Source organism: Pinus tabuliformis, chromosome 9 (assembly GCF_031772625.1).
Source record: "Pinus tabuliformis cultivar Carrire ecotype Pingquan chromosome 9, CPIR1, whole genome shotgun sequence".
Taxonomy (NCBI): Eukaryota; Viridiplantae; Streptophyta; class Pinopsida; order Pinales; family Pinaceae; genus Pinus; species Pinus tabuliformis.
Window position 1 is genome coordinate 37,570,694 of NC_142307.1, and position 72,089 is coordinate 37,642,782.

The window sequence follows — 72,089 nt, forward strand, 5'->3', positions numbered from 1 at the left end:
TGCACATAGCCGATGTCATAAAGTGCTCAGGAGAAGCTACGTTGGGATCAAGGCATGGCAGCTCGTTCATGAAAATAGAAGACTTTGTGTCTACCACACAGAAGTCCTGCAACGCCTCCAAATATATCTTGCTACAAATTATGAAATAAATCATAGATCCGTGAGACCTCCAAAAATAATCGAAATCTCTCCCATGAGCTAGTTCTACAATGATCCACATGATGCGTCTAGTTTGTTTATTGTAGGATACCCACGATCTGTGACAACAAAAAATTGCCACCGACAATAACATATTGACGTCCATACCCTTCTCCGTCAACTGTACCATCACCGCTTAAAAACAAAAAAGAATGAACAAATCTGCAAATCCACAAAACACGCAGACACATGTCTACACTAATCTATGTACAAAAATAATAATACTCATGGCTTTCTCATCTTCATGGCCTTCCCATAAGGGAATTAGGCCATAACAGGCTCTAATACCGATATAAAAATTTGAGGAGCAGACATAGGAGACAAATTACTCACAAAACTATCCGTTCATTATATTCAAAGCTAAATTACAAGACACATAAATAATGTTCATGAGATCCAATAAATTATGAACAAAGAGAATATTGTTGAGAAAATCTCTCAACAAAATTCCAACTATCAACAAACCAATCCTACATATATACTATTGTAAGCATTATTCCAAGTTATAATACCATGTGCCAATACATGGTTTAATTAATTATTATTCATGATAAAAAGAATTAATATATAAGTTAAACATATATACATTTAAAGAAAACAAGTAACAAGATCATGGAGATTCACCCCCAATTTATTACAAAAATTCTTAATTTTTAAATAGACTTTGTTATAATAACACGGACCAATACCATTTGCCCAAAAAACTATAACTCATTTCATATGACATTTTTTTAACCAACCTCTAGATCCATCTTAACTCGGGATCTACCAAGCATGGAGAGAGATGAAATTTCTTTTCACTCTAAAAGAGGTTTGCATCTCATGAGATTTGATCCCTTTCGACACTTGGTAGATCCAGAATTAAGATGGATCTAGGTTGGTTTAATTTCATTCTTTAAATAGGCTATATTCCACATGAATACCATGGGTTCTCATAAACCTATTTTTATTTTATTTTGACAGTGTAAAAATGTTTACTGGACATTACATTAAGTTACGTTACAACATCTCTACCACATTGGGTTGGAGAGTGCTTCTCAATGCAATTAATGAATTAAATAAAAGGGCAAAAAATGCATAACTATTTGGAAATATATCTTGACCTTTGATTTGTGTATACTATTAAGAATATTACATGGAAGTTAAATCCCTACAATATGAAAGAGATTTTGTAATGTCTCGTACTATCGTGTGACCTTGTCCTGTTATGTTATGTTATGTAAAGAAAATCAATAAAACAATAAAAATAAAAATAAAAACAACCATAGGTTAAAACAAAAATAATGATTAACCTGTGGTATCCATGTGGAATATAGCCTATTTAAAGGGGGAAAGCCCAACCTAGACCCATCTTAACTTCTGATCTACCAATTTCCAAGAGAAATCAAATCCCTTTTCACTCTAAAAGAGGTTTGCACCTCAAGAGATTTGATTCCTCTCGACACTTGGTAGATTTAGAGTTAAGATGGATCTAGGATGGTTGATAATTATGTCGAGAGACGCTCTCTAGCCTAGTATGGAAGAATGTTGTAATGTTATGCTATGTTATGTAAACATTTTGACTTCGTCAAATTACATAAAATAAAATTAAAAAATATAATAAAAAATAAAATTGTTATTATAGTTATTAATTAAAACATTTTTTATTGGGTTAAATTACATAAAAAATAAAAAAAATAATAATTATTAATAATTAAACCAACATAAATCCATCTTAATTCACGATCTACCAAGAGCCAAGAGGGACCAAATCCCAAGAGGCGCAAGCTTCTTTTAGAGTGAAAAGAGATTGAATCTCTCTCGACGCTTGGTAGATATGGAGTTAAGATGATTTTATGACTGTTAAATTAAAATTTTGAAATAAACATGCCTATTAGTTTAATTATATTTAAAAAAATGTATTTAACCATATTAATTTTGACTAGATATTATGTGGAGAGGTGCTCTCTAACCTAGTATAGAAAAGATGTTGTAAGACTATGTTATGTAAACAATTTGACTTGATCAAATTACATAAAAATAGCCCATGAGATATAGAATAGACATTGGAAAAGTGTTCTGTTAAAACATGTCGTGGTGAAAAGGTCACTGGTTTGAAACCCCATGGGCAAAAGTCCAGTCATGCTAAAGGTTGGTGTGGTCAGAGCTGGGTGCGATCCCTGAGTGATTTTGATGGTTTAGATGCCCTTGCGGTTACTCAAGCTACATGTTAAGCGTGTAAGTCATCTGAGGACTCACATTACCTAACAAACAAAAAAAATTACATAAAAATACAATAAAATAAAATTTATAATCAATTTTAGTAATAATTAAACGAGCCTATATCCATCTTAACTCCGGATCTATCAAGCGTCCACAGAGATGAAATCTCTTAAGGTTCGAACATTTCCTCAATTTTTGCACTAAAAAAGAGGAATCAATTCTTTGAAGGTTCAATTTTTTTTTTTGAGGAAATATCCGAGCAGATCCACCTGAAGGGATCACTTCTTGCTGTCTTATTAGCAAAGCCTGATCCCAAGGGTGTCGAGGGAAATTGACTCTGTGACCTCTCATTAGCGAGGTGCTTTTAGCAACAGAAACTTGACCAATTGAGATAACTTCCGAGGCTTTTTTTCTTGTGGAAAATCTTGATAGATCATCTCTAAGGAATCACATCCCACCAACCAAACTAGCAAAGCTTAACATCCAAGGCATCAAGAAAAATTAACCCCAAAATCTCCCCCGATAAAATAATTTAACAACTAAAAAACTATTATACAATTAAATTACCTATCAACCCAATAAAATTAACAACTCTATTTATTATAAATAAACATATCATTATCCTTCTCCGTGTCATTATCCAATTGGATTAACCAATAAACCCCTTTAATCCCTCCGTAAAATAATTAAATAAATAAGATGAAAGAAAGTGAGGCACTTCACTCTTTAAGCTATGCAAACTATAACTCTGGACTCCGGCCGTGTCCAGTTTTTGTGGGTGTACAGCTTGTGAGGCTTAACGCCATTAATAGAGCTCGCTTTTTTCCGAAATCCGTATCAGATCACATGGAGGGAGGGAATACCGAAAATTTATTCGCGGGATTGCCCGCTCCTTCCTCTGTTTGCCAGTCCGATCAGACCCCGAAACTCAATACCAACCCAAATGGTAAGCCCCTCGCCATGCGTAAGCCGGTTGAAGTTCCGAAAGGAGCGCTTAAGCGGGACAAGCGGCCAGCCACACAGGAAGAAAACAACACAGAAGCTGGAGAGAAGGAGGGTAAGGCTTTCTTCTACTGATTTTTTAATTTATTTATATTTAATTTATTTTATATATATATATATATATTTAATTTTTTTTTAAAATTCATTGAATTTTTCAATTTTTACTCCTGTAAAATTGCATGTGTTTATGTGCTGCTTCTTTGGCATGGAGACAAAGGGATCAATTGGTTACATTTTTACTCTCATGTTAAAAATGTCAGTTGTTTTTTAAAAGCGTCCCTGTTAAATTTGTCTATTTATGGCATGGTGGCCATTTTCAGTTTTTTATGTTTTAATACATATTCTGCTAAATGAGTGTGTTTCTGAGCTGGTGTTTCTTTTGTTGACAATGTTAAATGACTATATTGGTAGGTTGGCATCTGGACCTTTTTTATGGCATTTTTTTTTTAAATTTTTTTCCAATTTTCTATGGCAACAAAATCCTTGCCCTCAGCTATCAGAGTCAGAGACATTGGCATCATCGGCCCCATCGTCTGATCTCCCTCTCCCTTCACAGGTTCTTGTGTTGCGTTATCCACCTTCCAGTGTTGGACAAACTCATACATATATATATATATATATAGGTTTCTTTCTTTGTATTATTTTTGTCATTTTCGAGCCGGCACTCCTACATTGTTTTCCATGTTCATAATAGTTGGATTCTTCAGTCCCATTAACCTACATTTGTTAGACATCAATAAAAGTTTCTTATCTTATCTATTGAATTTTTATGATTAACTATTGGCAAAACAATGGTTTCTTGCAAAAATGCACATTTTATTTTTCTATTATCATATTTTTCCTTTTTTCGTTTTACTGAAAAATGATGCTCAGATTAATCGGATCATTGACATTTGACAATATGATATAAACAACCCCCTAAACACGAAAGGATTGAGGGGAGGCACTCTGCAATAAAACAGACGACAGCCTGATGCTCAAAACCCTAAACCATCAGTCAGTGGGATCTAAATACGAGAACAATATTGGCCCTACGAAAAGCCATACAACAACAAAAAATAACCAAAATTGGCAGCAGAGTCTAAGGTTCATAATTTCAGAGTCATAATTCAAAATCAAGCCCCTTAAGGGCAGCAAACTGTACCTTTGCGGGGTGCATGAATTTTCAGATACCTTTTTTCTTTCAAATTATTGATATGGTGAAGATGAACATGAAATGCTCCTTAAATACATCGTAGGTGGAGCCCTCTGCATGAAATACAAGGTTGAAGAAAGGGATACATCAGATTAATTATTATTAATACATGAAATTAACAATATCCATAAACTACTGATCGGTGGATTAAATCATTGGACCAGCAACGAGCATGTGCTCTAACAGGAAAGTAAGGATGATAGTTGAAAACAGACTGACTGCCAATAATTGCGTCCTAGGATTTCTTGTGTAATTGCAACAATGGGTTACATAATAGGTACCTGCTTGTGTCACTGCACCAATCAATTGCATACTAAATCTGCTCTACTTGCACTCAAGTGAGATAACTAGAACGTATTATGCTACACCAGGCCTTCTTGGACTGTAGAAAATCCACGAAAATTCTGTTCTGCTTGAATGAACAAATCTGAACCTAACTTGTAACAACAAGACACATAATTTCTCTACCAATTTGCAGTGGAATGGAACAGAATTAAAAACACTTTACTATCATACAGTAGCACAGTATTTTCTAGAGAACCCAACTGGGAAAACCCGTTGCCAGCTGTATATTTTTTATTGACACAGTTGGGCAGATAGAATTAATTACAAGGCAAATTGTTTCACTTAGAGAACAAAGCTGTTCTCTCTTCTGACACTTAGCTGAAGCCTGAAATCTGCTCGCAACAACCCTGCCCTTAGCTCCTAAATCCTTGTGTTGGCCCTGGAAATTCCTCATATTTCCTAGCACATACCAGCAAGAATTTTCTTTGTCAAACACTGCATATAGGCCTCTCCTTCACACTCTTCCTAGCTCTGCTAGCTCACACACAAAACTCATGCTCTCTATTGTCTTGTCTCACCAACTCGTAATCACAAAACAATGAATCAATTCTGTGCCTTCGTCCTCCTTATAAGCTTTTTGAATAGAATTTCACACTGCTCTATGCTGATTCAATTACTTTAGCCCAATTCAATTAGTAATCTTTCAACCAATCATCAGCAGTAATTGAAGATAGAATAATAAATGAAATGACAAAGGAGACAATTAACACATCAACAAGAGACACTAGATTTTTGGTCAATGACTAGGGAAAAACCAACTATGGGGAAAACCCTTTGAAATTATTCTTCTATTAGATTGTCATAAAATGTTCAGCAAAGAGTACAATGAGCCAATACAAAATCATCCATCAAAATTATCCCAACAACATTCAAAAATATGTTCCTAGCATCAATATTTATCAGAGACAACTTTTATTGCCTACTGTCAACTACGGTTAAATGTCAAATTGTAACCCTAGATCCCAACCACATAGAGGAAGAGGTATGTGTGCAGTTGAGAGCTTCCAACCACTCGGATGAGCCTGCATGCTTGCGGTTGTAACCAAAATTTACTTGTGTCAAGCATGTGTTTGGAAACCAAAAACCCTAAAAACACGTGCGGGCTTTAGAACATCAATTTCAGACCTATACGAACCAATCTCCGCGACCTAGCCTCAAATCAGTGCGAACCAATCAATGAAGAAGAGAAGAAGAAGAAGATGCTTGGTGATGCCCAAATCAATTTGAGGTCACTTATATTTATAGACTTCCAAGGGTGTCTATTTTCCCGTTAAGGCCGACTTGTTCTTTTGTGCACATGTGGGCTTTTATTCAAAAATACACTTTCCCTTGTCCAAATTGAGTGCTTCAATAGTCAAAATTGGTCCTCTCGAAAAGAGGAATCTAGTCCCATGATTGGAATTTGTCACTGAGCTGCCAAATTAACATATTTATGGAAATCAAACTAGTGATTCATGAGTTCACTGAGTTTCACTGACTCATGCAACTCGTCTAGTCTCAATTTAGAACTTGAGACTCTTCGCATGTCAATTTCCAAAACTAACTTGCACTAGGAGACAATAAATTGAGCCTCCCACTCCAGCGCATAAATCAAACTGCTTCATGAACTCATCCTGATTTCTATAGGAACTTGTCCTAATTTTTAGAAACTCGTCCTAACTTTTAGGAATTCGTCCTAACTTATAGGAACTTATGCATGCTAAGGGGAACTGCTTCTTGGTCTCTTTGACTAAGGCACAAGTTAAAGGACCTTTCTTGCTCTAATATTTAACAGATTGAAACAATAATAATTCAAAACATCATGTTTTGAGTGGACATTGTCACAATAATAACTCGAAAAAAAGTAAAATATTGCTAAGAGTTAGTTCCTGAATGTCTAGGCATATTTGAAATTTAATGCAATGTAAAACAACAATGTGAGCATCAAAGTCACCTTGTTGGCACACATGTAGAGGCATCGTCACATTTTTATCATTATTTTATTGCTAGGTGATTGGGCTGCCCCCTATTCTTGGAGTTGGTTGAGCTTTGGTTAATTGGGTATGTATCTTATGGTGTTATTGTATGGATTGTTGACTTGTCATCACCTTGAAGACCATGTGATGGATTATTTTATGGTTATCTCAATGAGATGTCTTCCTTTTGGAGCCAAATGTGCCATATTGAACATGCATTCCTCAATGTTCATGTTATTTGATGAGATGGCCTAGTTTTTGGAGGCCACACATGTTATTTTAGTTGGTTACATTTCATATTTATTGAGATATTCTTGTGCAGCGCCCTCTCTTGGAGTGCTTTTGTTATGAAACCAGCTCAAGAAAAGATAGAAAAGATAGATCAACGCCTTAGAATTCAGCCTCTTCGAGGGGCAACCTCCTTTACATTACATAAATGAACAATTCTTGGATGATACAAATGACAAAACTTCCTTTCTATATATAGGAGTCTAAGGAGTCACAATATAATCCAGCCGACTTAACAATAATAATATAAAGCCACACAAATAACAATAGAGGGATTCTATGGGGCACAAAAATAACAATATAAATAAGGGGTATAACTACAATAATAATGGGGTAATCACTAGTATTATAGGGACCCAACATGCCCCTCTCCTTCAAAAAAGTGTTGCCCTCAACGCTTGAGTAGTTCTGGATACTTCTGCATAAAATTCTCATCCTCCCATGTGGAATCTTCAACAGATAAGTTCTTCCACTTGATAAGATACTCTGAAATTGATCGATTTCGTAGCTGTCGAGTTCTTGTTTCTGTGACTGCTTCCGGTTCCAATATAATTTTTCCTTCCTCGTCAAGTTCTGGCAATATTGTTTGAATTGGGAGCTTGTCACCTATAACCTTCTTTAAACATGAAACATGGAAAACTGGGTGCAATCGAGAAGCTGCAGGAAGCTCCAATTTGTATGCCATAGTACCAATCTTTTGCAACACCTTGTACGGACCATAATACTTTGGTGATAATTTATTATCCTTCTTAGCTTGCTTTAGGGACATTTGCTTATATGGTTGTAGCCGTAGGAATACCCAATCACCTACATCAAAACTTCTTTCACTGCGATGTTGATCTGCCTGTTGTTTCATTCTATTTTGTGCCAACACGAGGTTATCCTTTAAGAGTTGGAGGACTTGTTGTTGATGTTCGATGTGATGTTCCACTGCCTGAACCTTAGAATTTTCTCTTAAATATGATGTGATGGATGGTGGTTGATACCCATAAAGTGCCATAAATGGGGTCATTTTTGTTGCTGTATGGAAGGAAGTGTTATACCACCATTCAGCCAGAGGCAACCATTTGACCCATTGTGTTTGTTTATCAGATACAAAGCAACGAAGATATCCTTCCAAACATTTGTTTACTATCTCAGTTTGCCCATCAGATTGAGGATGATAAGATGAGCTATGAGCTAACTGAGTACCAAGACAAGAAAATAATTCTGTCCAAAAATTTCCAGTGAAAATGGGATCTCTGTCACTTACAATAATCTTTGGGTTTCCATGTAGCTTTTGAACTGTTTCCATAAATGCAGTAGAAACTGTACTGGCTTTAAATGGATGTGATAATGCACAAAAGTGTGCATACTTGGTAAGTCTGTCAACTACCACCATGATGACACTCTTTCCCTCAGACTTGGGTAAACCTGTGATAAAATCCATTGAAACCTCCTCCCAACGTTGGCTTGGAATGGATAAAGGTTGTAATAGACCCGGTGTCTTAATTGTTTCAACTTTATTTTGTTGGCAAACCAAACATTCCGCCACAAACTTTTGAATATCTGATTTAAGGCCATCCCAAAAAAATTCCTTCTTAACCCTGTGGTAAGTTTTTAAAAATCCTGAGTGCCCTCCTAAGGGAGAAGTGTGCAATTCCATAAGAATCTTTTGTTTTAGCTGGGAATTCTTACAGAGGTATAAGCGATCTTTGTACCATAACGAATCATTTTGCCAGCTAAATGTATCAGAAGTACTGGAATCTTGTTGTAGCTTTCGAATAAGTGCCCACACTTCTTTGTCATTCTTCCATTCCTCCCTTGCTTCGTTTATCCAATCTGGTTGGATAATAGAAATGGCACACAACAATGCTTCCACATCCTCATCCTTTCTTGAGAGTGCATCTGCCACCACATTTTGCTTCCCTTTTTTGTAGATGATTTCAAAGTCATAACCCAACATCTTTGTGACCCACTTTTGTTGCTCTTCAGAGGATAATCTTTGTTCTAAAAAGTATTTAAGGCTATCATGATCCGTTTTTACCTTGAAGTGTCTTCCCATTAGGTAGGGTCGCCATTTCTTAAGTGCATGGAGTATTGCCAACATTTCCTTCTCATAAATAGCTTTTCTTAAAAACTTTCCCTTGATTGGACGACTTTCAAAAGCAATGGGTCTTTCATCTTGCATTAGAACAGCACCAATTCCATTTCCTGAAGCATCACATTCCACAATAAAGGTTTTTGTGAAGTCCGGTGTAGCTAAGACCGGTGCTTGGCACATTGCCTCTTTAAGATGTTCAAAGGCCTTTGTTGCTTCTGGAGTCCATGAAAATGAATCTTTCTTCAATAATGTTGTTAGAGGTGCTGCTATTCTCCCATAATTCTTAACAAACTTGCGATAATACCCTGTCAACCCAAGAAATCCTCGCAGATGCTTTATGGATGTGGGAATTTTCCATTCCTTAATGGCTTTAATTTTGCTAGGGTCTACCTTAACTCCTTCATGAGATACAATATGACCCAAATATTCCACCTCCTGGACTCCAAAGAAACATTTGGATCTTTTTGCATATAATTGTTTCTCCTCCAATAGTTGTAGCACCCTGTCAACATGTTCAACATGATCCTTCCAAGACTTGCTGTAGATTAGTATATCATCAAAAAATACTAACACAAATTTTCTAAGGAATGGTTTGAAAATTGAATTCATCAAACCTTGAAATGTTGAAGGTGCATTGGTAAGGCCAAAAGGCATGACCAAAAATTCATAATGACCCTCATGAGTTCTAAATGTCGTTTTCGGAATGTCTTCAATCTTCATTCTGATTTGATGATATCTCGAACGAAGATCCAACTTGGTGAAGTAAATTGATCCATGCAATTCATCCAGTAATTCATCAATAACAGGAATGGGGAACTTATCTTTAATAGTGAGCTTGTTGAGCTCCCTATAATCTGGACACATGCGCCATGATCCATCCTTCTTGTGCACCAATACTACTGGAGCTGAGAAAGAACTTTGACTCGGTTGAATTATACCAGCCTCTAGCATTTCTGCAACCATACATTCAATTTCACTTTTTTGGACATAGGGATATCTGTACGGCCTGATGTTTGGAGGAACACTTCCTGGAATCAGATGAATAGCATGATCATGATCACGCATAGGTGGGAGACCTTTTGGAGTCTCAAATACCTTGGAATGATTGTCCAGGACTTTTTGGAGATCTGGAGAAATAGATGATTCCAATGTGGAAACATCTAGCGAACATAATTGTGCAATTACACCTCTTTGCTCCTTTTTTAGAAGCTTTGTCATGCCATTAGAGCTGATTATCTTTCCTGGTTTCCCTGCAATACCCCTTAATTCAACTTCCTTTCCTTCCGTAGAAAATTTGATGAAAAGTTCTTGAAAATTAAAAGCTATTGTACCCAAGGATTGTAGCCATTGGACTCCTAGTACAACATCAGCACCTCCCATTGGAATGGAAAGCATTGGGCTAGTCAATACATATTCTCCCATGGATAGCTTGATATTATGGCACTTTCCAGAGCAATTTATTGTTCCTCCATTTGCAATCATCACTTGACACTCTGGTGCTGGATATAGGAAGCAATTCAATTCTTTTGCTACCCTACAATGAATAAAATTGTGGGTGCTTCCTGAATCAATCAACACTATTACCTTTTTCTTCTTGATTTGTCCTTCTATCTTGATGGTTTGAGGAGTGGTAATTCCCGCCAATGCATTACAAGATATGGTCGGATTTATTTGTTCTTCATCTAGGCTTTGTTCTTGGAGTATATCTTCTTCTTTTGACCTTTCTTGCTCCTTTTCTTCTTCCTCTTCACAATCTATGTAGAATAATTTCTTCTCAGCACACTTATGACCTTTAGTGTATTTGCTATCACAACTGTAACAAAGCCCTTTTGCTCTTTTTTCTTCCAATTGTTGTGGTGTCAACCTTATAGGTTGTGGAAGACTAGGGGCAACAACACTTCCGTCTTTATAGTTGTGAGTGGTATGCTTCCTGGTTGCCATAATTTTGCTTTCCATTTTTCTTGCTAACCTGAATGCCTTCTCTAATGAATCAGGTTCCCAAAGGCGAACATCATGTTGGATATTATCCTTTAAAGACCCTATGAACACATCAATCCTATGCTCCTCTGGAATATCTTTTACCCTTATGTTCAATTTTTGGAACTCCTCAATGTGCTCCATTACTGAACCCTTTTGTTTGAGACTTATCAATTGGCTAAAAAAAGTGTTGCTTTTTGTATCTTCATAATGTGCTATCAATTCTTCCGTAAAAATTGCCCAAGTGATAAATTGTTTACGAGAGCAAAGCCATTGATACCATACAAACTGATTTGGTTCCAAATATACAGTTGCCATACGTACCTTTTGTGCGTTTTGCACATTATTGAGATCGAAGAATTGCTCCATCTGTAATATCCATGTGGCGGGATCCTTGCCATCAAACTTCCTCATATCGATTTTTGGAATATGGTGATTCTTCGATCCAACATTAGCGTCTATGGAATCATGATTAACATTTCTTTTGTTCTCATCATGAGTTTCTTTTACTACTTTTTCACCATTAGTGACCCTTTCTTGTAGCAACTTCTTCAATTCTTCCATGTCTGTCTTCAAATCTATCTTCAAATCTGCCATGTCTCTCTTCAAATCTGTCTTCGAATCATCCATCTTAGCTTCCATGCCCTTTATCTTAGATTCCACGCCACTTATCTTAGCTTCTGTTAGCTTTTGTGAGCGTGACATTTGTTGCACTTGTTCTTGTAATTTTGATATATCATGTAGCATTTCTTCCTCTTCTTCATGAGTCATGCTAGAGCTTTCAGGTTCCTTACTAGGTGTTTGCATTTTCTTTCCTTGGGGCATCAGTTACCGATAATAATGCTTTACTATGCCCTTTGAATTCCGTTAAACCAAGCTTACACAAAAATTAAAAAAAAAAACTACACACCTTTTTTCACTTTATAGAAGCCTGATATTGAATCTGATGTATCTCTGTAATTTCGGATCATCCAGTTCTGAAATTGCTACCTGTAGTAGCCTTCTGCGTCCTCTTTCCAATGCCACAAGTCTGAGCCAAATTGGATTCTCCAAGGAAGAGTTATGTGAAATCTCCCACAGTGACTTGCTTTTAGACTGGTTCAGTAGAGCGAACTTGTACGACGTACCACGAGTCACTGTTTCAACCTTTGAATCTGAAACACACACACAAGAAACTATAGTCCGTCATCTTTCTGTACCTTCTTACGAAATTTCAATCCGATCCCCAGAGAGAAAGTTATGACGATTTTCCCCAGGTCACCTGTTTTGAATGTAATTCAGGAGTCTGCAAAAAGACCAACTTCCTCAGATCATATCTCCGCAAATATCGCGCGAAAAGCTCTGAAATTTAGACCCAAGGTTCAGCGTGATTTCTTCTCAAATGGGTTTTTTTTGCGACTTCTGAAACGTCACAGAAAAAAAGTTATAGCGAAAATGCCACGATGACCTGTTTGGAGCAGCGAAACCCTAGAATCCAAAGCTCTGATACCAAATGTTATGAAACCAGCTCAAGAAAAGATAGAAAAGATAGATCAACGCCTTAGAATTCGGCTTCTTCGAGGGGGCAACCTCCTTTACATTACATAAATGAACAATTCTTGGATGATACAAATGACAAAACCTCCTTTCTATATATAGGAGTCTAAGGAGTCACAATATAATCCAGCCGACCTAACAATAATAATATAAAGCCACAAAAATAACAATAGAGGGATTCTATGGGGCACAGAAATAACAATATGGGGGTAATAGGGGCACAACAATATAAATAAGGAGTATAACTACAATAATAATGGGGTAATCACTAGTATTATAGGGACCCAACAGCTTTACAAAGGTCATTAGATTTTTACATTGTCTTCTTGCTTATCTTAGATGGCATGCGTGAGAGGGGACTTTGGGTGATGTGTGCTAGCTTATTAACAAATATTTATTTTGATAGAGTGCCCTGATTGTTGTCATATCAATGCCATTAGATGCATAGTTGTTGTGGCATTTTTGAAAAGTCATTATAACAAAATATTGGATAAAATTTAAGTGGTTACAATAGTTTGAAATTTGTCGTTTTAAAAACTTTCACCACATTTTGGCCACATGTGCCACATGGAGAAACACACCCTTGATAATTATTCACCTGCTTTCTTGGTTGTTGCACATATGGAAGCTAATCTCATTTTCAACCAACCACCCACTCATGTAGAGGATGCATCCCACCTTGAGTTATTTTCGAAGGGTGTTGGATAGCCAACTCCATTATTTTGTTATTGTTGACTTGTCTCATTGAGTTGGTTACATGAGAGCATTATGTATTGTTTTCTTTGGATATTTTATTGTTTCTTATTGGAGAAGAATGTGGATCTCAACAATCCATTGCTAATTTTAGTGAGTTTTTTTTTTCTTTACCCCGTGGAAAAATCGTAATTTTATTCATATTGAGCAAAATTACATGTTATAGCTGCTAAAATAGCATATGCTTTATAAGCTTGTCTTGATACACAGGATCAAAAACAATAAACTAAAAACTATCTATTCTTTCCTACCTTTCTTTTTTTCCACTTTCCACCAACCACTAGTGTTGGGAGTGGATGTTACAATAGACATTTGAGCCTCTTTGGTAGTAGATGGGGTTTCTTTGTCAGAATCTGAGCTTTCTGTTGAGTGTGATCGCTTGCTGCCACCGATTTCTTTCCCTGGAATGGGTTGCTCACTTTGCTGTTATGGAATGGATGTCCTTGGAACTAAAGTGGAGCAGTTCTGGTTCTCATCATTTTGTGAGCTGAACTGGGTGCTCTGTGCATTGAAGACTGTGATATTTCTGGGGTGTTCTGCTTCTTGGAATGTGGTGTTTGTGGTAGTTTCTGTGTATTCTTCCTCTTCTATATCATTTGCCGGAGTGGCTGAAAACTGCCATCCTTTCGGCTTTGGTGGTTGTCTTTTTTTCCTGTCTTTTTTGTTTTGTGGGCAAGCACTTTGTAGATGACTAGTTTGATGACAAATACGACATTTGAAGGTCGTGTTCTCATAATCAAGAGGCTGGGACCATTGCTTTTCATTGTGGAGTAAGAGAATGCGATCTGGTAAGCCTTGACTGAGATCAACCTCCACACAGATTCTGGCAAAAGTGTAGATATCCTTGGTAAGACGCTCGCTGTCCACTTTTAAGAATTTCCCAAGGGCATTGCCAATGCCTGCTAATACTTTGATGTGCCAAAAATGCAGAGGTAGGTTATATAATTTTACCCACACATGCATTTTGGAAAACACCATGGTATTTGCATCAAATTCTGGAAACCATGATGTCAAGAACAGACCAACATTACCCCAGAACCATGGTCCTTCATTTAATGCATATTCCTTGTCTTTGACTGTATAGAATTTGACAATGAAAAAACCTTTTGAGCATAGGTGTATATCACAATTTTTTGTCCATATGGAGTAAATCCATTGGCTCGGGGCTTCCGGTTTGGGCCAAAAACCATTAATTTAAATAAATAATCATCATGTATCTCATTTACCTCAGGTATAGCAATTGTTAAAGCAGGGTTCTGAGTTGTCTGCTCGATGATGTAGGCACCAGGAGTCGTGGCTTGCTGTTCTGATAGTATTTGAGTCCCCATCTTCCCTTTTACTGCATCTTTGAAAGAAGCAGATCCTTTGGAGCTTGTACCAGGGCAACCTCCATGGAGTCTTGTGTTGAGGAAGATAGTTGAGTCACAGCCTATGTCGTATTCCTTTAGCTTGTATTCCCCCCCATAATACTTTTCCTGCGTGGATCAGGAGTTGTTTGCAAGATGGAATACCCATCCTTTCTTGTATCCTCTGTTTAAGGATTTTTATCTCCTCCCAGCTCCCTATCTTAATGCATACTGTATTCCCTTCCATAGATCTGATAAAGAGAGTAATTTGTATTCCTTCGAGTGTTTCTGATGTGGGTGCTTCAAGATCCAGAGGTGGGTTGGTCACCGCTTCGTGGCGATCATGTTCAATCGTTAGTGCTTGCTGTAGATCTGGGACATTTGAGTTTGCAGACTCGCGTACCCACCAACAATCGCCATATGCAGGCCCAAGGTAATCCATAACCTGTGGCCTTATACGACGCTCTGCCCTCAAACAATATATCGAGGCTGCCTCTGCTCCTTTGATGCCGCAGATCTTCATCTTAGCGCCCCATTCTTCATGCTGTGGAAAACCCCAATCCTCAGGCTGAGGAAAAACCCGAAATCGTGGAGCATTAGTCAGAACTGTCCTCCTCGAGTCTAGATCCGCTGCGAGGGTCTCTGATTTGGGAGTATCAGTCCAAACAATAAACCCAATTATAGTATTACGCTCCAGATCTGGGATATTGTAGCTTATCCCCACTAAAGGAGGTAGATCTGTTCCCAGGGAGGTCCAATCGGTCTTCATAAGACAGGGGTCGGTGTCTATGCATCCCTTGCTTTGTAAGTTAAGATCCGCAAAAGCCCTCTCCGTCGCCTCCTCAAGCTCCACTTCGCACTGGGTTTCCATTTTCTCAGTCCAAACCTCTGTTACGCATTTTCTCTGCACCATCTTCATCCATTTGTTAGGTGTTTCAGAAAACCCTGATTTGTATTTTATCTCCAGATCCAAGGATTTGCAGAGGGTAAGCCCAAATCTAGGAAAAACTTCCAGATCTGACCAAAACGACGATTGATCTGTGTTCTGGGTAAACCAATTTGATAAGATCTGGCCCTCTTCATGGACACAAATTAGATCCAAGGAAAGTGCGATCGTCCTTTGCCAATGGAAACAACTTTCTGCGTTTAAGAGATCTTGGCGTTTTCAGGAGAGTTGCTGTTTGACATAGGGTGTGGTTCCCTCCTCCAGTTCGCTGTGGAGACTACGAGCTCCCTCCCTACATCCTTCCTTGTGACCCAGATCACTGGGAGGAGGAATCGCTCCGGCGCATACAACATATTCAGAAACCCTCGCCATTGCAGACTTCCAGGATATTCAAATAATTTATGTTTTCTATTTAAATATTTTTAACCTGTCTATTTTTTTTTTAAGTGAGGAGTTATTGAGAAGGATATTTTATTACTATTCCTTGGAGAAATAATGGATCTAGGAAAATAAATACTTATGTATTGTTGAGGTGATAGAGCTAAAGTATATATAAGGGTTTTCTCTATCCATTTGATGTATCGTTGGATTTGGGGAGGCCTCCCCTATTGAAATTTTGTTCAAGATTTTGAAGGTAATGCATGTTAGTTTTTGTTTGGGGTAGTAGCGGGCAAATGTTCTAGTCTCTATTGTGTCTAAGAGGCTAAGGAACATGAGATCTCCAAAATCCAAAAAAGGTTTCATGAAAAAAACTTGGAGACACCTCAATTAAATTAATTAGCCATAATTAAAATATTTCCCAAGTCTACTTAGGAAAAGTGGTTCAAATAGAGTGAATTAATTGAGGAAGTTTGATTTTGCTCTAGATACTTTCAAAAAAGTTAATTGGCGAAGTAAAGATGATGTTAGCCATCGATTGAGAGGTGATCGTGGCCATTGAGTCTCCAACAAGAGATTATAAGAGCAAGTTGAAGGGTTTGGAGAAGACACATTGAGACAACAAGTGAGTCACGCAGTTCGACTTACCCAGTCGTAGGTATTCAGCAAGGGCACAGTTGAAGCTAGGGAAGCATCAGAAGCAGTGTATCAACAAAGATTTGGGAGTAGGTGTCCGGAGGAGATTTCCTTAGTGTTTTCCAATTTTCGGGAGACAAGAAGAGGATGCCAAATTACTTGCAGAGGAGGCCATATTCAGCTAGTGCGAGTAGCCAGTTGACAATGCGAGTGGTAGAGGAGCTCATTCAGTGAGCTAGAGGCCAAATCTATCATCTGGATGTAGAGTAAGTGGGCCTAGAGCAACCCAGGAGCCAAGTCGACTTGCAGGGGGGAGATTCCGTGGCTGAATGAATTTTTTGGGAAGAATTAGTGCACATTTTCCAGAGGTAGTGCGAATAGCCTGAAAGAGCGCGAGTTGCCGGGATAGGGCCAGATCGATTTGCAAAGGGAGACAATGAGTCTCCAGATTATTTTTGTAGTGGAGATCAGTATTTGTCATACGTTTGCTAGTAAACGACAACTAATTGTAATTTCCCCCAAATTGCTGAATAATAATAAAACCCTCGTCCGCTGCACTGGTTTTCCCTTCAGGGTTTTTCCAGGGACAATTGTCCAAAAATAACGATGTCATATTTTATGTGTGTGTGCATATTTTCTTAGTTCTGTATTTTATATTCTTTAGTATATTTTATTTGTGAAGATTGCAGTAGTGATTTAATCAAGTTTCTAAATTCAGGCTTCTGTGATCCATAATGAATTAAGAAAAGTCTTTCAGTAGAAATCACATAAGAGAAATTTCTGCCCAAAATTTTGCTTATGTGATTTTTACCAAAAGACTTTTCTTCATTAATCAAGTTTACTTGGGAGTGGGAGCGGGAGCGACATTTTCAGAAGCTCCGGGTTCGAGAGCGAATCAAGGAGTGAATTTTTATATAATATATATATTTTTTATATTTTGATGCATATATGTCAACAAAAGCATGTAGAATGATGAATTAGATATAAAAAGCATAAAAACATAGATTGAACCATATAACAACAATCATCTAGAAGTTATAATCTTCATCAACCACGTCCATAAGTTAGTCTCATGATTCATTAATCTCAAAGTTTCAAGCTTTCAAAATTCAATATATAACATTTATCATCATTGATCACCAAAGTTGTACTTGTCAGCTAAGTGTAACCATTACAACAAAGAATATCTAACATGAAATGAAATGTTATAAAATGAAATGAAATGAAACAACTTTCAACTTTCACGAAGCATCATATTCATAATTCATTACCAATGAGTTATAATTGCCAACTTCAAAATTTCATACTTAAATTGTCATATATTGTTTACAAAAATATCATAATAAATATGAAAGAGTCAACAATTATAAAAACTACAAAATGCAAGTAAATCTATTATCTATTGCTAATTCTTGGGTCTCTTGCCATGAGAACTGTCTAATTTCTGAGTAGGAGGCAGACCTGCGGGTAATGTAGAACTCCGGGAAGAGATAAGGAGACTGTACTTTCGGTTAAAAGCCATGGAAGTAGGGAGACAACGGGATTCTGAAGGTGGAGATGTTAGTGAGGTCGAAGAGGAACTTGAAGAAGAGGGAGTAGCACCTCTTGAAGAAGCTGCTGAGATTAAGTTGTTGAGAGCAGTGTTGGGCTCAAGTTCAAGGCCAAAGCCTGAAATCTCTATTTACGATGGCAGTTTGAAATATGAGAATCTAATAGATTGGATCAATGAGATGGACAAGTATTTTGAGTACGAGGAAATTAACGAGGATAAGAGATTCAAGTTTGCTGTGACAAGGTTGAAAGGCCATGCTGCACTATGGTGGGACAATGTACATGCTGAAAGAAGGAAGAAGGGCAAACCATTGATCAAGAGCTGGAATATAATGGTGGCAAAGATGAAGAGTAAGTTCTTGCTAAAGGATTACCAGCTAACTCTTTACAAACAAATGCAAAATCTTAAACAAAAGATGATGATAGTGAGGGACTACATCGAAGAGTTTTACAAGGTAAATTTGAGAGCAGACTATGTAGAAGATACCCCGGAGAAGACAACAAGGTATATCAATGGTTTGAGGTTAGATATCCAAGATGAAATCAACATACTTTCTCCAAGGACAATAGAGGAAGGCAAAAGGAAAGATAGCTAGGAAGCAAAGCTTTGGCAGAGGACGTGGTTTTTCCAAAGGGAAAGGACAGACAAATGGAAGAGGAAAGTTTCCTGTGCAAAAGAATGATGAAGGCAACTCAAATCAGCAAGGGCAGTCAGAGAAAGAAGGTGGCAGCAGAGGAGGAAGACCTTACCAGAGAGGTAGAGGTAGAGGAAGAGGCAGAGAGACTGTCTACCGATGTTACAGATGTAACAAATTGGGTCACCGATCTTTTGAATGTCCTGAGAATGACAATACAGGACAATGAGGTGCATACATAGCTCAAACCGAAGTAGTAGAGGCACAAGTACCTGAGGTAGAGAATGTGCTAGAGACTAGAGAGGTGTTGATGATGCATAAAGTCCTGTTAAAACCAACAAAGGAGACTGCTGAACCAGTGCAAAGGAAATCCTTATTCAAGACAATGTGTAAGGCAAAAGGCAAATGCTGCAAATTGGTGATTGATAGCGGGAGTACGAACAATCTAGTCCCCGAAGAAATGGTGGAAAAATTGGGATTGAAAAAGATTAAGCACCCACACCTTATAAGGTATCGGGGTTGCAAAAAGGACACTAATTATTGGTGCATGAACAAAGTGAAGTTGAGTTTCAGATAGGTAGGTATAAAGACAAGGTTCTCTGTGACATAATGCCAATGGATGCTTATCACATTCTTTTGGGTCGCCCATGGCAGTTTGATAGGATTGTGACACATGATGGAGAGAGCAATTGTTATAAGTTCGAAAAGGATGGCATCAAGCACACTCTTGTACCATTGAAAGATGAATGTACAACTGAAACAAGCAGCCCAAAAACACTACTGCTTAGTGGAAAGGAATTTCTACAACAAATGGAAGAAGAAGAGGTAAGCTATGCAGCGGTTTGCAAGCCAAAGGTAGTACTTCTGTACATTGAAATTGCAGATTTACCTATTGAAGTTCAGGAGTTGTTGCATGAGTTTCATGATATTGTAGTTGATGAATTGCCAAATGAGTTACCACCCAAAAGAAGCATCAACCATCACATAGACTTTATACCGGGAGCAAGTCTTCCGAACAAGGCTGCTGTAACACCCTGCCCTTGTGTACTACATTATTGTAAACCTAAGCTAAGTGAAAGCTAGGTGTGATATCCTCCTTTGTGTGTTAAATGTTGTAAACCTAAGCCGAGGAAAGCTAGGTTTGATACCTTCCTTAGTGGGTTAAACTATTCTACACCTAAGCTGAGAAAAGCTAGGTGATATTTAATATGAAAAGCAATGTATTATTAAATAAATTAATAAAATAAATCACTTGGAGGGTGGAGCACCAAGAGAGAGGAGATGCTTGCCAAATCCCATGAGGAATGGGATAGAGATGAATCTTTCATGATAAGCTTCTAGATGTGATTCTAAATAAGCTTGGATGGATTGGATATCCATCAGATGGATGGGAGATAAAGACCCATCAGACATAAAAAGCTTTGCGGGAGATAAAGGCAAGCTTTTATGTGGAAAAGCGTCGTGGGAGATAAAGACGAACTTTTCCGGATAAGACCTAGGCAATGGAAAAATCCATAAAGTGGGACACCGCTAATGGTAACTAAATCATGAAAGAGGGTATTAAATACCTAGTGCATCGATCAATTGAGGATAGTTGATCCTTGGCAAGATCTTCGGCTCGGGGGGAATCAGAGGTGATTCATGGCTGGGTGGTGGTGCTCTTCCCCCCAAGTGAGATTTAGTTGGTGTCAGATGCGTGGAATGTGTGTATGATGTTTTCTTCCCTTTTTGTTTTAAATGCATTTAACTTATGAAAGAAATTGTATGAATTTTCTAGCAATGAGAATGATTGAAGGAATTATATGTGACTATTATAGATGAGTAGCTTTACCTATATTCACGACATTTATGAGATAATGTTATATGGATGCATGTGACAACTTTGGGCATAGAAATGAAATTATAAGTTAAGTTGTTAAAGGATCAATGTGTAGATCTTAGGTAGTATTGGTATATCCAATCCCTTGTTAAGATAAATAATCATATTGAGACTTTTATTGTTGATGATACTATCTGTGTTTCTGTAATTGATTTCACTCTTATGCATGTGGATGAGTAAAATGCTCAGTGAATCTAACTCTAATCATCATTATGTTTAAGGAACATAGTTGTATTTTATGTTATATTATGTCTCTGATATATATAGCTTGGCAGATAATGGGCACATGACATAGATGCATGCATTTCATGGTATAGTCCATGATAGTTCTATTAACTATTACATGTGCATTCAAGGAGGCTGGTTTAGAAATGGTAGCATGCTTTAGTATTTTGTAGATTTTCATGCATGTGGAATAATTATGGAGGAATGTTTTCCTTAGTATTATCAAAAGGGTCACTATGGTTAATATCATGCATAATGAAATTAAATGCTCATGCATGCAATATAAGGAATTAATGGTATATTATTGTAGTCATGCATGATAAAAGAAAGACTATAATCATGATGGATGATCATGATAAGGGAGTTAATTAAGATCATTAATGTAGGCAAGGAAAATATAACCAAGGAAATCTTAACTATAACTAACGAAAATTTTTAATAACTGAGAAATTAGGGGTTATTTCCAGGTAAGCCATGGAGGTACGTGACAAATGGTATCAGAGCCTAGGATCAAACACTGAGGCCTATGGACTCATCCACCTCCGTAGAATTTCGTTGACAAATTTTGATTATAAAATTCCTATAAGAAAACTAACCCCAAAATTTTTAAAGGGTGAAGCCTGAAACTTAGAACATGATTTCTTGTCCAAGGAAGTTAGGATTCCAATATTAACATGGTTATTGATGGGTCAAAAATTTCATTATTCGGTCAAATGGATGTCAAGACAAATATACATGGATTAGGGTAGGAAACGGATGTTTTCCCCTCACACATCACATTAAATCCTTGGGTAAATAAAATGAGCTGTCTCTGCCCTCTCAAAGACGGTGATGACTGCGTTACCTATCAAAAATCCACTGGTTGAGGTTGTATTGAAAAATGTGCATGCTGTGATTATGGGAGTGAGACAAATCTCTATCCTGTTGAGGGAAAAAGTAATACAAAGGAAGACAGAGGCTTCTGTGCTTGTTATGAAGACTGCCAGACGGTAGTTTTTAGAGGAAAAGACCTATCTAACTAAATTAATTAATCAGTTATACATTTTGCATGGTCGTGAGAGGACGGATGATGCACCGTGGGGATGATCCTCTCTTGTGGCTTGGCGTTTGATGTACGGGTTACCATCTACCGTGAAGATATGTTATCCCGCATGCACCGTCATTATAGTCAATAGACTAGAATTCACACACAGTAATAGCAGCCCGTGGTGAGTGGGTTGTTTGGCAATGTTTTACAAGTGAGCATGGCACGACCAAGCGATCACCGTGAACACATTTAGAGAACCGTGTGTTAGATATATCGCTGAGTTCGAAGATGGTGGATCTGGGAGCTTGAATGTGATAGAACCCTCACAGAGTCGTTGTAATAGGACAAAGTGCACATACAAATATCATACAACTGCATGAGTTCAACCCAAGCCTTAACACACAGGCATCGAATGTTCCTAAGACCACTCGAATGGCTTTTACGAAATTCCAGTTGTATGATTAGATAAACATGAAGTGGATATCGTTCAGGCGTCACTGCTCAAGCTTCGAGCAAGTGACGGGGCACTTGATGCGTTGATAATGCTGTTTTATTCCTCATGCGCTGCTGGGGAAAGTACCTATTATTTTTCGAATCCGATTAGAAGGTTTCTCAATCAGGATGTACATCGATAAGGTTGGCTGTAGACCGCGTTTTATGGAGAGTGTGTAAAAAACAACAAAAGAAATCCCAACTACTACTGCTTCTTCTTTTTGAACGTTGCCTTTCGGAATGCTTATCACAAGTTTTGTGGGATCGAGGAAAAGCTGGTAACTGTTTCCTTTTGTCGATTGTGGAATTGAAAGCAGTGGTTTGGGATAATGACTATCCTCGTGTACATCATCGCCCTGAGTTGAATAGGGATTATCTGTAAATCACACAATGCTCAATCTTATCCGAGCGATAAAAATCAGAAAGCATAAAAGCCTTCAAACTCTATCCGTGGGTGTGCGAGAAATACTCACAGAAAGCATGGGTAAGTATTGTTCGGTAGATTTTGTTCGGCTTAAAAAAAATCAGAATTGTGATACACTAAATTGTTTTTCCGATTGTCATTACTCCGTTCAATTGATATTGCTCTGTTGAAAACAACTGGGTAAATTCGTTGCAATCTTGTAGCATGAATAGTTATGATTGCAACTATTGACATTGAGGATGTAATGGGAGATTGATATTCTATTGTTGTAGAAAAGAATTTGATATTTTGAGACGAGACTTACTCAAAAATCGGTCCACTGTAGGGCCTCTCGGTCGGATTGATTATTTTACAACAACTAATGCCAATGCTAGGGAAATCAATGTGTTGTGAGAATCATCAATGTCACCAGTTTAAGTTTCGTATTAGCCTCGTTGTTTTTCTTGTTTCGCACTTAAACTTCAGGTAAAATCGAGACGACCTATCTACTATCCCCATGCAGTTGATGGCACCTTAAATTCATTCATGCATGCGGGTGTCCATATGTGAATTGGTTTTATGCATGTTACCTTCTTGGTGTTATAATCAATACCATCGACGCCGAAGTTGATTGTAGATCGATGTGTAGATCTGTGAAATATTGTATTTATTAGTCTTTCATTGTTTTAGCTTTCGAGGGACCTTGTCTTTGTCGGTTAGCCTGTTCAATCCAATAAGTATCTTTATTGAACTAATAGTTATAGAGAAAAACTAGAACCATCCATTACATATGGATTATTAGATTGAATGCAGAACAATGGAACTCATTGTTGGAAGTAAAAATTAGAGGTGTTTATATAAGTTCGTTAGTGTTCCTGATTAATGATATCCACCAGAGATTCTGCATGGGTTTGGACAGGTAAGTAGCACCACATGCTAAAACAGATCCCTATGCATTGCACTGCGACCAAATAATTGTTAGTGGTCTAGCCAATCCTTTGGCGTGTCTATCTTGAGCTTTGCTATTTTATTAAGAAGCAAATTGCTATTTTATTAGGAAACAAATTCCAATGGGTGGGTGATATTGCAGGGTATGATCCATCGGTACCTCTTGTGCACTTTTCTGTCTGTTAATGAATATGGGAAACGAACAGTAGAGAGGCCCACTATATTTTTCATGCCTCACTGTGCAACTGGTCTCATTGAAAATGTGTTATTACCAAACTAGATGCTTGTAATTTGAATGAGAATATCACTCATGGGAAAAGCTATGTTCCTTGCAATGTTTACTAACCAGATTGTAAAACAATCTAAAAGCCAACATCTGGCAGTTTGTAGAAGCGATGGACTTCCTTCAGTCTTGACCCAGACCATATCAATTTTCAGATACAATCATTGCATAACTGTATATACGTAAACACCTCGAGGCTCTGGTTACGTGCGATTGGCAATAGTAATGGGCGGCTTAGGACTACCAACTTCCTTCGCAAATAGTTGTTCAGGCAGCGCCTTTTCTGGTATTTCTTGGTGGTTTCAAGCACGACTCTCATTTGTATAAACCTCACGTTTTTCGCACGAACGACAACTGATTGCAAGTGGAATGTTATTTGGATGGTTTTGATGTGTTGACCCGTCATGTCCATTATGGATGAGGCTGCTTATGCTATTTCAATTTAATATATCATATAAGTGTTTTGCGTTTGAACGGTGTTTGGCAATGGCTGCGTGGAGAGATCCTCATATATATATATTTTAAGATTAAAACTACATATCCCACATTTATCATTGTCGATACCCTTTCCAGGTTGTTTATGGGATGCCGCATTTTGGACTGCATACCATGATGCATGCCTTTCTCCAAGTTGGGAGTTTGTGCTCAAGTAAAGAGTCATTGTACTTACATGCTTGTGATAACCACAAAGAAATCTTAATATTTAAGAAGCCTTGGAGCTAGTATGCTAGTTGCCTCCGGAATTGATAAGAATATAATATTATGTCATCTAGTAAAGGTCGGATAAAATGACAATTAAAAAGCAATGCGAATGTAAGGCATTAGAAAATGCTCGCTCTTGTTAAATTTTCATTAAGGATATGGTTGTGCTTATGTGCATGTTTATGTTTATTAATATTCACAATAATGGTTAGGACTACATGCAAATCCATTATAATCTTATTGAAGTCACCTGAAATATTCTTGTCCTTGCGGAGAATTAAAGCCGGGAATGAGATAAATTATTCTAAGAGGTGGATAGCATGGATGAATTCACAACTATAATGCAAGCAAATTGATACCTCTACAAGTGCTATAAAGGGAATTAACTAAAAAGATAATTGTATAAAAGAAGAAGTGTCAAACCCTAGTAAGGTGTTATGCAATGAAACAGGTTTTCATGAACAATGTTAAGAATATAAAGAGCATGTGTCTCTAATGCATCAAATAGTAGAGTTAGTGGTAAGTGGCATAGTGGGTAATTGTTATTACACTCATTAGAGCTATCCTACTTATGATAGCATCTGCATGGACGATGATGTGTAAGCATAAATACTTATATTTTGAACGTATATGGATGGGTGAGACCTCTTTTAAATCAGAACTTGATCATTACTATGTTTAGTATGGAACATAGTATGCTTCGATTGACCTGATGATAAAATGCATGTTTTGTTGCTTATACGTTGGGCATAGTTGTGATTTGCAGAATCAATGGTATGCTGCGATCAATGTTTACAGATATTGAAGTTATATATTGGGACTGTTATATGCCAATAGTAAATAGGCAAGTCTGCATGACTATGTTAGGAGTCATGCTGGACAAAGAAATTGAAGGTTATTAATCTTACTGGCATGAAAATCTTATAACCAAAAATGTTATAGCATGCAATAAGGAGCAAATACCTTAAAAGTAAGGTTGTTCGAATTTGTTAAAATTAATAACAAGTAATGCAAATGGTGGAAGATATCATTACTTGAGTGGCATACAAAACTAGACTATGATTCTCGTCAGAGATTAAACTAAGGTCATCATGCTATAATAATAACTGATAAATGGTATAATTGCTAGAAAAGGATTCTACCAAAAAAAAGGATGGTGAGAGTATGTTTTAGTATAAGGACTATATAACTGTACAAATTGTGGTCAAATTAATCCTTTGATTAATGCATCTGCTTACAATGTGACTCGTTCTTCAGTTGGAAGAAAGTATGGTTAAAGGGGAAATTTAACTTAAACTGATTTCTAGGACATGTGCATCTTTTGAAGGATATGTATAATAGAACCTATAAGTATCCTTGAGTGCAAACCATAGTAATTGGTGAAGTAGCACAAATGGTATGGACCCCTAGGTCAATTAAATAATATTTAACAAACTATGTAAAATAGATTCATATCATAATTTGTACCAAGAAATTTTGAGAGGATCTCTTATCAGATTACATTGATAAGTTGTTTGGACAACATAAGGAAATGTTGTGTGATTCAAACAAGAATTCATAAACAGATAACTCAACTTTTGGTAAAGGGTGATTTAATGTTAAGAATGAGCTAACATGTAAATACCCTGAGATCATAAACACTTACAACTACAAGGAGTGTAGGATTGTAAGTAGTAAAAACTTTCATGGAATTATGCATGGTCAACAGGTTGTTGAAGCATAAATAGGGCAATAGTAAAACATATGAGGTGAATTAATGAGCTCATGAATATTGAACTTCAACATCTATGAATTAATAATCTTGCTTTAGAACATTAAGCAAAAGGTATGATTAAGAGGAAATTATGCATGAATTCAATAATATGCGATTGATATTGTAACCACATGACATCTGGAATTGATTTACACATGACATAAAAACTTTCTTAATTACATAGATGAACCATGAAAAATGAATGTTGGTATGATACTAACATGGTGGAAAATATGTGGATAAGTTTATGTCATGCAGGTGATACCATGAGGATGGTATTATAGGCTGTACCACAACTGGACTATGTACAACAGTACATATGGGACCATATGACTACATATGCTACAAGGTTGTAAAATGAAATGTGTATTGGTGTGTATAACATACCTTGTGTGTAGGGTATGCAGTAGTCATTGGATGGATGTCTGGCCAGGTAAACAAACCTGGAGATTACCTAGAAAAAGGAAAGTAAGTTTGGTATAAGTAACTATGGTTAATCGCAGTTTGGCGTACATACAATTATGATGAATATATGTATATGAATATATATTGTGATGTGAAATAATCTGTTATGACTTTGTAGGCATATTAATGTGGAAAATATGCTAACTGATGTATTGTATGCAGAGAGACTGCAAGAAGCAGGTGTTCAATAAGAACACAAAGGCTTGAAAGAATGCAAGCAGAGGACATGCATTCTTTAGATAAAATAAATGATAAGAAATAGCTGCTTTAATAATAACAAATTATGATATTTATCATAGTTAAACTTTGCATCGATAAATTCTCACAAATGGTTTGAAAAAAATGTGTGACAGGTAGCTATGGAAGGAGAGATGCTGGGAGCACTCCTTGAGACCGATGTAGCTATGGAAGGAGAGATGTTGGGAGCACTCCTTGTGGCAGATGTACATCGGAAAAATTGCATCAGATGGCAGAGCCATGAGAGTGTTTGATTTGAAACCAGCGACCTGTGAACGAAGACATGATTCAGTGATACACCAAGGACAATGTAAAATTTAAGGGAGGGAGTATGTAACACCCCTCCCTTGTGTACTACATTATTGTAAAACCTAAGCTAAGTTAAAGTTAGGTGTGATATGCTCCCTCGTGTGTTAAATGTTGTAAACCTAAGCTGAGGAAAGCTAGGCTTGATACCCTCCTTAGTGGGTTAAACTATTCTACACCTAAGCTAAGAAAAGCTAGGTGATATGTAATATGAAAAGCAATGTATTATTAAATAAATTAATAAAATAAATCACTTGGAGGGTGGAGCACCAAGAGAGAGGAGATGCTTGCAAAATCCCATGAGGAATGGGATAGAGATGAATCTTTCATGATAAGCTTCTATATGTGGTTCTAGATAAGCTTGGATGGAGTGGATATCCATCAGATGGATGGGAGATAAAGAACCATCAGACATAAAAGCTTTGCGGGAGATAAAGGCAAGCTTTTATGTGGAAAAACGTCGTGGGAGATAAAGACGAGCTTTTCCGGATAAGACCTAGGCAATGGAAAAATCCATAAAGTGGGACGCCACTAATGGTAACTAAATCATGAAAGAGGGTATTAAATACCCAGTGCATCGATCAATTGAGGACAGTTGATCCTTGGCAAGATCTTTGGCTCAGGGGGAATCAGAGGTGATTCATGGCTTGGTGGTGGTGCTCCTCCCCCCAAGTGAGATTTAGTTGGTGTCAGATGCGTGGAATGTGTGTATGATGTTTTCTTCCCTTTCTGTTTTAAATGCATTTAACTTATGAAAGAAACTGTACGAATTTTCTATCAATGAGAATAATTGAAGGAATTATATGTGATTGTTATAGATGAGTAGCTTTACCTATATTCACGACATTTATGAGATAATGTTATATGGATGCATGTGACAATTTTGGGCATAGAAATGAAATTATAAGTTAAGTTGTTAAAGGTTCAATGTGTAGATCTTAAGTAGTATTGGTATATCCAATCCCTTGTTAAGATCAATATTCATATTGAGACTTTTATTGTTGATGATACTATTTGTGTTTCTGTAATTGATTTCACTCTTATGCATGTGGATGAGTAAAATGCTCAGTGAATCTAACTCTAATCATCATCATGTTTAAAGAACATAGTTGTATTTAATGTTATATTATGTCTCTAATATATATAGCTTGACAGATAATGGGCACATGACATAGATGCATGCATTTCATGGTATAGTCCATGATAGTTCTATTAACTATTACATGTGTATTCAAGGAGGCTGGTTTAGAAATGGGAGCATGCTTTAGTATTTTGCAGATTTTCATGCATGTGGAATAATTATGGAGGAATGTTTTCCTTAGTATCATCAAAAGGGTCACTATGGTTAATATCATGCATAATGAATTTAAATGCTCCTGCATGCAGTATAAGGAATTAATGGTATATTATTATAGTCATGCATGATAAAAGAAAGACTATAATCATGATGGATGATCATGATAGGGGAGTTAATTAAGATCATTAATGTAGGCAAGGAAAATATAACCAAGGAAATCTCAATTATAACTAAGGAAAATTTTTAATAACTGAGAAATTAGGGGTTATTTCCAGGTAAGCCATGGAGGTACGTGACAACTGCATATCGAATGACACCCAAAGAGAATGAGGAAGTGAGGAAGCAAGTCCAAGAATTGTTGGGCAAAGGACTAATAAGAGAAAGTTTGAGTCCGTGTGCCGTACCTACAGTACTAAGTCTAAAGAATGGCAGAGAATGGAGAATGTGCATTGACTCTAGAGAAATCAACAAGATCACCATTTGTTACAGGTTTCCATTGCCACGGATGGATGATATGATGGATTGCTTGGGTGGGGCAACTTACTTCTCAAAGATTGACCTGAAAAGTGGTTATCATCAAATTCAGATCACAGAAGGAGACAAGTGGAAGACAACTTTCAAGACCAATGTGTTGAAGTTTCTAAGTCTACAAGTTAGAAACCCTCCATGCACTTTACTGATTTATTCCTACCTACTTGTTCTGTTAATTAACAAGTTATTTACCATGTAAATACTGAAAATAAATACAAGTGCATGCTAAACACATTACAAATCATCAACTAAAGGAAACAGAAACAGGCACACCAATGACACCGTTATTTTTGGACTAATGTCCTGGAAAAACCCAATGCGGGAAATCCGGTACAGCTAGCTGAGGGTTTTATTATTAAGTAGTTCTTTTCTGAGTGTACACTGGGTGCCAAACTGGCTAACCCGACAGAGATAAAAAATCTGGCAGTGATACCTCTCTTCGGAAACAGGTATTCAGAAAGCCTGCTCCATGAAATCCTTCTCGAGCATAATCTGAAGCTCAGCGTCAGCCCTACTGGCCTCTGTGTCAGCCTACTGAGGCTCTGCACAACCTCTCTGGCTCTCTGCATCACTTCTGCAGCCTTTGTGTGGATGACGCAGGCCCTTCTGGCTCTGCGCAGTCTCTGCTGCCTCTGCATGGCACCCTCTGGCTTTGCGTCTGCCTCTCTCTGCTTCTGCGCTGGTCTCTCGGCACTGCCCCTGCCTCTTTGCCTCGTACTCACTACCCCTCACTGCAACTGATCACTAATTCTATCTCTCTTATCAAACCCCGCTCTAGAGAATAGAATGACTGATCACTCTGGTGTGTTCTCCAAGTGACCCTCAAGCCTCCTCTTATACTTTTCTTGTTGACAAATCAACGACTGAGATTAAGTCCCTAATCAACGGCTAAGATTAGATCTGGCTTGATCCATGACTTTTGGACCATTCTAACACAGTTCTATATTAATTCACATTAATATTTTAATTTCCCTAAGTTTAGACTTGGGGATTCCATTAAAAATATTAATTATTTTAATATCTCCCAAACTGTTTAGAATCTGCCCAAACCCTTTTTGGGTATTGGAGATCTCATGTGCCCTAACCTCTCCACCAAATTTCGTGGCTAGAGCACATCCGATGCTACCCCAAATCAACACAATGAAGGCTTGTACGAGTGGATGGTCATGCCATTTGGCTTGTCAAATGCACCTATTACCTTTATGCGGCTGATGAATGAAGTCTTGAAGGAGTTCATTGGTAAGTTCGTCATTGTTTACTTGGATGGCATTTTAATTTTTAGTTAAACTAAAGAAGAGCACTTGAGACATTTGAAGTATGTTTTAGAGAGATTACAACAAGAAAAGCTATTGATTAACATGAAGAAGTGTTCTTTTATGAAGAGTGAGCTTGTATACTTGGGTTTTGTCATTTCTAAGGATGGCTTGAAAATGGATCCAGAGAAGATAGAAGCAATTGTAAATTGGTCCTCACCTAAGAACATTTTTGAGGTGAGAAGTTTTCATGGCTTAGCCAACTTCTACAAAATATTTATCAGGGATTTTAGTGGCATTTGTGCACTTACAATTGACACCATCATGAAGAATAGGCAACCATTTTATTCGACAGCAGCAGCAGAAAAAAATTTCAACTATTGAAGAAGAAGATCATTGAGAAGCCGGTGTTGAAGTTGCCAGACTTCAATCAGCGCTTTCAAGTGAGATGTGATGCTAGTGGGACAACCATTGGAGCTGTACTAAGCCAAGAAGATAAGCCCATTGCATATTTCAGCGAGAAGTTAAATGAGTCAAAACAAAAATACTCTTCCTACGACAAAGAATTTTATGCAGTGGTTCAAGCTTTGAAGCATTGGAGGCATTACTTGATGCCTAAGGAGTTTGTTCTATACACGGATAATTCTTCCTTACAATACATTATGCAGCAACATAAGTTAAATCATAAACATGCAAAGTGGGTGGAGTTCCTTCAAAATTTCACTTTTGTTTTGAAGCACATTAGTGGGAAGGCAAATAAGGTTGCCGATGCCTTGAGTAGGAGATGCTTAATCATGCAGGAAAGTCAAATACAAATTTTAGGCTTTGATTATTTGAAGGACTTGTATGACATTGATGCTGATTTTAAAGAAGCTTTTGCAGTGTGTAAAAATCCATTCAATAGGGACAATCCATGGAAAGAGTTTATGTTGCAGGATGGGCTATTGTTCAAGAACAATCAACTATGTATTCCCAATTGCTCAATGAGGGAAAACTTGGTCCAAGAAAAGCATAATGGCGGGTTGGCTGGACACTTTGGTGTTGAGAAAACACTTGGGTAGCTGAGTCACTTCTATTTTTGGCCTAAGATGAAGGCAGATGTACAAAGGTACGTGAGTAAGTGCAGGGTATGTCAACATGCGAAAGGGAGAAGTCAGAATGCTGGACTATACATGCCATTACCCATTCCCAACAGTGGACTTTGTTTTGGGTTTACCAAGAACTCAACGAGGTAATGATTCAATCCTTGTAGTTGTGGATAGATTTACTAAGATGGCTCATTTCATTTCGTGTTCCAAAACTAGTGATGCTACCCATGTGGCTAATTTGTTTTTTGATGAGATTGTTCGGTTGCATGGTTTGCCAAAAAGTATAATCTCTGACAGGGACACAAGATTCACCGGACATTTCTGGAGGACCTTGTGGAAGAAACTTGGCACTAAGCTAAATTTTAGCTCAGCCTATCATCCACAGTCTAATGGGCAAACAGAGGTTGTAAACAGGAGTTGGGTAATTTGTTGAGGAGTTTAGTAGGTGAGAGAACAAGGCAATGGGATCATGTGCTAGCCCAGTCTGAGTTTGCCTATAATGACTCACCAAATAGGAGCATAGGAAAGAGTCCATTTCAGATCTTGTATGACATGCATCCGAGGGGAATTTGTGAGCTAAGAGACTTGGGAAAGCTTGAGCATAGAAGTGCTGATGGAGAGGATTTTGCAACAATCGTGAATGAGATGCACGAGCAAGTAAAACAAAGATTACAAGATACAAGCAACAACTACAAGCAACGAGCAAATTTACACAGGAAAGAGGTAAACTTTGAAGTGCCAGATTTGGTCCTAGCTCACCTAAGAAAAGAGAGGTTTCTAAGGAGAGAATACAACAAATTGAAAATGAAGAAGAGAGGACCTTGTAAGATCCTCCACAAGTTTTCAGCGAATGCTTATGAGTTGGAGTTACCTCCAGGAATTGGCATTTCACCCATTTTTAATGTAGCAGATTTGTATTCCTACACAGTTGGTGATGCGGATCAAGCTTCTGGGAATCTTGACCAGGATGAAGGAAAGGAACAACAGTGGTTGAAACAAATGCCCGTGGCAAAGAGTTTAGAGGTTGAATAGATTTTGGATACACGTGTTGCCAAGAAGACCAGAAGGAAATAATACTTGGAATATCTTGTGAAGTGGAAAGATCGTCCGATGGAGGATTCTACTTGGATGGATGAAGCAACACTACATAAAGCAATTAATTCTGTAGAAGATCTTATGAGCATGAGCTCATAAAATTTTTCTTTCTTGGGGAGTCTGATGCAGGTGCATTAGGCCAACCTCATAAAAATAATAAGTTATTAAAGTCAGACCAAGAGCCTAGAAATGTGATGGATTGATCACATGCCAAGCCTAGAACATTTTAAAGTTTATTTGTGAAAAGATTTTGATATTTAGTTAAGATTAGTTAGGAACATCTAGTTAAAAGAAATGATTTTATAGTTAGTTGGGAGTTAAAGCTAAGGGAAATTGGTTCACATCCGTGAACTCATTCTTGGACAATTTTTTTAGTTTTTTGTTTTTTTTTTCTTCTTCAGTTTTGAAAAAAAAGAGAGAGGAACATTTTTAGAAAAGATTCTGGAGTGCGTATGGGGGCAAGGGTTTTTTTGTTCTTTGTGTGAGATTAAAGTTAATTGAACATCATTTCTTAGACTAGTGGTTTTTTTTATCAGCAAGTCGAATTTGTAAGTGTGTATGAGATATTTAATTGTATGAGCATTTGTGAAGCTTGTTAACAATGATATTAATATCTGGATTTTGAAATTTCTTTGGTCATTACTCTTTAATATATTTCCTAAAGAAATTCGTGCATTGTATTCTCTCTGTTATTTACATTTAAATGAGAACCTGGAGAATCACATTTCAGTAAATCCTTTAATCTCATGCTTTTGTGTCCAAGATTGTATATTGGAAAGAGCCATTTACGTTACAGGTTCGATAATACAAAACACTATGTATTAAGCCAACAGAAGAAGGGAAGGGAAAACAGTGATCAAACTTGCGGGTCAATTTCTGATCAATTGAAGACAAAATTTGAAATTCCGCCATCTGGGTTTTGTGCAGAGCATGGTCTATTTGGTAACTAGCGAGCCATTTTCCAAAAAAATCCTTGGTTGAGGAGTTCCGAAGTGATCTTTAAACTGTGTTTTTACATATTGCGTGACTGGGAAAAAAACGACTTGCTGTTCTCTTGCACCAACGCTTGTGTTTGTAGAAATTGAAACTGAAGAAACGACTTGCTGTTCCCTTGCACCAACACCTGTGGTTTGCAGAGATAGCAACTATCACTCGACTTGGCATGGTATTAGAGCCAAGTTTAAGTGCCTTTCCTTGCTCAATGCTTGACCTTTGCTCATCAGTTATGCTACTGTTGCAGCCCTCAAAAACATTTCCTCTACAACTCTTGGCAAGTTTCAGACCTGCCTGTGTTGTTTCAGGGTACGCTTAAGTCAGGGCATTGATATCCTCCTTTCCGACCATAACACCCAAGTCTGGGCATTGATATGTAGTCAAATGTTCTACCGTTGATCTAATGTAATGCTTGATCTTGAGTCTCGTCTTTGCCATAACACTTGAACTTGAGTCTCATCTCTATCGTAATGCAGACTAACATCTCTGACCATGTCTTACTGGCTTGTATCAAAATTGAAAATTTTGCTAAGTAATGTCCAATCATCTTAGGCTTGATTGCAATTTGATTAAAGGTCTTTCCATTGTAAACACCAATGATGCTTCTAATCATTTTTGGACATTAATCATGTTGTGGAGGTGAGTTCGTACAGGTTTTGGTTTCTCAATAGAAGGAGCTTCTAGCTTCGCTTTTCGAAGTGTCTTGATCAAAGCCATAAGTTGTCTCTTGAGCCCTTGATGGAACCTTTGACGAGCACGAGCTGGGAAAATTTTGCAAATATCATTTGAGGTCATGTCCAGAAGAGCATTGAGGTCGACCCTGCAGTGCAAAAACGTCTTAAATGTCCTCTTTTTGTGTTGGACGGTGGCCACATCTACATCTAAGTCCACCATGGTTGAAATGGTATCGAAACACCTTCTCACAGCGAATAAATAAACACTCCTGCTGGTTCTCGGGAGTTCTCGTTATGGTCATTAGTGTTCTCATTTTGATGGCTCATATAAAATAAAGAAGTGCCCAAGAGAAATATGCAAGTGAAGGAGATGACCGCTCCCCAACGACATATCACACATGCTTGCTAAATAAAGCAGTTCCATGAAAACTGCAACGATTCCAATTGTGATTCCAATCACTATGCTTGTCTTATTTGGAGATATTGGCACCAATATAGAGTTTGTCTGAGTTGAAGCATACATTACGAGATTTAGCTCAAGACTCTATTTAAAGATGAACTCTCTCATCTCCATCATTGGTGTAGTGCTCAACGGTGAGGAGAAATACCAAGAATGGTCTAGAAATTTCAGGCGCACACTTACTTTAACGAGTTATGGAAAGGAATTTGTGAAGGAGAAGGTGACAATGGACCTGTCAAGCCCACATCAGACAAGGAACTAGCCATATGGGAGAACAAGGACAACAAGGCCTATGCCTTTGTTGTTGCTTTTGTAAATGGAGAGGTGAGTTGTCATATTATTTCAATTACAAATGTTTATCATGCATTGAAGATGTTAAAAGATTTATATGACTCATACTCAGAATTGGAAGTGGCAGAGTTGATGATTAAGCTTTTCAACCTTGAGTTGAAAGACAATGACCACTTGGCCCTAGCCTTAGAGATTAGAGCCATCATGCATGATGTAGAAGCCACTAGAGTTTGAATGGAAATTCCCCCCACAACGTTTATCAAGGCCCTCTATCCTACATACTCTTACTATCTTGACTCCTTATAAGCTAAGTGCCCAACTCAAGGACATTACTTTTGACACTCTTGTGGAGAAGTTTGCTGGATATGAGAAAGATTTTGGGAAGAGGAAGACAACTTCTTAGCCTCCCTGAAGAAGTAGTGTGCCTTAACACAGAAAGAGAAGAACCAGTCACAAGATTCTCCTAAAGGAAGAGGCAGAAGAATAGGACGTGGGAGGAAGAATCATAGACGCAGGGGGTAAACACCATCAAGGAGAAAGGTCTGATCTCCACTGCATTCATGTGATAGAAATGGGCATGATGCATCCACATGCAAAATCCCTTTGGAAAGAATCAAGCAAGAACACAAAGAAGGCAAAGGTAAAATGCCATATCCAGTGAAATAAAGCACTTGAATATGCTCATTACATTGTTGCCCATTACAATATTGGAGTAACTAAAGATTTGTTTCATACTTCATTTGCTTCTTGGAAAGATGCATGGCTTCTTGATATAGGTGCAACCTGCCATATGACCTTTCAGAAAGACTTCTTTGAAGACCTTAGTGACAATATAGATGGAGCAATGTACTTTGTAGACAAGTCAGTCTCATGCCATCTAGACTTGGCACCTTTAGGCTTAAACTACTTGGACTTCTTGACTTTCTTCTGCATGATGTACTCTATCTTTCAAAACTACGGAGAAACCTGTTGCCCATTGTTCACATTCGCCAGCAAGGACACTCCATCCATATGTTTGATGGCAAAGTAGAGATAAGAAAGAATTTGACACAACAGAGGTCATGACTGGAATAAAGGAGGAAAGACTGCTGAAGCTACAAGAAACATTTGCTCATGCACAAAACTCTAAATGCAGTTCTTGGTAAGGTGAAGATACATTTCCATCCATTCTTCTATGGCATGCAAGATTTAGACATCTTAATTTTGGCAATATTCGTTTATTGAAAAGAAATGGTGTTTCTGGTTTGATAACTATTCCAAGGAAACTGAAGCAATGTGAAAACATAGCAAACAACCATTTCATGATTTTGCTTCCAGAGCACGTAGAGAGCTTGCAGTGATTAATTCTGATTTGTGTGGCCCTATGCTTGTTCGTTTTGCAAATGGAAATAAATATATGATGACCTTTATTGATGACTACACTGAGATATGTTGGTTGTGCTTGTTGAAAAGTAAATTAGAAGTTTTTAAAACCTTTAGAAATTTCATGCATGGATTGAAAATGATGCACAATGATATATTGGCTCTCTTCTTATTAGTAATGGAAAATAATATAATTCTAATGAATTTGAAAACTACCTTCGCCAATGTGGGATTCAACATCAAACCATTGTTACTTACAATCCTCAACAAAATGGTGTAGTTGAAAGAATGAATAGGAATATCTTAAATATGGTTGTAAAGTTGATGTTTTGGGATGATGCAGTTCTATGTGTGGTATATGTCAGAAACAGATGTTCATCTCATGCTCTTAAAAACAAAACTTCTTATGAAATGTGGTATGGCCACATTCCTTCGATAAGGCATCTCAGGATCTTTGGTTCTACCTACTATGCCTTGATTCCTAAGGAAAAAATAAGCAAGCTTGATGCAAGGAGTCAAAAATGCATCTTCTTGGGGTATTCAGACACCACCAAAGCATATCGGCTTTACGATGAGGTAAATAAGAAGTTTATATTATCTAGAGTTGTGATTTTTCTTGAATCTTCCAAGATTGACAATACTAATGAGCGGTAGCTTGATTGTTTGGATAGATTCAGTCATGCAAAAACTTATCATGAATTTGGTATTAAGCTTCCACAGATCGAAGGGGGCATCCCTATCTTATATCAATCTATGGAATCTCCTTCTGAAGCATTATATCCCCCCTCATGAACCTTTGACCACTCGTTTAAATCAGGAAGACCCTTTGAGTGACATGATTGAGAGGCTTGGAAGGCCAAATTTTGATGCAAACCCATCTCAATCAACAAAGCAGCCTTGACTATGTCAGAAAGGTCCCCCAAAATGGCTCACCAAAACACTTGAAAGTGTTCACTTTGATGAGGTTGGAAACACGGAACTCGAAGTTCCACTAGACAAAATGGAGGTGATGTAGATGATTATGATTTTGTTGATGATATGAATGTTTCATATGATCATGAATTGAATTTGTCCATTAATTTTGAACCAACTTCCTTTAAAGAAGTTGCTTCTCATGATGAATGGGAAGAAGCAACACAAAAGGAGTATGATGCTCATAAAGAATGGAACATGAAGCTTGTGGACCCTCTATTTTGAACCAAACCTATTGGATGCAAGTGGGTCTACAAGAACAAGTATAAATCAGACGACTCACTTGACAAGCACAAAGCAACGCTTGTGGCAAAAGGATTTGCACAGAAAGGTGTTGATTATGAAGAGACCTTTGCCCCGACAACAAAATGGACCACCATCTGAACTCTCTTTGCCTTGGTAGCTCAGAATGGATGGAAAGTCCATTAGATGGATGTGAAGATTGCTTTCTTGAATGGAGACTTGAAAATGTCTTCATGTCTCAACCAGAAGGCTTTGTTGTGAAGGGACAAGAACAAAAAGTATGCAAACTCATCAAATCCTTATATGGCCTAAAACAAGCACCGTGAGCCTGGTATGAAAAGTTGACTGAGCATCTTCTGAAATTAAATTTCAAACACTTTAATGTTGATGACATAACTCCATTTGTCAAGAAAGTTGGCAAAACTATTGTTTATCTTGTGGTATATGTAGATGATTTGTTGATAACAAGGAACAATGAAAACTATATTGCATCCATAAAGAAATAGTTGAAGAAAGGATTTGAGATAACAGATTTGGGACACCTTCACTACTACTTGGGCATTGAAGTGACCCAACATCCAAGGTATATATTCCTCTCTCAAAAGAAGTACATTGGAGAATTGTTGAATAAGTTTGCAATGGCTGAATGCAATCCTTTGTCCATTCCAATGGAACAAAATTTGAAGAGCTCATCTAAAGAAGGAAATGAACTTGAGGATGCAACTAAGTATAGACAGTTTGTGGGAAATCTTAACTACCTCACCACTACTAGACTGGATATTTTGTTTGTTGTTGGAATCCTTTCCAAGTTAATGTAAAAGCCTTGTGAAGGACATTGGTCTGCTGCAAAAAGAGTTCTAAATTAGTTGTATGGAACTCAAGACTTTGGACTCAAATATTCATAGGTGGATGATTTTAGCGTGATTGGATATTTTGATTCAGACTTTGCTAGAGATATAAGGAAGATGCAGTGTCTACTTCAGGCTATGTTATGAGTCTTGGATCGAAAGCTGTCTCGTGGAGGTCACACAAACAATTAGTTCCAGTAGATTCCACAACCAAGGTTACTTGGGAGCAGGAGCGAAAGCAGGGAGCGAGAGTGGGGAGCGACATTTTCAAAAGCTCCCGGTTCGGGAGCGAATCAAGGGCAGATTTTTATATAATATATATTTTATATATTTTGATGCATATATGTCAACAAAAGCGTGTAGAATGATGAATTAGATATAAAAAACATAAAAACATAGATTGAACCATATAACATCAATCATCTAGAAGTTTTAATCTTCATCAACCACGTCCACAAGTCAGTAACATACAACATATCAAGTCTCATGATTCATCAATCGTAAAGTTTCAAGCTTTCAAAATTCAATACATAATATTTATCATCATTGATCACCAAAATGATATAAAAATTCTAATATGAAATGAAATGAAACAACTTTCAACTTTCACGAAACATTGTATTCATAATTCATTACCAATGAGTTATAATTGCCAACTTCAAACTTCAAAATTAAATTGTCATATATTGTTTAAAAAATTATCATAATAAATATGAAAGAGTCAATAGTTATAAAAACTACTAGAAACTACAAAAGACAAGTAAATCTATTATCTATTGCTAATGCTTGGGCCTCTTGCTGCCACGAGAAATGTCTAATTTTTGAGTCTTGTTGGAAAATCAGGATCTTTGTCATTAATATCACCCTCTAAGCATCAATATCCAGAGGTATCTTTGTCATTACCTCTGGATTTGTATAGGGATCTTTGTCATTAATATCACCCTCTAAGCATTAACATAAGATAGAAAAAACATAGCATGTTAAGTCAAGATTTTTTTTGAGTGATGGGTACATTTTTAGGAGGATCATGATAGAGGAGTTCGACAACCAATGTCACTAACATCAAGGTACATAGAGGGATTGGTGCTCTTGATTAAATACGAGTTCCATACCTAATACATGTCAAAATCCAATGGAAACATTACAATACCTCCAATCCTGAAATCCTGAAAAACTGATAAGTCTGTTGGATTTTGAATGAGATCTAAAATTCTACTTTCTCCATATGAAATCCAATGAGGTCAGAACCACTCTCAAACATCCTGAGTCATTTCATGGTAATGTTAAAAATTTAAGTAAAATGATGAAAATGAAGATTAAGGAGAATGCCACTTTTACTTCAAGAATTTAACATTACCATGAATCACATATCAATACTAGGGCAGTAGGCTTGATCATTACATTGCCCCACTAAAAAATTATTGTTTCTTTGAAAAAATTTGCATTTGGAATGTTTTTGCAAAAAAGGCTAGGGAGTGAAAATTTCGCTCTCGGGGTCGCTCCTGAAATTCTCTCTCGATTTCGGGAGCGCGCTTTTGGGGTTTCTCCCGAGTTGCGCTCCGGGACCAAGTTCTAGGGGGGGCAGCTGCTCCCCGGCAACCATGGAGCGATTTCGGGAGCGCGCTTCTGGGGTTGCTCCCGAGTGCAAGTTCGAGGGGGGGGGGGCAGTCGTTCCCCCGCAACCCTGTCCACAACAGATATATAGAATATGGTGGCAACTACAAAAGCAACTAAGGATATTGTGTGGTTTAGGAAAATTCTTGAAGACTTGCAGGAGAAACATGTGAACTCTAATCCCCTTCTGATTGATAATACTACTGCAATTAAATTGGCCAAGAATCCCAAATTCCACGATCGAACCAAACATATCAACAAAAAGTATTATTTGACTCGATATCATGTAGAGTCCAAGACTATTCATCTATAACATTGTTCCAAAAATGAACAAATTACGGTTATCTTCACGAAAGCACTTGGAAGAGAAAAGTTTGAAAGATTCAGAATGATGCCTGGACTCACAAACACCCCTTCAGATTAAGTGGGGGGGGGGTGTTAGACACCTAATCCTCGGGTGTTGGGTGAGCAAATTGTAAATATGCAAATAGAGGAAAATGAAGCGTTAAAATAGGAAGTGACCTTGGAATATGAATCCCAAAGGTCACACCTCTTCATTGTTATTTGTTGGTGCTTTTTTTAATACAAATTAATACACTTTGGGAGTTATTTTCCTTGGCCTGACATATACAAAGAAGTATAAGCAATGTAATGAGGTATTGTGAAGAATGTTGTAATTATAGTAAGCATTGCTTGTGGAGTGGTTTCCTTATTTAATGAATAATTCATGGTGTTACCCTACCTCAAGGGATTTCTCTACAATTCTTGTGTTCATGCTTTTGTGTGAATGATTTGGTTTATTGTTAAGTTAAAGGTTTACCTTATGCTCTATTGTCAGATCTATTATAATGTAATGTAACTCAATAGATCTGAAAAGAGCATAAGATAAAAGCTTAACTCAACAATAGACCAAATCATTCACACAAAAGAATGAACACAAGAATTGTAGAGAAAACCCTTGAAGTATGGTAACACCTGAATTATTCTTTAAGGAAGAAAAACCACTCCACAAAAAATGCTTGCGATAATACAATGCTCTTCACAATGCCTCATTACGTTGTTTATACTTATTTATATAGTACTATCTACCTCCTAGGAAAATTATAGAGGACGAAATTACCATGTGCCTCCTTCGAACATTCTAGAGAAGGAATTTTCTAGTAGATGGTATCTTTTACTAGTCTTTTTACTTTTATTGCTTTCGCACTATTATATGGGCTTTATTTACTAGGAATGGGCCGCATACATAGCAATACATGGCCACCTATGTATTATTATTTCCATTGAGTACTTTCGTAGGTACCCCATATTACCCCCTTAGGAACACTACAAAACATTACCAAAAATTTATATATATAGGCCCTAGGATAAATATATTGAATACAACAATATAAAATAATGGATAAGTATAGAGAAAATAGGAAATGAGTTTACTTGTAAAAGGTTTGGGACATTTCATCAAGTGGCAGAAGCAGGGTCTCCAAGTTGGAAATGGAATCCCCCTTAGGCACACTACAAAACATTACCAAAAATTTATATATATAGGCCCTAGCATAAATATATTGAATACAACAATATAAAATAATGGATAAGTATAGAGAAAATAGGAAATGAGTTTACTTGTAAAAGGTTTGGGACATTTCATCAAGTGGTAGAAGCAGGGTCTCCAAGTTGGAAATGGAATTGGGCATGACTGAGTGTTAAAAAGTGTTAGAAAATGTGATACAGTTATGTAGCTACCGTTGTAGCTGATTTGCATGGCTATGGCAGATACTATCCACAAGATTGAGGATGATATATAGAAAAAACTGAGTGAAAAATTGCATTTAAATTTTAGTACCAGTATGGTCACACAACACAACTCACTTGGCAGAATTGTAGTGAAATTATTTGAGGTATTATTTAAACAGTAAAGAGCTCACAAATTATACCTTTGAAATGGAAATCGATTATGGTCTCATTGCTCATTTGGTAGCCAATTTCAATTATAGGTGATAGGTTGATCTGATAATCACCCTATGAGTGACCTCAGTGAAGATTTATTAAACAAAAAGTATTACAGACCCATGTGCTGGTGTGTGTTTTGTGTTATTGAAACAACGGATCAATCAGATTGCCAATACAAAGAAAATAAATGGAAAGACAGCAGAGAAATACAGTAAGCAACACAAAGACACAAACAATTTTTAATAAGGAGTTCACCCTATTCTCCAGGGCTACGTCTCCGGTCCAGCTTCAGTGGTGGCCTTGTTTTGTTATGTCTTTGAGCAGAGAAATTACAATACAAGGACTCAATATGAGTTCTCCTGAAGCAGATTTTGCTTGGCAGGGTGGTTCTTGGATTCCCCAAGCCACTTGGAATACACAGACTCTTGTTCTTCCTACCAGCTCTGTGACCTTGGTCTACAGTGGAAAGAGCCAACTGTGATGCTCAATCCTGACAGATTCCTCTATGGGAAGGCTTGAATCTTCAAGCTCTCTGGTGCTCGATGCTGCCTGTGGCCCGCTCGGCCCTCTGTCTCCTCTGCTTGGCTTTACTGCTCTCTGTGCTCAGTCCTCCTCTCAGGGTTCGTTGTTCACTGTCTCTCTTGGTCGCTTCGCGTGTTCGACTGTTGTATTCTGCCTCTATTCATGGCTCTTTGTCTTTCGAACCCATGCCTATGCGGTTCCTCTCCCGCCTACGTCGATTCACCTATCGCCTGCGTGCTTGGAGTTCCTTGTTCGGCGTCAGCATGAATGCTCGGAAGTAGCCACGTGGCTCCACCTAATTGGTGCCAACATGCTTCGTCGGTTCGTTTCTCCCGTTACGCCGCGTATGCGTTTTTTCTCCACCGTGGTGGTCAACGGACTCCAAATCTCTTCAGAATTCGGTTGAATCCCTTGTCGATTCCGATTTTGTCTATCGGATGCAATCTCAGCCGTTCGATCTGGGCTCCTCCAGATCCAACGTCATTCGCACATCAAGCGCGGTTGACTTGCTCGACCGATAATGCGATCACGGCGGTTTTTCTCTCACCTCCGCTACCACGCGTCGATCGCTGAGTGTGATCGCTCCGCCTTTTTCCAAAACCTCTTACCGTTCAAGGGCACCCCGGGTAAAATCGCCGGTTTCCAGGTTGTGGGTCCCACCTTCGTACGATGGCGCCTTTTCGCTTTTCCGCCCACGGTCCTTTGGCTCCCAACGTGACCGAGTGCTTAAGCCCTACCATTTTAGCCCTTTTTGCCCACATCGAAAATCAGCGCCTTTTCCCGATCCGGGGCTCCCAGGGGCTATTTTGACCTCCTGCACAGTGTCCATGGGCCTCGGTCAGTGCGCTTTGACCGAGGTCCTCGTCGTTTCGCGCCGGCTGCCATGGCCACTGGTTCAGGGTGTTTTCGATTGCTGTTTTGGATTTCATTCGAGATTTGTTCGACCTGTTTTAGTCACGGTTCTATGACAGTCGTTTATGGATCCGATTCGGATCACGGCCTCCCAACTGAAAAGCTTTTGGACCACCAAAAGTTGGTTTTTCTTCAAGCATCGACTAAGTGAGGAAACTGCTGTCTCACTTGTCCAATCTCAATCCACTTCGCACTGCTCGACTTCGAACCTTTAAGCCCAATTCTGAGGTATTCCACCTGTCCACTGTGCATCGTCCTTACCTTCCTGTCCAGCACTGTATCTTCCTGCAACTCATTAAGATATTCAGGTAGTAGGTCATCAACAAAAGGCAATTGACTCTACTCTTCAGGGTCCTCAATCATTGAAGGCTCAAACAACCTCAAGCAATCTGCGTTCACGACTGAGTAGATGTGCATGTAAGCTGGCAGATCAAGGCGAAAAGCATTTTCACCAATCTTCTCAAGTATCCTGAAGGGTCCATACTTGATACGTTTTAGCTTCTTACCTTCACCTTGCATCTTATCCTTGCTGATATACAGCCAGACTTGGTCTCCAACTTGAAAACTATGCTCCATCCGATGCTTATCATGCCTAGTCTTGTACTTGGCCTGGCTCTTTTCCAGTTGTTCCTGTATTGCCTGGTGGATCTCCTGGATCTGTTCAATGAACCTAGTTGACCTGTCCACATCACTGTGTCCATCAAGTATGGTATCTTTACCAAAGACAAAATGCAAGGGAGACCTTGGTATGAAACCAAAATAGGTCTCAAAATGAGATCTCTGGGTAGAAGAGTGTTTGGCTCTGTTGTAAGCATGCTGCACATAACACAAATATTCATTCCAAAGCTTAGGGTGCTTGCTGCAATATCCTCTCAGTAACTGGATCACTGTCCTGTTAACTACTTCTGTCTGGCCATCTGTTTGTGGATGAAAAGCTGTGCTTTTCATTAATTTGGTGTCCATTAGTTCCCATAGATTGGACCAAAACTTCCCCACAAATCGGGTGTCTCAATCAGATATAATAGAAGTGGGTAATCCAAAGTGAACCCATACATGTTCAAAGAATAATTTTGCAGTTTGTTCAACGGTAATTTGTTTAGTACAGGGTATCAAAATACACATTTTGCTGAACCTATCCACAACAACATATAGATAATCATGACCTTTCCTAGATTTGGGCAGTCCTCCAATAAAATCCATGGAAATGCTCTCCCAAGGGTGAGAAGGAACTGGCAATGGAGTGTACAAGCCTAGTTTTCTGTTACTGGGCTTGCTTTTAGCACACATAGCACACCCCTTTACATATCTAGAAACTGTCTCACTCATTCTTGGCCAATAACAGAACCTTTGCAGCTGTGCAACTGTTTTACTTACCCCAAAGTGACTTGATATCAGAGAAGTGTGTGCTTCTCTAATTATCTTTGCTCTCTCAGTTTGTGGAATGCAGAGTTTCCCACAATGATATAAGAGTCGGTCCTTTACATGATAGTCCAATTCTTCTACTCTTTTGCCTTGACTCAAAGTTGCATATACATCTTTAAAGTCCATATCCTGAGCATACTGTTCTATGTATCTTTCATGTAGCACAGAATTATGCTTAAGTATGGTAGATGCATTTATAATGGGTCTAGATAACATGTCTGCAACCTTGTTATGTATGCCGTTTTTATATCTGATGACTAAATTGAAACTGTTGTAGAAAACCCATCCATCTGTAGTGCCTTGATTGTTGCAACTTAGTTTGGGAGTGTAGATATTGAAGTGGCTGATGATCAGTATGTATTACTGTTTCTTTGCCCATAAAGTAGTGTTTCCACTTTTTCACACTCTGAACTAATGCATACAATTCTTTATCATATGTAGGATAGTTAACTACTGCAGGATTAAAAGTCTCAGAATGATAACATATGGGTTTACCGTGCTGTGTCAACACTGCTCCCATGGCATAGTCACTGGCATCAGTTTGGATCTCAAAGGGTCTTTGTAGATCTGGCAGTGCTAGTACAGGTGCTGTACTAATTTTTTCTTTCAAGGTGTCGAAGGCTTTCTGCTGTTTGCCTCCCCACTGAAACACCTTGTTCAATCCTGTCAAAGCATGTAAGGGAGCTGCAATTGCGGAGAAATTTGAAATGAACTTCCTCCAATGCTGTGCTGCTCCTAAGAAGCTTCTCACTTCTGTAGCAGACATGGGTTTAGGCCAGTTTACAATGACTGCCACTTTAGAGGGATCTATTTTCAATTCACCTCCCCCTACTATATGACCCAAATAATATAGAGAGGTTTTGCCAATTTCACTTTTGGAGAGTTTAACATAAAGTTTTTTTCTTTTCAAAACATCTAATGTCTGCTTAACATGCTTTAAATGTTCTTCCCACGTTTTACTAAAAATCAGAATGTCATCCAGATACACAATAACAAAATCGTCAAGAAAAGGTCCGAGTACATCATTCATTAATCTCATGAAAGTAGCAAGGGCATTGGTCAAGCCAAAAGGCATAACCAGCCATTCATACAATCCCTGCTTTGTTTTGAAAGCAGTCTTCCATGCATCTTGCTCTGCAACTCTGACCTGATGGTATCCACTGTGCAAATCCAGCTTGGTGAAATAAACAGCTTCCTTCAATTGATCTAAAAGATCATCTATGCGAGGAAGGGGATAACGATTTTTGATCGTTATTTTATTCAGTGCTCGGTAATCAATGCACATTCTCCACGAGCCATCTTTCTTTCTCACCAAAACGATTGGTGACCCACATGGTGATGTGCTAGGCCTGATGAACCCTTTCTCGAGCAACTCCTGCACCTGCTTCTTGATTTCAACATTCTCTAAAGCAGATAACCTGTACATCCCAATGTTAGGCAAAGGAACATCTTGCTGCAAAATAATATCATGTTCTATTCCCTTTTTGGGTGGCAGACCTTGAGGTTCTTGAAACAAGACATCATACTCTGAAACAATCTTTTCTATATCAGCTTGCTGATCAGAATTACAACCCTCAAATACATTGGTTTTATCAGTTTTCTTTTCTTTTACAACCATTAGTAAGAACTGTTTGCATGAATTTATCATTCTTTTCATCTGTCCTGAGTTTATGAGAGTATAATTATTCTTGAGCTTATGAGCTCTTACAAAGTATTTGATTCCATCTTTAACAAGTAGATACTTGTTCTCAGCTTTATAGAAAATAGCCTTTCTATCATACAAGTAAGGACTTCCTAAAACAGTTCCACATATATCCAAAGGAATTACATCTAACTCAACCTCATCTACAAATGCTGACCTAAAAGAAAACTTGAGTTTGCACTGTCTAGTCACTTGTAGTTGTGCTTTATCATTCAACCATCCTAATGGGTATGGTTTCTTATGAGGTGTAGTTGCCAATCCCAATTTCTTTACAATTGTTTCAGAAATCAGATTTACTTGTGAGCCACTATCAAACAAAGTATCAATCTTTTGATATTTGGAAACGACTCGAATATGGAAAAGCTCATGCCTTCTTCTCTCATGTTCTTCATCAATGACAGATTGAGCCGAATTACTAGTAGATGCTTCAGAATTCTTACCTTTTATACCTGTGGCTGCAATAATTGTTTCATCTCCCGAGTCTGACCCCAAATCCTTCTGAATAGCTGCAGCAGTCGTCTTCTTCTTGCCCTCGGACTTCTTAGGTCTCAGCTCTGGATGCAGAATCCAACAGTGCTCATCATCATGCCCCTCCTTTTTACAGTGGGTGCATGAGGCTTTGCCTTTCTGTGCAGTGTTAGCCTTCCTTGCTTTCCACTTCTGCTTTCTTTTCTCCTTGCTTTTGCTTACAGTGGGTTGGGATGGTCCCCCAACTTCTGGATTTCCATTATTTCCTCTTGCTTCTAGATGAGCAGCGTGTATCGATACCTCATCTATACTAGTGGGATTAAACATGAGGATAGTGTGCCTCATGTAGCTGTGTAGACCCCCAATGTACTTCAAAAGAGTTTCTGGTGAGTCTAATGAAATACCTAACATCAATGCTCTCTTTCGGAACTCTTGAGTATACCCTTGTACACTTTGCCCCTTCAACTGCCGAAGAGTTTGCCAACTCATCATGGCTTGTTGCATGTAGGCCAATGGATAGAACTGCTTTTTGATTGCAGTAACAAATTCACTCCAGACAGAGATGGTCTTACCATGCTTCCTCATATCAGCTTGGGTTCTGCCTTCCCACCAAACCAAGGTGGTGCCCCCTAGGCAAAGGCTTGCTAGCTGAATCTTGCTCTTGTTTGAGTCTATATTTTGTACTCTGCAATACACATCAATTTGTCTTATCCAGTTGTCCAACTTTTCAGCATTTAGCTCTCCATCATATATAGGCAAATCAAATTTAACATCTAACTTAATCAAAGATGCTTTCTTATTATGCACAGGGCTACTAGGAGGTGTAGGGAAGCTTTCTTCTTTCCCCTTTCCTTTGGAGTGGTCATGGGCATGAGATTCATCTTCTTCTTTATCTTGCTTAGAGCCTGATGAATCTTCACCCTTATGCTTTCTAAAGTCCCTATACATTTCTTCCACCATGGACTTTATAGCTAGGAAACTTTCTAGGAATTGAGAGTCTGGCCCTATAGAACCTTCTTCTGACATTGTCTTTCGAGAATAGACTCTTCCAATTTCAGGATTAGTTTCCACCAATTCTCCTTCTCCTAATTTGAGCTTTGATCTAGTGATCATTCACAGCTAAACCAACACAAGCTTGTCTAACCTTACAGCCTAGAGCTCTGATACCATTTGATCTGATAATCACACTATGAGTGACCTCAGTGAAGATTTATTAAACAAAAGGTATTACAGACCCATGTGCTGGTGTGTGTTCTGTGTTATTGAAACAACGAATCGATCAAATTGCCCATACACAGAAAATAAATGGAAAGACAACAGAGAAATACAGTAAGCAACACAAAGACACAAACAATTTTTAATAAGGAGTTCACCCTATTCTCTAGGGCTACGTCTCCGGTCCAACTTCAGTGGTGGCCTTGTTTTGTTATGTCTTTGAGCAGAGAAATTACAATACAGGGACTCAATATGAGTTCTCCTGAAGCAGATTTTGCTTGGCAGGGTGGTTCTTGGATTCCCCAAGCCACTTGGAGTACATAGACTCTTGTTCTTCCTACCAGCTCTGTGACCCTCGGTCTATAGTGGAAAGAGCCAATTGTGATGCTCAATCCGGACAGATTCCTCTATGGGAAGGCTTGAATCTTCAAGCTCTCTGGTGCTCGATGCTGCCTGTGGCCAGCTTGGCGCTCTGTCTCCTCTGCTTGGCTTTACTGCTCTCTGTGCTCAGTCCTCCTCTCAGGGTTCATTGTCTTTCTTGGTCGCTTCGCGTGTTTGACTGTTGTATTCTGCCTCTATTCATGGCTCTTTGTCTTTCGAACCCATGCCTATTCTGTTCCTCTCCCGCCTACGTCGATTCGCCTATCGCCTGCGTGCTTGGAGTTCCCTGTTCGGCGTCAGCATGAACGCTCGGAAGTAGCCACGTGTCTCCACCTAACTGGTGCCAGCATACTTCGTTGGTTCGTTTCTCCCGTTATGCCGCGTATGCGTTCTTTCTCCACCGTGGCGGTCAACGGACTCCAAATCTCTTCAGAATTCGGTTTAATCCCTTGTCAATTCTGCTTCTGTCTATCGGACGCAATCTCAGCTGTCCGATCTGGGCTCCTCCAGATCCAACGTCATTCGCACGTCGAGCGCGGTTGACTTGCTCGACCGATAACGCGCGATCACGGCGGTTTTCCTCTCACCTCTGCTGCCACTCGTTGATTGCTGTGTGATTGCACCGCCTTTTTCCAAAACCTCTTACTGTTCAAGGGCACCCCGGGTAAAACCGCCGGTTTCCAGGTTGTGGGTCCCACCTTTGTACGATGGCGCCTTTTCGCTTTTCCGCCCACGGTCCTCTGGCTCCCAACGTGACCGAGTGCTTAAGCCCTACCATAACGTGCATCGAAAATCAGCTCCTTTTCCCGATCTGGGGCTCCGAGGGGCTATTTTGACCTCCTGCGCAGTCTCCATGGGCCTCGGTCAGCGCGCTTTGACCGAGGTCCTCGTCGTTCCGTGCCGGCTGCCATGGCCACTGGTTTAGGGTGTTTTCGATTGCTGTTTTGGATTTCATTCGAGATTTGTTCGACCTGTTTTAGTCACGGTTCTATGACAGTCGTTTATGGATTCGATTCGGATCATAGGTACCAAGGTACAAAGTGAGTCCTGACTCCTCTGTGGTGCTATCTTTGAAATTTATTTTAGTATAGTTATCTTTGATCAATAATTTTCTTCTGCTGACTAGCATATATGATTCAAAATGTAGTTTTATGGTCTTAATGTTGAAAATAAGTTTCTGCAAGAGTATCAGTAGGTACAAGTTTTTCCACAGTTTTTCATAGAGTAAGAGGTTTTTTGAAGTTAGTATAAGAAACATTTTGAAGTTAGGATAAGGTCCATTTAATAGAAACTGTCATCTCGCACTATTTAAGACATATACGCACTTATATTCTGCAACTAAGGTCTTTGTAAGTTTTGTGAAAAAGAGCAGCTTTATTTTGCAGTCATTTGTTACCTTGCCAATTTTGGTTCTTTTTGATTCCATTTGCATATGTCAATGACAGCTTCCAAACGTGTGAGGTTCAAGACAACAGTGGATGCTAGCACAAAACAAGTTGTAGATGCCATGCAAAAGATAGCATCTCACATTGTGAATCCTGCTAAATTTAGCAAGGCATCGAAGCTGGCATTGCAGCTAGTGCAAGCAGGAAGTGTGAACACGGAAACCTGTGATCATTTTTTTGAGATATTGCAAGCTGCAATGTCTTCACCATCTTCCTGTCATGATCCCACATTGAGAGCAGATTATCATGAACTGTTCTCTGCAGTACAAGATATACTCGATGTAAGTTCTGTTGGGTGTTTTACATGATAGTGTAGATTTCACAAAGATGTGGGCAGGGTTATGAAGCAAGTGTGTAGTAGAAATTTAAAATACCATGCATTTTACGCTTAGTGAAAGGACAGACATATTTAATCTGAGTGGTAATTGGCTGGTTCTGTTTCTATTGAGGTCAGTGTTTTAATAAACAGCGGCAGAAGCAATTGGAGACTTGGATTATACGTGCTCAAGTGGGAAATGATCTTTTCACCGATGACAGCTTTGTGGTATGTTTTGTTATCATTCTTCTATTTCTGATGATTTAAAGCAATCATGAGAGCATTTATAGCGAAATACTAAAGTCACAATTTACAAATGCCTTTTTTAGTTTTGATATAGAAATCATATAATAACTCTCAAGGCTTTTTATTTCAAGTTAGCTACTTGTCTATACATTGTTTACAGAAGAAAATACATTCATTCTCAGCTGAGGTCAGGCAGTTCTCAAGGGAGGCTGCACCTCAGCTTTCAAAACATGTGTTGCTGTCTGAACTTTGACTTTTTCCAGCACTGGAGGAGTGTTTGAGACTGTAAGCTGGAAATAAAAAGAACAGACAAATAAAAAGACCTAAGGCACATGATACGAGGTCATGGAAATGTGAGTATCTGACATGAGACAAGTCGACCCCAGAAACAATATTAAAAAAAATAGAAATTACAAATAAGAAAATGAAATATAGATACAAGGATCCAATTTTCTTAGAAAATAAAACATTTACAGAACATATGGATCCCTTCAAATCTCAATTATATATACGTGTGTGTGTGTGCGTGTATTAAAAAACTACAAATTACAAATACAAAAATAAAATATAGACACATCCAATCTTTTAGAAAATAAAACATTTACAAAACACTTGGGATCCCTTCAAATCTCAAATTTATACTTCACCTGCACAGTGGGAAACCATAAAAGCTCTTTCTGTAGAGCTGAAAGTGAGAACTTAGCAAAGGAAAAGGTTTTTTTTTCTTTTAGAGTCAAACAGTTAGGAGTCAGGACACATCTAGGGCACCTGTCCTAGCTTGTCATATGTCTATCATGCAAGATACAGACATGGAACCCCTTACGGCTGTGTCCTTAGAAAAATACTAGACATAAACAGGTACCTCTGACAGTCATTTCAAAATACTGTAAAAGACCTGAGATGGCCAGAACAACAAGATGTCCTTTAGAGTTTATGTCAACATCAATTAGCTCAATTTTGTTGGTGGTTCTGTCCTTGGGGTCGGCGTTCTTCATATTAGTGGTTGATGCTAACATCTCAGCTTCCTATGCATCCTTAACACCATCCTCCTCACCATTATCATCAGCGCCTTCACTACTGTCCTTAGAACCATAGATTATCTTGATGAAGTGGTCATAATGACTATCCAGAGCATCCAGTCTGTGTAGTATAACCTTGCTGATATTGCTTCTTCCTTCCATAGCAGTGGCTATGGGATACTTAATATGCGAGTATAGGTTGATGGTTTTCTTGTACTTGGATTCACAGGTTCTAGAAAACCCAGTGTCAGTATCTAGAAGCCAAATTCTCTGTCAATAATCTTAGTGGGAGTTTAGTGATGCTTCACTCGGACCCTGTTCTCCATAGTCTCCATCTTCGCTTTAATACTGTTTGAAAATGCTGCGTATAAGCCTCAGTAGCTTGCAGAAGCTACTGTATAGAGAATCGCCCATTTCACTTTCAAAAGCTCAGCTCCCACTGAATTCGGACCATTGCATTGCTGGAGATGAGCACGCCTAGTTGGCCTTTTTCCTCCCTCTTCACGGTTGAGCATCACACCAGAATTCGGGCATTGCCTTGCCTATTGTCTGCCATCTTTACCATAGATTGAACCCACAAAAATTGCAGTTCCTCATCTGCTAAAAACTTCAATCATCAAATCACCAGCTTGCAATATGAAGAACCAAGGATGAGAGTATCTCGCTTCATAATGACGAGGTTCAATGCAATTAATGGAGTTCTATTGATGTTCTTTAGCAAGCCTTTCAGCAGTCGACCTCAGGTTAGTTACGTTTGGCCTAGCCTTCTCATGCTGGTTAGTCCCCTCCCTACATGCTATCCTTGCAGGCTGTCAGTTGGTGGCTAGCACCTTCCTTCTCCCTGAGACCTGTATGGGGATTAATAACTCACAAATTGATTCTCCTAACAATGATTTGAGAATCGAGATCAATGGGAAAAAACAGTCTGCCTGCAAATAGTTTTCCAGTAGGCATAATTAGGTCATTTGTTTACTGTTATAATTGCTCTATAATTAACCACTTCAAAATTTGGTAGAAAATATTTCTTTCTTTTTATACCATAATTACTTCTTTGAGCATGTCCACAGTATTTTTTTTGACTTTCTTTTTAAACAACGCTTCTAAGTTCTAATTGTCATCGTCATTTTGCTGCATGCTGCTATTTTGAGTTTTAATAATTATGGTTGTTATCAACTTCTCTACATATTTACTCTTTAGTATTTTCTTTTGTTGGTATATATGTTTTAGTTTTCCAAGGCTTCTGGACGAGTAAGACAAGCAATAAGTTCCTTACCGGAGGCCTCACATGGAGATGATATTGTTGAAGAAACCGTGGTTTCCTGTAGAGAAGGACAAGATGGCAATATTGAAAATCCAGAAACCGTGGGAGATGAAAGGGCCCAGGAATCAGAAAATCACTCAGAAAAACAGGATCTGCCTATTGTAGAGGAAGTAGAGACTGATCCTTTTGGATTGGATGCCCTGTTTTTGAAATCATCAAAAAAGGATGAAAAATCAAGAAAAAGAAGGGATGAGGCAGCTTCAAGCAAAAAGCTACAAGATGATGCTGGAAGGCTTTTAAGAGAGCACAGAGAAGCATTGGTAGAGTGTCTCAACATTGCAGCTGGCCGTTACAAAATTCCATGGTAATACACTTTATTCTACAGTTTCTGATTTCATTCACTTTGTATCATTTATATAGCTTTTAACTTTTTGTGTTTTCTAGTATTTTGTACAAGTATTAAAGCTACATTGACAACCAATTGCATTTTGCGTTGGGTTTTTTGTTTACATATGTTGGTGTTATGAACATAAATATGTATAAAATATAAATAATAAGAATAATTAATAATTATGAAAAGACATGTCTCAAAGGATATGGCTGTTCATAAAGGGGCATTCCATTTAGTATATATATGGGGCTCTCACTTGTAACCATATCATATGATATATCATTTGTACTCAAAACATTTATATATATTATTATTCATCTTTATGGATATTTTCATATTCTACATTTTTTGGATATTTTATTGGTGAGCCATATTTGGTTATCACATTCAGTACCAGAGCCAAATTTCTGATCCCGCCCATTGGCCATAAAAACTTTTAGTCTCACATACAAATTTTAGAGCTTCTGTCTCTGGTGTTTAACCACCATTTATGTCTGAAATTTCTACTGCAAAGTGAAATATTCCATTTCTGAGTCAAATCTGATCCCAAACTCTGGCCACATTTTTTTTCCAGACACGGTCTGCTTCAGCTCTTAGCCGCGCATTTACTTAAATTATCAGAGTTTCTACAATCTATAGGTCATTGACCACAATCAAGCCTTGGCCATTCTAAATCCAGAAATTCCTTTGAAGGAAAAAGTAATTCTGCTGCAAGTTTGAAGAAACCAGATATTGAGGAGTTAAATTATTCAAAGAATTAGCTAGAAGAAGATAAAACAAATTCATTTCCATTTGCTATCAAAACAATGAAATTACAACACCATAGAAGGAATTTATGAATGAGAAAGTGTACTCTGCTGCCAAATATTACTGTTAAGATAAAGGGCATAATTTCGAAAGTAAGAAATAATTAATAGACTTAAGCATATTGAGACACACACCACACAAAGCACATTTATGCTACCATTTCTGTGTTGAATGGTCAGGAGTTGGGATTAGATATAGATCGTTCCTCCCTTGAACTCCATTAACTCTGTCCACAAGAATTTACAGTGCTTCCACACCGGCATTGTGTGAGGATCTATAACATCTTGCAAATCGCGGTCGATAATGTAATTCTACCTCCTTTCTATCACTCGTAAACAATAGGGACCCCTTTATGCATTGGGAAATAACACGGGCATAAGAATTGTTGGCCATCATAAATCGTGGGTAGCAGAGATTAAATTTTGCCGCACGGAAGGGTATTTGCAATACCTCTGACATAAGCGTTGTCCAAATAAATTTTGGAACGCAGTCATCCAAAGGCTGCGACTTTTTTTTTCAGGAAAGAAAAAACTAACAAGTTTTCTGTTGAGTAAAAAACTGTTTAGATAAGTCTGATGGGGCCTATAGTCAAAACGTGGAGTGTAAAACATAGAAATTCTGCATTTTACGAACATCATCCAAAATGTCTGTGACTTACTACATGAAATAGATGAGACAAATTTTCCTTTTGTAGATGTGCCACGCGCTTTATATAAAAAAGAAACTAAAAATAAAAATCTCTGTCTAACAGCTAATATAAGCACTAAAGTCCATCAAGCATATACTAATGTAAAATCAACAGATCGGGATCATGCCCATGTTTTGTAGAGAATCCTGAAAGAGAATTTTGTAGTGAATATCACCCATCTGATGCCAATGTCCCTGTTTTGAAAGAGCATGAGCCACTAAATTTTGTCCCTTGCGAATGTGAGCTCTTTAAAACAGTTCTTTAGATCTTTTATTCGGTGCATCCGATTGCATAGTAGCAGAGGGGTGAAGGACGAGCAATCATTGACCCGATATATTGTTACTTTTGAATCACTGGATACAAACAGCGTGTCCAGATGGAGCCATCTTGCATAATATAATAGACCTCATAGGGCTATAACTTCTGCCCAGGTATTTGTGCCATAACCGCGATTCCAACTGAGTTGTATATGGAAATCTTTAGAAAAGACAATTTGAGCTCTGCATCCACTTTCCTGTAATTTTGCAGCACCATTGAAGAATCCTGCAATGAATTTGTCCATGCAATTTATGATTTTAGAGTTTCAGTCATGATTTTTTTGTGGCATAGGACCATATTCTTTAAAATAAGCACAGATGTAATAGCAAATCCTGTCTAGATCATAAGGCAAATTATCAAATATAAGGGCGTTTCGACAACGCCATATTCCCCAGAAGATGAAAAAGCAATGTTACCAGACTCGGAATCAACAATAAAGTGGTGAGACAAAAGAGTGAAGTGTTTTAACTGGATTGGGAAAAAATCGGTGAATTCAATAAATAAAGATATACACATATTGAATTAAAAAAAAACATTTTCATTCATATTCAATAAAGCCATGTCCAAACAATGCATAATATCAATAGATGTCCAAACTATCATGAATGCATAAGTATCTCATATATGTTATGAGTCCAAACATGATCCAAAGTATTGAGCCCTGATTCCTAACCAGTGACGACATAGAACCAGAAACATCTGCTTCTAAAAGTTTATAAATACTGCATACTAATCAGTAAAAAACAGTAACTGAAATCTCTTGATTGCTATTGAAATGATACGATAATGGTTTGGTACTGAAATCTCTGACAGAGCACATGCTGAAGCTAACACTGGAGCACACTGCATACTACGCCTCTATTACGTGGAGTAAAATGAAACTGAAATCATGCCTCTATTACCTTCTTGGTGTATGAGTTGTGGGCCTGACCAGTGAGAAGTGAGTTACGAACCGATGATTAATTTTTAACCTAACTCAACCATGCAACGAAAAATGCAAAAACCCTAAAAGTTAAAACCCGTGCTTGCCAAGTTGAGGGCTGAAAATCCCCTCGATTGCCTAAATCACAATTAATTGGTGAGTCGCAAGTCAAACTCGTTGAACACGAATCAAACTTGGTCAACGTGAGTTTGACTCGCCCAAAGTTGAATCAGATGTTTGAGGAAAAAGCAGAGTTTGATTCATGATTAATCGCGACTGATCGGAGATTCATGTTTCACTGTGAAAAAGGGATGGTCCTGAACTCCTTGCAATTGGTCTGCCATAACCGAATGCCTAATTCTATCGATGTGTAGTCCCAAGAAACAACTAAGCGATGAACCTGATCCCATATGGCCCTGGCAGCAGAGCAAGATATAAGTAAATGAAAAACTACTTCATTTGTTTCCTTGCACAAACATCTACCAAGCCCTTGAAAACCCCTTTTACATAGATTTTCGGAAGTGAGGATCTTGTCCTGACTTTTGCCAGCATTGTGCTTTGATCTTGTGGAAAGATAGAGCTGTTAGTCAAGGCCTTGCTACGTGACAATGCTGAGTGATATGATGCTATATGGATGGGTTACCAATCCGACTCTTCTTATGAGAAATTCTTCAGATTGAGAATGGCCAAGTACTATTATGAATACCTCCCTAGTTAAGAGGGTGTGTTGAAAAGGTACTAGGTTCAGTCATTGTAATGACTTGTGTAATTGTGATTTTATGTAATTGATGAAAAGAAGAAAAATAAAATTATTATTGTAGTGCTTGTCTTATGGGTTTCATGACAATAAATTTTATTTTAATGATGGCTTTGATTGTGAGACTTTAGGATTTGTCATCTAGTTATAAGAGTCAATTTCAGTCAATGTCATGTATGGACCTTTCTTGGGCACATTACACTTGTGTATGAGTCAATAGAAATGTCAAGTAGCCCTCCAAGACCGAGCACAAGAATTAACCTCAAGTCAGCTTCAAAATGGAATTAATTGTCTCCTCCAACAGTCACGTCGGCTCACCTACATGACAGGTCGGCTAATTACCTTGGGCAACAACTATATATAGTGCAGTGCGTCTTCATTTCAGGACAGAATTTTCGGTGATCAAGTCTGAAGCAGAAAAGTGCGAAGTACAGCAAGGTAGTCAAAAGGATCAGCGAAGGAGGAGGATCAACGAAGGTTTAAACTTCAAGTCTTGGGTCTGTTTTAGAGTGTTGTAGCTGTCACATGTGCAAAGAAAAGGGTAACCATCTGCTGCAATAAGGCCGAGTTTCAAAAGCAATCAGATTGAAGTCATAAGAAAGACCAAGTTACCAAAGAAGTATTGTCCACTTCAAGCGAAGGAAATCAAGGACTGTCATCTACACGTGCAAGGATTCTGATTTAGGGCCGAAATGTTGCAGGCCTGAAACAGAGGAAAAAAATCCGAGATCTGAAAGGAAATCGAAGCAGGAAGGAGCACGCAGTTGACCATCGTTGATTCAAGGGAGTAAGATAGGAAGCTTGGTGTCTTGGTTTTGGAAAGGTTTAATAGGTCAAGGGTTTTGGTCTTGGTATTTGTCAATTGGAATCTCTATAAGGAGTTATTTCGGGTTTTCCTCTCAAATAGTGAGAGATTTTGGCCCTGACTGATGGTCTATATTCTGCGTCTCTTGTCTCTTTATGGTTTATGCATTTGTAGCTGTTTGATTAAGAACACTAATAGCTGAAGTAAAAGAAGATCCTAATCTAAAAGAAGTAAAAAACATTCACAAGCAGTTACTAATAGAAGAGAAATCACTTAATCTCTATGCCCTAGATTTCAAAACAAAACATGCTAAGGGCAAATCAGGTCACAAGAACTCACCGACATCCAAATCATAAGATCAAACATCTCAAATAGAGTGTATTCACAAGAAAAAAAACAACTAACTTATGTTCAAAAGAACACTGATATTAGCACAATTAAGTCTTACGGTAACAATTCATCCACAGATGATCAAATTGGGATGATTGATCATTTTTCAGTTCGACAATTTTTCTCATCAGTCAAAGGTTCATATCATTTTGTATCGTCGAAAATGATAGCTCCAACAATTGGCAAATATGTGAAAACATTACAAAACAAAGCAAAATATATCAAACCATTTCATCAATATATTTTGAGGAAAAAACTTTGGTAAGGGAAAGACAATGTTATGAACATAAATATGTATAAAATAATACAAATAATAATAATTAAGAAGTGTAATTAATAATTATGAAAGGATATGAGAGGACATCCCATTTAGTATATTTGAGGGGCTTCATTTGTAACCATGTCATATCATTTGTACTCAAAACATTATATATGTTATTATTCATCCTTGTGGATATTTTCATATTTCCAGTCTTTTATATATCTTATTGGTGAGCCACATTTGGTTATCAGAGTTGAATTGTTTCAGTAAACAGAGAATTTGATTGTTTTAGTAAACATTAAAAAGTTGGACGATAGTTATATATGTTTATTATTATTAAGTTAATTGTTACTAAGGTAACTACTCTAATCTAAGTAACTTCTGTAATTAATGATCTATTGTGATTTGATTGTTAGTTATTCTAACATAGCTCATTTCCTGAGTAGTTTGAACATTATGGCATTTCCACTAAAATGTATCAACTACCTAGGACTATAATTGAGTAATTTCTGGTTTCTATGTGAAGGAGATATGTATGCTGAACATTTGTCATTTGATGTTCCAGGGCTCAAACAATGATTGATATTTTGGTGAAACATGCTCATGATAATATATCGAGATTTACAGCTCAACAAAGAGATGCCATAGAGAAACTCTGGGCATCCGTTCGAGAACAACAACTGAGGAGAAAACAAGGTAGGTCTGCAGCTGGGAAGCTTGATGTAACTGCGTTTGAGAGGCTGCAGGAACAATATGCAAACGAGAAGATAAGCATACGTCGTGCTGTTGGAGGTAGCGGAGAGCGACGTACACAGCAGTGGCTAGGATGATATTTCAATAATGTTTGTTATCATGTATCCTTATATTCTTGGCATGATGGTCTGTTCTTCGAAGCATGGATGGCAGTATTCCAGAAGGAAAATATCACTTTGATCAATTGGTGACTTTTGTGGTTGAATAAAAATATGACTTTGATCAATTGGTGATTTTTATGCGTGAATATTCCGAGCCTTGGATTTTTTTTTTTGTTTTTTTTTACAATGCTGCCCAGTTATTATATTCGGTAACTAAAACTCTGGCTTTCTGTATGTTAGTTCCAATCAATGTAAAATTTCCTTACGAATTGTGCCTTAATAATCAAGTCATATGAACGACTTGACTAGACTATAACTTGTTAGCTTTTGCTTTGTAATCAACTGTTTTTTTCTTAACAACTAAACACGATATTAAAAAGACTCACAGCTATTCAACCCATTTTGTAAAAATGACTTGGAGTGATATGCAGAGTGGACGACAGATTTTTAGTTTTATCTACCATTCTCTTCATAGTATTCGTTTTGGAAAATTAGAAATCTTCCTTTAGAAGCTTGTAGCTGGAATCCTGAGTATTATACATTATACTTTATGCAAACATTCTGCTTCATATCAGGTTAATAACCTCTGTATAGAAACAACTCGCAAGGGTTGCTTTCTTAGAAGCATCTTCCTCTTGTATTGTGAAGCATATAGAGTTTGAAAAAATGGTAGATTTGCTTATAGGAAGATGAAATTAATTCTAAGACAACATAGAATGCAGGGTTCATGTTTTGTAGACATATGGGAGTGCAAGGGTTGCATTCTACATCTCACTGTGACGAAGATGTATTCAATGTGGATGTTACATGTTGCATAAGATAGTTCAATATAATATTATAAAAAAATTTAAAAGAAAATTGGTTACATATGACATGTGCACCGTGTGTTTTTACAGAAAATAAAATCGGTTATGTAAAAAGAATATTTGAGAAAAGAATACTAAGTATTAATTGACATAAGATAGTTCAATATAATATTATAAAAAAATTTAAAAGAAAATTGGTTACATATGACATGTGCACCGTGTGTTTTTACAGAAAATAAAATAACCGAGAAAATAAAATCGGTTATGTAAAAAGAATATTTGAGAAAAGAATACTAAGTATTAATTGACAGATGCAAATATCGATTCATTTTAACTGGCACTTTTAACTGGCACCCCAAGGAGTTAACTAGTTGTTGCCAATGTCATGAAGCATTTGGCTATTTCTGTAATGAAAAGGACTTAATCCAAATACCCATGTTTGAGGTGCACTAGTTTATGCTATAGGGTTTATTAGGGATGTCATCAACGACTACAGGGAAACATCTTTTGGGTTTCCCAGTGAGTTTTTCCATGAAAAACAAAAATTTGGGTTGAGGCAATTGATCAAATGGCTGGGATGTAGTTCTTGCACTCTCCCCACCTAGGGTCAAATCCTTGACAAGACTGACTCATTGTGATAAGATTAGAAGGGTAGGTATCCCCATGAGTGGGACCCCCCTCGTGTGTGTCTTTGGACGTCTTGGCTTTGATAAGTCATAAGTTTCCTGCTAGGCATCTGCTTGTACATTGTTGGCAAGAGCATAGGTTTTATTGTGGCAACTAGTTAGATTTTAACTTCAACCTCACCTAGGTAATCCCTGCTAATTATTGATTCTCCTAGATCTAGAAAAAGAAAACACAGATTCATATGAACTTGATGGTTTTTAAGCACTGATAAATTGCATTTTTTGGGAGTCACTCTAGTTGTTTAATAGATCCAAAATGGATCTATGTTGTGTTAAGAAATAGATGTGACAATGTAAAGATCATCAATGCCCTCCTAAATTGCGAGTTAGCTGTTTATCTTAACCAACCATATTCTTATAGTGATCTGTGCCCTTCTCTAACTTAGAGAATGAGGACCCATTGGGTGTTCCCCATGCATGTGTCTAGAGCAAAGGACATATATCGGGCTCCCCATGCATGTGTCTATAGCAAAGAACATGTATTGGGCTCCCCCATGCATGTGCCAAGAACAAAGGACATATGTGAATTTTATTTTATTGACTTAATCCCAAAAGTAGTCTTTACTTGAGAGCACCTTTTAAAATTATCATTTGCATAATAAAAAAATGAATTGAGGCCTTATGGTTGGGTGTTAAAGTTCGAGTATTTGAACCTTATAATTTTGGTGGACAAAAATAAATGTCATAAATATGTAATTGCATAGTCTTATTGAATAAGGGAAAATAACCCTGGTTGGTAGCTTCGTATACCCCAATAAAAAGCCATTTGTTTGGTGCTCCTGTCTTTGGCTTGTGTTAAAATAAGAATGGTCATGGGTACACTCAAAGTTCTTATGCGTAATGTTGAATAATTTTTTGGCTGCTATTTTGTACATTTCTAACAAAACAAACACACAAATGATTTCCATTCATGAAGTGCATATACTACAATGGTGATTGTAAGTGGGAATTATATTATCGTACTCAAAGCATTGAATAAGAGCAAATAGTTTGGTTCCTCTAAATTTTACAGAGCAATATTAACTATTCAAAGACAATAGTCTTTTGAACAATTAAATTGCTCATTGAATTGTAAGAATTGGATGATAAATCATTGAATTGTTTTGTGCAAACTTGTCAACAAGACTTCTTTGAAATTGAATGTCAATTTTTCATCAAAATCTAATAATTGTATAAATCACATTTTAGGGTGAATTATTAGCAGTTCTTTACGCCTTAAGGTAGCAATAAAAGAAAGTGAACATGACATAAGAATAGGTGAGCATCATACAAAAAAATAATACATGTGAGTAACAAGTGAAAAAAATCTAAAATGCGTAGAGGAAAGCAATTGCAAAACATCAATCAAGAAATCAAGGAATTACAAGACTATGAACATGAATTGCATAATTGGGTTATTGATTTGTATAGTCAAATATCAAGGATCAGTTGATTGAAACACGGGCTAAAATTAATTCAAAAGGAGAAAAAAAATTGAAAGCATATTGAGAACAACGATGATGCTATGTGTCAAAAGTGATTGAATAAAAATGATGGATGTCCCTTGTGCAATAGTTGACCTCATGCTAAATGTTGATGCAATTTGTGAAATAAAGGATTTAAGACAATGGATTAATGCAAAAATGATATAGATGCCTTATGCAAAAGCAATGACATCAATATGCTAAATATTTTTCATGGGTGTTAACATGGGGTTACTTAGAGATGAACTATGATTTGGTTGTAGATCCCCACTACAACAACGAACACATAGTTAAGAGGCATACATCACACATTAACAAAGATCCAATCTCCTCTATTTGAGGTGGATTGATGCAAAATTCTCGAATATAATTAATGTTAATGAGATATGTCAAGGGCATTCAATGGTGATGCAGGATGCAAGGTGAAGATTATTTCCTTGGCACTAAGCCTATCATTGGCTTAGTGCTTGCTCCATGACCATACCGTCGCATTCCAATACAGAAGAGACCATGGCTCATAGCCCCGCTATGGCCATAACAATCATGACGTATGTTCAAACGCTTTTGATGACCGCTAGAAAATAATCTTTGCCGTCATACATGTGCATGATATGGCATTACATACACATGGCCTTTACCAGTGTATGATCCATGAACCATTAACAACCTGTCCATCCTTAGAATCCGTAATCCAATTTGGCAACACTATTGTTATTGTTTGAAATCTCGAGCCCATTTGAATTCAAATTTTATTTTAAGCGCGCACAAATTTTAGCACTATTTTATTTATTCAAATCCATTCATATGAATTTGAGCAATTCACATCGTTGCATTCATTCTATTTTGAATTTGAGGACTGTCATTGTTATGGGCTTTGACAAAGTCATGATCTCATGTGCCTTAGCACACACTCTTTTTCTTACATACAATTAACTTCAAGCAAAGGTCTCGAGATTCAAGGTTTTGAAGTAGCAACGCTATAATATGGCTTCTCTTGCAGAGTTTACTCTTGTACTAGTGGAGCAAAAGACATCAGGAGCATCTCTTTAATATATTTTGCCATAAAGTTAGGAAAGAAGTATTTCTAGCGATCATCATCTGGTTGTGGCCCTCTCTTCACAATGGGTAGTTTCTATGTGGTTTCAGAGTGCACGGAAATTGGGTTTCAAGATGTGGATTTCAGGTGGGGAAGACCAACCTGCAGGGGGCCTAAAGAAGGTGTAGGAGTAGTGCTTGGCTTGTCGAGCTTCTTCATCCCATATCAAAATAAAATTGGGGTGAAATGAATAGTGGGTTCAGGATTTCAAATAATAGCGTTAATGTTGCTAGACTAGGTTACAGACCATGTTAATGGTTCACAGATCACGAACTGCAAAAGACCATGTGTATGTAATGCTATATCATGCACTTGTATGACGACAAAGATTATTTTCTGGCGATCATCGGAAGCGTCCGGAAATACCTCATGTATGCTATGGCCATAACATGGCTATGAGCCACATTCTTGTTTGTATTGGGATGCTGGGGTTTGGTCATGGAGCAGGCACTAAGCCAATGATGGCTTAGTGCTTGGGAAATAATCTCCGCCTTCATAATGTGTGCTAACACGAGGTTACACAAAGATGAATTTGATCTGGTTGAGGATCCCCAGTACAATATGAACACATAGATAGAGGCATAGGTCACACATTAACAAGTGTTCGGTCTCTCTCTATGGGAAGTGGGTTGATGCAACAATTGTTAGATATAATTAATGCTACCTAAGATATCTTACGGGCTATGGATGGTGAAAGAGGATGCAACTTAGATATGTCCAATCATGGAATTAATGACAATCCACAATGAAGGCCATTCCTTTGCTTGTTTGGGTCCCCACTTGGTAGACTTGCATGTTATCCTCTACGAAAGTCAGGGGATATATCTAGAGATTAACTATTGATGCATCCAAGTTGTTAGTGAGATGGAAATGCCTATGGAATGCTTGTTATAGTCCAAAAATCTTCAAGTTAACTTAGATCATTGGAAATATGACCTTGATTTCATCAGTCCATTGAGTTGATGTAGTTGAAATACATACTATAGAAGTGTGGATTGCATGTAGATCATATGTTAACTACCAATAGATTTCAACATACATTCAAGAAAGATATTCCAAGAACGTGTAGTCTAAACATGCCACGTCTTTGCTTGGAAAGAATGGGAATTCTGGTACAATTTTGAGAAAATCCTACGAAAATTTCTAGAAATTTGGGTTACAACTATCAAAATTTAGGATTTTGGGTGCTCCACACATTCTCGATGGTGCCGAATCCATTTCCACCATCAAAAAAACAATTGAAACACTCCAATTGTCGAATATTTGGAAGAATTTCTCACTGGATAGGAAATTTGTATGGGCAAAATTGTGGCCTCGGTAGACAACACCTTCCAAGTATAGTTGCATCAATCTGCTCAAGATTTATCATGGGTGCTAACACAGGGTTATTGAGATATGAACCATGATCTAGTTGTTGATCCCCACTGCAATAATGAACTCATAGTGACAAGCAGGGGTCATGCATTAACAAGCATTTGGTCTCCTCTATTTGAGGTGGGTTGAAGCAACAATTGTCAAACATAGTTAATTCTCTTTGAGATATCTTAAGGACACTCAATAGTGATGGATGATGCAACTTGGGTATGTATAACCATGAAATTAATGGAAATTCACTATGAGGGTCACTCTCCTTGTTTGAATCCACTTAGGAGACTTTGGCATGCTATATCCCTTGTGCAAGTGAGGGGATATCTTCAAGATGATGATGTCAACCATGGGGGATGATTCACCATTTTTGGAGTAAAAAAGTAAAAATATTAAAAAAGAAAGAAAAGAAAACCTGTTTTTTCAACTCATATAAATTCAACTTATCTCCCTACGATTTTACTCAAATTTCGAGTGGGAGAACTCGCTGGATGCAAAATTTAATTCCTCATCCAAGAAATACCGATGTTGCATATTTCCGAGGGAACCTACTACACAAAAAATGAAAAATACATGAAAAGTGTGATTGCAATTATGTTTTTTCATATATTTCTCATTTTTCGTGTAGCAGGGTCCATCGAAAGTATGTAGCATGGGTAATCCTTGGATGAGGAATTGTTTTATGAATCCAACAAGTGCTCCCGCTTGAAATTTGAGTAAAACTGTAGGGAGATAAGTTGAAAATACGAATTGAAAAAGTAGTTTGTTTGTTTGTTTGTTTGTTTTTTATTATTATTTTCCTTCTAAAATTTGATGATGTAATCTAATCTTATTTTATTATTTTATAAAATTCCTTAGGAGGCCCATTTTAGACCTCAAAATTTCTCTAATGTGAATTGTCATTTTTTAAATTAAAACTATATTTTCCATTTCTATACAACTCATCAAGAGCCATAGAAATCCAGATAAAAACTATACATAAGGTTATATAACATTGAAACACCAAGCTCAATGACAATTATCAACATAAATATCTACCACCAACAATATTATTACATAACCAAAACATAAGACCACTTGCAGAGGAAACTAAACTCTAACCCATCCTCATCATGCTTATCTCCTCTAGCTACCACCCTCAAAACCAGTACCATAGCAAAAGTTTCCTTTCCGACCATAACCACTGCTGTTGGTGCAATAGCTATCACCACTACCATAATCATGGTTGCCATGATCATGAATTCCGCCTTCACAAACTAACATGCTACCCATATTTTGATCAAACTCGCTTAGAACTTAGATGATCAAATAGACTCGTTTAGAATTCAATTGATCTGAACACACTTAGTCAAAACTTAACTGATTAAACAAACTCAGTTAGAGCTTGACTAATTGAACATATTCAGTCAAAACTTGACTAATTGAATAGACTCTGTCAGAACTGTGCCTGAAACCACCAATGTAGATCAAGTAACTTTTACTTTTTCACCTAGTTAAGTTTTATATAACAATCTAATTACCAAGGAGTTTACAACACATCAAAACACTAAGCGCAAGGACAACATAGAGATCTACCACCAACATGATTATTGCATCATCTATAATGGTTGTAATGATTATTTTTGTGGTTATGTTGATTCAAATTTCGCTAGTGATTTAGACAAAAGGAGGTCTACTTCAGGTTATGTCTTTACTCTTTTAGGGGGAACTATTAGTTGTATGTCAAAGCTACATGAAACAATTGATTTATCAACCATATATTCATGGTATATTGTTGTCTCACATGCTTGCATAGAGGAAATTTGGTTGAAGGGTCTTCTAGGTGAATTTGGAAGAATGCAAAACAACGTAACTATATTCTAGGATAGTCAAAGTGTTATACATTTGGTTACAAATCCTACTTATCATAGTAAGGCTAGACATATTAATATAAAGTACCGTTTTGTAAGACATGTCATTGATAGAGTTGGAATAGATCTTAAAAAGGTCCACACTCAAGAAAACTGTGTAGACATGTTTACGAAACCAATGTTAGAGAAGTTGTAGTGGTGTTTGGCTTCTTCGTGGTGATCAAATACTTTGGCAAAGTCAATATATAGGGAAATTGTTGTCAAAGTGGAGAGTGTTAAAAGTATGACAACAATTCCATTTAAAGAAATTCAAAAATCAATTTACCTAAGTAAATGTTGCTATGGTTACTCTTAACGGTGTTGGCTTTTAGAAACCAAAGCTTAGTTATTAAAACTATTGTAATGATGCCTACTTCATTTATGAAGTCTGAGAGATTGAAATGTAATGTAAACCTGATTGTAATTTTGTTTGATAATAAAAACCTTGCCTTGCATGTGGATTTTATAATTAGGGTTTTAAAAGTCATGTGTTCTATCTATTTTGGTCATTATTTCTTTGTCTTAAATGTTTTTACAAACTGTAATACCAACAATTTTTAGTGACCTAGAAAATTCTCTAGAAGAATATGTGCAGTCCAAAATTCTTCAAATTAACTAAAATCACTGGACATATAACTTCTATAACATAAGTGCACTAAAGTTGGGTTACATGTAGATAATCTGATAACTACCAACATATTTCAACACACAATTGAGAAAAAAATTCCAAGAAAAGTTGCATCACTCCACTAATGATTTATCATGGGTTCTAACATGAGGTTACTCATAGATGAATCGTAATTTGGTTACATATCCTCACTATGACAATGAATAAACAATTAGAGGCATGAATCAAAACATTAACATTCAATCTCCTCAACTTGAGGTGGGTTTATGCAACAATTGTCAGATATAATTAATGATACATGAGATATCTTAAATGCACTAAACAATGAGGACGCGACCTGGGTTTGTGAAATCATGGAAGTAGAGAAAATCCAATATGAGGGCCATCCCTCTATTGTTTGAGTCCACATAAAGACGTGCACACTATCCCTGGCAATGCCAAGGGATCTATGTAGATGTTGAACCATTGACGCATCCAAAATGCCTCTAAAAGGATTGATGCAACCTAATAATCTTTAAGTTAACTTAGATCACTAGAAATGTGACCTCTCTCCATAGCACAGGTACACTAATTTGAAATAGTGGGAATGCATACAATAAAAGGGTGGCTTATAATTGCCAAAATAATTTAACAAATAGATTTCTAGAAAAGTCATATCAACTCACTCAGTTTTTGTTGTTGAAATATGTAATTACTCTCGCATGTAGAAAAGTCAAATAAGTTTTGAGTCAAGTTAATTTTTTTTGCTTTCTATGAAAAGAGAAGATAAGGAAGTTTAGTTTTAATGTTAAAGCTATAGTTTTCATGTAGAAGCTTTTTAGAGTTAGCTTTAGTTAAGAAAGAAAGTATACCTATTGAGTTCAATTGTAATTAGTTCAAGTTGAAGATTGAATAGAATATTGAGCAACAACTCTAGTGTAGAATTTTCTCTACAAATCAGCTAGCTCACTGATATCATGTAGAAATTTCACCTGCAGATCCAACTGATGTATGCAATGTACTAAAGCATAATACTAGATCTACATCTACCATAAACTTTGCGGAAGCTTAATTGAACATGAGCAACATCAAGCATGAACACATATAACTGATAAGAAGGAATCAATCACACATAACACAGAATATATCACTGGGGAAAGAACCAGCGTAAAACCCCAACATTTATTGAATTTAGGCTTCTGTGATCCATATCAAATTTTTGAAGATTCTTTGGCAAAAATCACATAGAGAAACTTTTGTCGATGCGTTTCGAACCAACTAGTGTGGTTCGTCTTGACGATGAACCACACTGGTTGGTTTGAAATGCGTCGACAAAAGTTTCTCTATGTGATTTTCGCCGAAGAATCTTCAAAAAACCCCAACATTGTATTATCAATCAAGTGGAAATCCTCAACAACATAAAAAAAGAATAAGCTCAAATGCTATCCTGCTCTCTCTATACTCTGATGATAAAGCTCATGAACTACCTAGCCCTGTATATAAAGGCTGCACCTCAGGTCCAAGCTCCTATTTCCTTGCGCAGTTTTGATTGGGGTCCAAATACAAAACACATGAAAATTGGCCTGATCATACCTGCTATCACCTCAGGTCCAACTACGCAATACTTGAGGACTCAAGTTCCTCTTGCATGCAAGGAATACATACTAGAAATATCCTAGCAACTGACAGAACATTGTCCCACCATCTGATCTCAACTAGGTCTTTGTCTGAACTACCATGCATCAGTTATCCATGAGAGAATACACAATTATTTGAAAATAACAGTTGTCACATGCATGCAAGCATCAACAAACTGTATCTCATTAATTTAACAACTTGTTAGATTAATCTAACTGAACTTGACTAAGTTAAACTAAGTCAACTAATCCTCTCAATATAGAACTCATCATTAATTCCTCAATTAGTGGAGCAAATCAAGGACACATTCCGAAATTAGTGGAGAAATAATTGCATGTTCTCACAAATACTTCAAGTTTGCTTTTCCTTAACTAATTAACTCATGGAGAATTAATTAATTAATATTCCAAACTGCTGGTAAGACCAAATTCGAATTTACTTCCTATAGATAGATCAGGGAATGCTATAAATAGGAAGGGACCCAGAAATGCTATTTTTAGAAGATGCTATTTTTAGCAATTTCACCTCTCACCCAAGGTGGCCAAAATGCTCATTGGCCAAACAACTATTTTTAGAAGTGATATTTTTAGCAGTTCTATTTTTAGCACTTCCTAAATTTAGCATTTCTTGTTGCACACTTTTCAACATTCCCTCTCAATAAGAAAGGCTTCCTCTTGAACACGATCCTATAACTCTAGAATGTTCTGCATGCAACACATCTACCAAGTGAAGTTGCTCCAGCAACACTCAGAACAAAAAAACTCCCAACTGATCTCTTTGTTGGGCTAGAAACACACTCTGATGCTGAAGCTCTACCTGATGCTAACAAGTGCTCCCTCTCTGAACTTTGCACTATTGCAACATCTCCATGCATCTCGCACCGTTGCACCCTTCTCTGTGCTACCCTGCACTGTGCAACACACTTGTACCTCTCGCATTGCTGTAGCCTGCATGCTTTGCGCTGTCCTGGGATTCCTTGCACTGTAGCTCTCTCTGCCGCTCCATATGCATCTATCTCTACCCAATTAGTCAGTTCTTGCTACTCCACATCAGGGCTCCCGTAGCAAGGTCTCATCTAAGAGGTTGGGTACCTCAAAGATCCTGCCCCTCATCCTTGGGACGATCACTCTATATCGCCCCACCTCCTACTTGGAGGTATGGCTACATGTGATCCCTCTTCCCCCTACTGGAGGTCTCTGCATGAGTAGATGTCTCTACTCGATCTCCTCTCAGCTTCTCTAGTTGCGGCTGCTCCACAACCTCCCGAAGCTGCTGCACCAATAGTGGCTCCTCCACAATTGTCTAAGACTTCTTCTGGCGCTGCATGTTGAGAGGTAATATACCCTCCCTCTCAACCACAAGGTCTCCATCAGTTGCCTTACTGCTCAAGGATTTGCATGCATCTTGAACCTTAAGAGCATACAGGTTCTTGACCTGTGAACCAATCTGCTTCACTTGTCTAGTGATGATGTGTCTAAGGAAAACCTTTCCTTTACTGAAGACTACATCATAGCCTCTATCTTCCAACATTGCGATCGACACCAAGTTTCTCTTCAGTCCTGGTACATACTTAACATCGGTCAAGGTAAGGCGAACTCCATGCTCCCTCTGAAAAATAACCGTGCCTACACCTGAGACACTATACTTTTGATCATTACAATCGCTATGAGTATTTGGAGATCTTTCTCCTCGAAAGTACTGAACAAAATCTTGTCGTCGGTCATGTGGAAAGAAGCTCCACTGTCAAGAAACCAACCACTTCCCACCATGGATGAAACCATGCATGCGAAGAGTGTGAAATCCAACTCAAACTGTGAAGCAAGTGCCTCACCTTCAGATCCTTCCCTGGATCCCTTCTTGGATTTCCTCTGTGTACAATTTGCAGCATAATGGCCCACTTGATGACAACGAAAGCATCACACTTTCGATTTATCAACCTTCTTCCCACCATTGGAAGGACTGGATTTGGAAAGAGAAACCTTCTCCTTCCCCTTCTTTGCCTTACTTGCTAAGGCACAGTTCTCCTCATCCTCCATGGCTGAAGAATCGTCTCTGGTGCTCCGTCTGATCTCCTCTTGCGTCAAATATGACCATAGTCGTTCCCAATCTGGCAGTTTCTCCCTTCCATTAACCGAGTCCTGGTAGCTATGCCAGCTCTTAGGAAGGCCAAGGAGTGCTAGACTCACCATATCATCATTAGGTGTCATGACCCCTACACTTGCAAGCTCATCCCTGCATGTGATGAGCTTGGTCAGATACATAGAGATTGTCTCATCCTTTTCACACTTGATCTTTCGAAGTTTGTCCTTTAGTGCCAGCTTCCTCCGATCACTGCTATTTTGATATAACTCTTTCAATGTTTTCCACATTGCAAATGAAGTCTCCTTCCCATGGAGGCTTGAGGCAATGTGATCTCGCACTCCCTCCAAGAGAATTCTCCTAGCTCTAGCCACACACTTCTTCCATTTCGCCAGTTGAGTAGCATCAGTAGGCTTAGGGACTTCTTGATCAATGAAGTCCTTAACGCTATTATCTTCCAATACTGCCTCCATGTGATCCTTCTAAGCTATATAGTTTGAGCTTCCATCAAGGGTATACTCAAGCCTCAAACCATAGAACGCCATCGGTGAAATAGATGTGATAAGAACTTGAGATCTATATCCCGAATAATAAACTTCGAATTCCTTCTTGTATACTGTTCTTCCTTGATCACTTGTGCTCTGATACCATGTAGAATTTTCTCTACAAATCAGCTAGCTCACTGATATCATGTAGAAATTTCACCCGTAGATCCATCTGATATATGCAATGTACTAAAGCATAATACTAGATCTACATCTACCATAAACTTTGCAGAAGCTTAATTGAACATGAGCAACCTCAAGCATGAACACATATAACTGATAAGAAGGAATCAATCACACATAACACAAAATATGTCACTGGGGAAAGCACCAACATAAAACCCCAACACAGTATTATCAATCAAGTGGAAACCCTCAACAACATACAAAAAGAATCA

The 72,089-nt window shown here is 37.8% G+C and overlaps 1 protein-coding gene across 1 annotated transcript; it reads left to right on the forward strand.

Moving 5' to 3' along the window:
- The first annotated feature begins 3,067 nt into the window (after positions 1-3,067).
- LOC149147024 (nucleolar/coiled-body phosphoprotein) lies at positions 3,068-59,975 on the forward strand. Its single transcript, XM_089439202.1, has 5 exons — positions 3,068-3,457; positions 50,482-50,762; positions 50,936-51,025; positions 53,290-53,687; positions 59,229-59,975. The coding sequence occupies exons 1-5, from the start codon at positions 3,100-3,102 to the stop codon at positions 59,491-59,493; spliced, it is 1,392 nt and encodes a 463-aa protein (XP_089295328.1). The 5' UTR covers positions 3,068-3,099; the 3' UTR covers positions 59,494-59,975.
- Positions 59,976-72,089: the final 12,114 nt, after the last annotated feature.

What these genes read in the sequence shown, in the direction of transcription:
- LOC149147024 (XM_089439202.1), top strand. Translation starts at nt 3,100, where the DNA reads ATGAAAGAAAGTGAGGCACTTCACTCTTTAAGCTATGCAAACTATAAC. An exon ending in AGAAGCTGGAGAGAAGGAGG is followed by an intron (nt 3,458 to 50,481) that starts GTAAGGCTTTCT and finishes TGTCAATGACAG; the next exon opens with CTTCCAAACGTGTGAGGTTC. An exon ending in CAGTACAAGATATACTCGAT is followed by an intron (nt 50,763 to 50,935) that starts GTAAGTTCTGTT and finishes TATTGAGGTCAG; the next exon opens with TGTTTTAATAAACAGCGGCA.